General features: G+C 49.1%; 1 protein-coding gene across 1 annotated transcript; it reads right to left on the reverse strand.

Annotated features, from left to right (window-relative positions):
- Positions 1–18,731: 18,731 nt before the first annotated feature.
- On the reverse strand, positions 18,732–46,017 carry Kiaa1755 (KIAA1755 ortholog). Its single transcript, XM_042694654.1, has 15 exons — positions 46,001–46,017; positions 44,439–44,529; positions 43,453–43,650; positions 38,409–39,726; positions 37,795–37,992; positions 35,582–35,705; positions 34,097–34,190; positions 33,300–33,383; positions 32,016–32,132; positions 28,847–28,945; positions 27,440–27,588; positions 25,189–25,327; positions 23,470–23,592; positions 22,613–22,861; positions 18,732–19,403 (listed from the first exon to the last, which is right to left on the reverse strand). The coding sequence occupies exons 1-15, from the start codon at positions 46,015–46,017 to the stop codon at positions 18,732–18,734; spliced, it is 3,672 nt and encodes a 1,223-aa protein (XP_042550588.1).
- Between the last annotated feature and the right edge of the window lie 24,960 nt (positions 46,018–70,977).

Here is a 70,977-nt window from a genome sequence, read left to right on the forward strand (position 1 = left end):
CTGGGATAGTAACTACGCTTCTTTCCTGGGAGCTGAGGGGTAGAGGGAGACTTCCCAGGCCGTGCTGAGTGCCTGCCCTCTGGCTGAGCCCTCTAAAGCATGGCCCTGTCTAAATCAAGGTTAGCAAATTTGGACCACATCTACTATGTATATCTGTTGTGCCCCCATGACAGATATCATTAATCCATTATACAATTCTTTCTTATGGAGAGCCCTTCTAATAAAAAAGAGTTGACATTTCATCCATTCATCCATCCCTCTAGCCATCCATTCAGCAAATTTTGTTGCTTCTACCCTGTACCAAGGATAATGGAACAGGCAAGCTCAGTTCCTACTCTTATCAAACTCAGTTCAGTAAGGAGATATGAGCATTAATACAATCCCGCAAAATGTCCATTGATATGCATGACTTACATGAAGTCATGTGTGTGTATGCATGTGTGTGCATGCGTGTTACTGGGAATTAAATATAGGCCTTCACATGCCAGGCAAACACTCTACCACTGAGCTACATGCCCAGACCTAAAGAGAGCTTTTGACCCCTTCAATGTCCATCCAACAGGCTGACTCCTGTTGCTGATAATCAGAGGGACAAGAAAGTATTCTAGATCTTGAGAAAAGAAAGCTTGTGGCTTTCACTACTTGTGACTGTCACTACTACAACTATAGCAGTTTCGGTTATCACCACGATCTGCCTTTGGCTTCTGAGTATCTGTGTTGTGTGTTTTATTTATTTGTTTATGGGACCTAAGGAAGGCCTATTTTTAGCTTTTCAATGAACTGCCACAGTGGTTACACTAGTGAACATTCCTACCAGCTGTGTATGGGGGCCCCTTCCCCCCACATCTGTGGGAATAATGAAGGTTTTCTCCCATTCTTTGAGTTGTCACTTTGTTTGGGTTATTGCAAGGCAAGCGCTCTACCACTGAGCCACCTTCCCAGCCCCTTGTTTGGGTTATTGTACCTATTGCTGCACAGACACTAATTTGATGTGGTCTCATTTGTACATTCTTGCTCTTATTTTCTGGACAATTAGAGTCCTATTCAGAAAAGAATTATCTGTCCCTGTAATTGCCAGAGTTTCTCTGTGTTTTCCTGTAGTAGACATAAAATTCTGGGTCTTACTTTGAGAGCTTTCTTTCTTCATTCTTTTTTTCTTTCTTCTTTTGATCTGTTTGCAGTAGATTTGTGTACAGGGTGAGATAGAAGTCACGTTTCCATTTCCTGTGAGTAGATTATTAGTTTTCCCAGCATCATTTGTTAAAGTGGTTGTCTTTTCTCCAGTGTATGTTTATGGCTCCTTTATTGAAAATTAGGTAGCTGGAGTACGTGATTTTATTCTTGGATATTCTATTGTAATCCATTGATCTTTGGGCCGTTCTTGTGCTGGTATCAAGCTGTTCTGTTATTACAGCTTTGTTTGGTAGTACCATGCCTCCAATGTTGCTCTTTTTACTCAGAATTGCATTTGCTATTTGAGGTCTTTTATGATTCCGCAGAAATTTTTGGACTGATTTTTCTATTTCTGTGAGGAATGACATTGGAACTTTGGGTGATACATTGAATCCGTAAATTGCTTTCTGTTGTATGAACGTCATTATGTTAATTCTGCCAATCCACGAGCATGAAAGCTCTTTCCATTTTCTGGTGTCATCTTCATTTTTTCAATTCACATTTTTATAGTTTTCACTGTAGAAGTCTTTCACTTCCTTGGTTGTTAAAACTTAGAATTTTATCATTTTTGAGGCTATTGTGAAAGACATTGTTTCCTTGATTTTTTTTCTCAGCTAGTTCATTGTTGGTATGTAGAAATGCTGCTGACTTTTGAGTGTTGGTTTTATATCCTGCTATGTTTTTGAAGGTACTTATCCAATCTAGAGGTTTTTGTAGAGTCTTTGGGGTCTGTTAAGTATAGGATAACATCTTCAAATAGGGATAATTTTACTTCTTCCTTCTCTATTTGAATCCCTTTTATTTCTTTTCCTTCCTTATTGCTCTGGCTAGGAATCCTATTACCATATTGAGTAAGAGTGGGGAGAGCAAATATCCTTGTCTTATTCTTGAATTCAGGAGAAAAGATTTCCCTGTTTAATATGATGTTGGTTATAGCTTGTCATACATAGCCTTTGCTAACTTCAGGGACATTCCTTCTATGCCTAGTTTCTTAAAGCACTTTCATCATAAAAGAAAATTGCATTTTGTCAAAGGCTTTTTCTGCATCGATTGAGATGTAATTTTTGTTCTTGTTTATGTAATGTATTGCATTTGTTCATTTACATTCACATCTCTTCTGTGAAACAACTTGATCATGTGTATGATCTCTCTGATATATTATTGCATTTGGTTCGTAAGAATAGCACTGAGAATTTCTGCATCAGTATTTATCAAAGAGATTGGTCTATAATGCTCTTGTGTGTGTGTGTGTGTGTGTGTGTGTGTGTGTGTGCGTGTGCATGTGCATGTGTATGTGTATGTATATGTGTATGTGTGTGTGTGCGTGTGCATGTGTATGTGTATGTATATGTGTGTGTGTGTGTGTGTGTGTGTGTGTGTGTGGTTTTAGAATGAGTATAATACTAGTTCTATAGAATGATTTTTGTAGCATTCCTCCCTGTTCTGTTTTGTGGAGAAGTTCTATTTTGAGGACTATTGGTATTACTTCTTTACATGTCAAGTAGAAATCAGCAGTGAACCCATCTGGGTCCAGCCTTTTCTTGTTTGAGAGACTCTTTGTTACTGCTTAAATCTCATTTTATGTTATAGATCTGTTTAAGTGGCTTATATCCTCTTGTTCAATTTTGGCAGGTCAACTCTATCTAGGTACTTATCCATTTTTTTTCTAGAGGTTCCATTTTGTTTCAGTATAGATTTTCAAAGTATTCCCTTATGTTACTTTAGACTTCTTTGGCATTTGTTGTGCTGATCTTTTTTTGTGTATTTGTGCCAACCCTGGAGCTTGAACTCAGGGCCCGGGCACTATCGCTTAGCTCTTTCTGTTCAAGGTTGGTGCTCTGCACTTGAATCACAGCTCCACTTCTGTTTTTCTTCTTGTTTTTTTTTTTGTTTTTTTTTTTAATGTTTAAGTAGAGAGAAGACTTGCATAGACTTTCCTGCCTAGACTGGCTTTGAACCATGATCCTCAGATCTCAGCTTCTTGAATAGTTAGGATTACAGGCATGAGCCACCAGCATGCAGCAATAATCCCTTTCTTATCATTAATTTTATTAATTTGAACCTCTTCCTGTCTTCTTTTGGATAAGTTAGCTTATCAGTCTTACTTATTTTTTCCAAACAACCAACTTTTTATTTACTTAATTCTTGGCATACTTATTTTAGTCTTTATTTCATTAATTTCTGCTCTAATCTTTACTATTTCTTTCCATTTGCTAATGTGGTATTTGGCTTCTTCTTGTTTTCCTAGAGGTTTGGGGTACATCATTAGACTACTTAATTGAGAATTCTCTATTTTTGATGTAGGCACTTATAAATATTTCCATTTTTACTGCCTAGACTGCACTCCCACAGTTCTTTTTTTCTTTTTTACTAGATGTATTTTTTATTTCTGCTTTTATGGCCCAATTATCACTCAAGAGTGTATGGTTCAGCCTTCATGTGTTTCAATATTTTCTGCAGTAGTACTTTTTTGTTGTTGAGTTCTATTATTCTACTATGGTCTGACAGAACACATAGAATGGTTACAATCGCCTTATATTTGCTTAAACTTGTGTGTCCTTGGATGACCTACTTTGGAAAAAGTTCTGTGGGCTTATGAGAAGAATATGGATGGTGCAGCCCCCAAATGAAGTACTCTGTAGATGTCTATTAAGTTTATTTGGCCATTGATGTCATTTAGTTTTAGGTTTCTCTGTTGGATTGGTTGACCTACTGGTAAGAGTAGGGTATTGAAGTCTCCCACTATTTTTGTGCTGGCTCGTGAGTCCAGAAGTGTTGTTTTAATGAACAAGGTGCCCCACTATTTGTCATATATGTTAAGGACTGCAATTTCCACGTGATGGGCCATTCCCTTTATGAACACGAAGTGAACATTCTTTGTCTCTCCTGAGTGATTTTAGTTTGAGGCCTGGTTGATCAGATATAAATATAGCCACTCATACCTTTTTAGGGCGTCTACTTTCTTAGTTTCCATTCTCTTACCCTAAAGCAATATTTGTCTTTGCCATTGATATGTGTTTCTTAGGAGCAACAAAAAGTTGGGTCTTACTTTATAATCCAAGGTACCATTCTATGTCTTTTGGTTGGAGACTTAAAATCATTAACATTCAGTGTTAATATTGTTGTATTTTCCTGTCATTTATTTGATGATACTTACTTCTTTCCTATTCATCTTTGCTAGTCTCTTCATCTATAGACTGTTGCCTTTCCTGTATTTTTTTTCTGGTTTTAATTTTCTTCTTCTATGGGTAGGTGTCCTTTAAGTGTCTTTTGCAGTGTCTGTTTAGTAGTCATTGATTTATTTTTGCTTTTTTTGTGTGCTGGTCCTGGGGCTTGAACTCGGGCCTGGGCACTGTCCCTGGGCTTTTGTGCTCAAGGCTAGCATTCTACCATTTGAACCACTTCTGAATTTTTGCTGGTTAATTGGAAACAAGAGTCTCATAGACTTTGCTGCTTGGGATGGCTTTGAGCTGGGGTCCTCAGATTTCATCCTCTTGAGTAGGTAGGATTTCAGACCTGAGCCACCAGCACCCAGCATCATAAATTTCTTCAGCTTTTTTTTTTTATCATGGAAGGTTTTTATTTCTCCATCAAAGTATAGTTTTCCTGCGTAATATTCATCTAGCTTGACAGTTATCTTTCAGGGCTTGAATTATGTCCTCCCATGCCATTCTTGCATTGACAGTTCATGCTAAGAAATCTGCTATTATATTGGGCCTTTTGTTGTACATATGTAACTTGTTCTCCTTTGCTGCTCTCAATATTCTTTTTTTTGGGGGGGGAGGTGGGGTCTGATCGTGGGGCCTGAACTCTGGGCCTGGGCACTGTCCCTCAGCTCTTCAGCTCAAGGCTAGCACTCTACCACTTGAGCCACAGCGCCACTTCTGGTTTTTTTCTTTTTGCTTATGTGGTGCTGAGGAATCGAACCCAGGGCCTCATGCATGCAAGGCAAGCGCTCTACCACTGAGCTACCTTCCCAGCCCTGCTCTCAATATTCTTTATGTCATATATTTATAATATGTCCATGAGTGCCTCTTCTCTGAGCATGCCTGTTTGGTGTTCTGAAAGCCTCCTACACATGGATGACCCTCTTTTATTGAGGTTGGGCTGTTTATTGTTATTTTATTGACTAGCTTCTCAACACCTTTAGTTTTCATTTCTTCACCTTCTTCTATTCCCATCATTTGTAGTTTTAATCTTTTGCTGGATTTGAGAGTTCTTGAAAATTCCATTATTATTTTCTTAATATTTTGTTCAGTGTCTTTGATTGATCTAACACCTCTACTTTATTTTCAGTCCTTGATATCCTTGTTTCTCCTTTTTTGTTCTATCATCTAAAGTTTTGGTTGAGATTTTAATTTGTGCTATCAGCTCTTCATTTCCAGGATTTTTAAAATTTGATTTAAAAAATATTTCTATACTTTATTAAATTCCTCTCTCATACCCTGCATTATCTTCTGTATTTCGTTTGCTATTTGCTTCCTATAGTTGCTTATTTCCTCTTTGAATCCATTCAGCTGTTTATACATCACCTCCTTAATTTCATTTATTATTTTTGTAATTCTTTTATTGAATTTGTTGTTTGAATCTTCTTTCTTTTCACTACCTCTTATGTTCCTTACAGTAGAGCTGTTGGCTTTTGATAAGACACATTGCCTTACTTATTCCTGAATTTAGTGGCGGTTTTTCCCTTGTTGATGGAATTTATACCTCTGGGGCCAAGATTTCACTCTATGTTTAAATATGGTGACTTCTCACAATCTACTTACAACTGGGTAATGGCTGGATGGTGGTGTATTTTCCTGTTACTAAGTTGGAGGGGTTTGCCTCAGTGGTCCAGTGATCAATTTCAATGCTTAAGGCCCTAAGTATGGAAGTCTTCTCCACTCAGGGTGAGAAAGGTTGGCTACAGATGCTATTGCATCTAATAAAACACAATTTTGTATTTGCAGCAATCTCTAATGATGACCAGTCACCACTAGCGCTCCAAGGTCTTTAGATGACTATAAAGTAAAGACGTATCTTTGTGTTCTAAGAAGACACTTAGTTAACCAGAGTGGTCATAGGAAGGAGACAGTGGGGATAGCACTAGGGAATTATGCTAGGTATTTTATTATATAGGGTGAGAGCATAACAGGAAAGGTTCATGAGAATGTGGAATGATGTAAATAGAAAGAAAATCTAGTTAAAGTTTTGTTGGGGTGCATAGGGGAAAAGAAATGAAAATGTACACACACAATACAACTAGAAGAAATGGAAAACTCAAAACAAACAAAGCAATTAACAATTAATAGGAAAGAATTAAGTATGAGGAAGCAAGGTAGAAAGAATTATGACTAGCCGGGCGCCGGTGGCTCTGGCTCACGCCTGTAATCCTAGCTACTCAGGAGGCTGAGGTCTGAGGATCACGGTTCAAAGCCAGCCCAGGCAGAAAAGTCCGTGAGACTCTTATCTCCAATAAAAACCACTAGAAACTGGAAGTGGCACTGTGGCTCAAGAGGTAGAGCGCTCGCCTTGAGCTGAAGAGCACAGGGACAGCGCCCAGGCCCAGAGTTCAAGCTCCATGACCAGCAAAGAAAGAAAGAAAGAAGAAAGAGAGAAAGAAAAAAAGGAAGAAAGAAAGAGAAAAAGAAAAAAGAGAAAGAGAAGGGAAGAGTTGTTTAAAATTGAATTCTGAATGGCAGTCATTGTGGTTCAGAGATGATGACTTTGGAGAAAAGGAATGGAGGGAGAAGCAGAACTAAAAAGTAAATGATCCTAGTGCTGGAGGCTCACGCCTGTAATCTTAGCTACTCAGGAAGCTAAGATCTGAGGATCATGGTTCAAAGCCAGACCGGGCAGGAAAGTTTGTAAGACTCTTATCTCCACTTAACTACTCAGAAAAAGCCAGAAGTGGCGCTATGGCCCAAGCCCTGAGTTCAAGCCCCAGGACTGGCCAAAAAAACAAAAGTAAATGAGAGGGGGTACATGGCCTGTATCAAAAGTAAAAGCTACAAAGTAAGTTGCCTATATCAGATATCAGGGGAAAAATCATACACCTTAACAGATACAAGATAAATGGATGATAGATAGATAGATAGCCCTCTCTGTGGGGTACAAGATGCTGTGGAAACCCCATGATTTAGGTCTGGGTGGGAAGGCTTTGTTCCCCCTCAGCAGTCAGCACTTAGAGTCAGGGGCCAGGCCCTGGATGGTGACTACTATGTAAACCTTATGCTCAAAGGTTTGTGGCCTCAGGTGATGAGCTTCTCTCCTAGCTTGGGAGGGTGAAACCATAAACAACTGCCATGCCCTTGCTTTCACAGTTCCAGCTACCTTTAGTGGCATCTGTGCTGCGTGACTTGGGGTCCTAAGACCCCATCATGGCCAGGTATCCAGAGCCCCTGCCTTTGACATCTCAGTTACCTCTTCACGGTGGCAACTGATGGATGCTATGAGTCAGAGCCTCGCTGCTCCGAGGGTAATACACCATCTGTGACACCTCAGCCCAGGCTGTGTGAGTCAGCAGGGAAGCCCAAGGCTCCCAGCACCCAACACCCAGGCTTCCCAAGCCTCCGGCATCTAGGCTGACAAGGTAATTTCCCCAAGATTAGATGTGTCTACAGGGTCCTGTGAGACACTCTTTCCTCTGCTCAACCACCTCCATGACTGACATTCCCATATTCCATGTCCCTGTGTCCTGTGAGTCATTGAGCCAAGCTTGCTCCTTATCTCTAGGTCCCCAGAATAATTCAGTCCTGACAATAGGCATACTCTCAAGATGGTGACTCACTGTCTCACACGGAGCCACAGAAAACTTCTCCTCACCAAGGCTGGCTGGCCTCCCACCTCAGGACAGTGCCGCTTCACCAAGCCCTGTACTGGGGCTAAGGTTTGTGGGTTGTGTGGGCTGCAGTTAGAGTTGGCAGTGCATGCTGGGACCCTCTGTTATACCTCGTATTGGAGTCCATCTCCCCTTCCCCATCTGGGGAAGCAGGGGGCACTGGTTCAGATCTCTTCTCTGCTGCTGGGTTTGTTTCTCTGCAGTTTCTTGCTTCCTGCCACCTCCTTTGTGGTTCTAAGTTCTCTTCTTTGTTTGTCTTCAGAATCTTGTCTCTTTGCTGTCACCAGATGCTTCTCCTTCACAGAGTGAAAATAGCAGGTGCTTCTAATTCCCTATTTGCCATCCCCTGTCTGTGCTTAATTTGTGTGTGTGTGTGTGTGTGTGCACGTGTGCGCACACACGCACACACGTGCACACACCAGTACTGGATTTTGAACGCAGGGCTTTACATTTGCACTTGGCTTTTTCATTCACAACTATCACTCTACACTTGAGCTACATCTCCAGTTCCTGCTTATTGCTCATGTATTGTGATAAGAGTCTTCAAACTGCAATCCTCAGATCTCAGCCTCCTGAGTAACCAGGATTACAGGTATAAGCCACTAGTACCTGGCTGCCTTTGATATATTTTTCTTGTCTCATTGCCCTGGCTTGAATCCCTAACACTATGTTTAATGTCAGTGGTGGGGACCCTCATTCTGATGCTAGTAGATAATAAAGGTAAAGCTTTCAGCTTTCTTTCAGCATTGAGTTCGATATCAGTGGTGGTGTTTCTCCCCCATAAATCTTCCTCTGTGCCGGGTAATTTCCCATCCTACATTTCTGAGTGTTTTTTTGTCCGAAAAGCATGTTGGAATTTTGTCAGATACTTTTTCTACATCAATCGAGGTCATCACCTGTATGTTTGCTTATTTTATTAATGTGGTATGTTCTATTGACTAACTTTCTTACATTTAACTGCTATTGCATTTCTGGGATGGTTCCACTTGTTCATGCTGTCCTGGGTTTGCTAGTGTTGTGTTGAAATATTGACATCTATATTTATCAGGTATGTTCATGTGTAAATGTCTTTCCTCATCTCCCCCTCCCCGCTTCTTTAACTTAACAGTTCTGAGATAATAGGACTCTGAGATGCAGGTATTCAGAGAACAGAGTCCTTCTTTGAGGCTGAGGGCAGGGGGTAGGGATCTTTCCATGCCTGTCGCCTAGCTTCTGGTTGCTTGCTGAAAAGCTTTGGTGTTCCTTGGCTTAGAAGAAGAAGCACAACCTCTCCCTTCATCTTCAAGCTGGGTTCATCCTGCCATTGCCTGCCTCCAGACTTTCTAATTCTCACCTGTCCCTGTGTGATCTCATTTAATTAGTTGCCTCTTAGCAAAGAATGTCACATTTTGAGGTACTGGGAGTTAGAACTTTGTGTGTGTGTGTGTGTGTGTGTGTGTGTGTGTGTACTATGAGGCAAAGCACAGCACTTATTGATCTGGCCTCTCTTCTTACTTTAACTGAAATAGCATAGTGTTTTCAAGAATATTTCTTGTGCTGTGTTGAAGAGTCTTATAAAAAAGTTGTGTCATGCATTTATAGATAATGAGACAAACATGCACACAAGCCTCATCTCTATTTCTCTCTCTGTCTCTCTGTCTCTGTTTCTCTCTCTCTCTCTCTCTCTCTCTCTCTCACACACACACACACACACACACACACACACACACACACACACACACACACACACGTGTCTCCTGGGCTCTTTTGTTTCTGTTTCTATCCATGTATCTACAACTTGAGATATCTACTGGGTGTCTGGCTAGAGAAATTATGTTCTTTAATAACCTTGTAGCCTGAGGGCACATTTTCTCTGTGCAAGTAGGATTTTTTTTTGTTTTTCACTCCTTCTTAGTAAACAGTGCATACTTTTTTTTTTTTTTTTTACTAATTCCTTCTAATTTCTAATTTCTTCTAATTTCCACTGCTACAGAGAAGTCTGATGTGAACCTGATTATTAGTCATATGCAATTTGTTATTTTTGCTTAAAACCTTGTCATTTTTTTCCACATCAGGATACGTATAGGTTTTGTTACTTGTGTGATTTGGGTCTTAGTAAACCCTTTCAAGAATTTTCTTATGTTACTATTATAAATCGCCTCCCCATCTGATCTTTTTCTCTACATAGAGCACTTATAATTCCAATAGAAGGTGTCCTAGATATGTCTCATTTCCATACTCTCCTACCATGTCTCTCACAACTTTCCTCTTTAAAAAAGTAATTTACTGAGGCTGGAATGTGGCTTAGTGGTAGAGTGCTTGCCTAGCATGCATGAAGCCCTAGGTTCAATTCCTCAGTACCACATAAACAGAAAAGGCTGGAAGTGGCACTGTGACTCAAGTGATAGAGTGCTAGCCTTGAGCAAAAGAAGCTCAGGGACAGTGCCCAGGCCCCAGAATTGGCAAAAAAACAATCATTTTCTTGTGCTTTATGATACTTCTTGCACATAATCCTATAGATTATGTATGATAAATCCTTTCCAGTTCTCATGATTATCTAGTCAAGGTTTTCATCTATGTTTTCTGGCAGTTTTAGTTCTTGGGTCCTTGTGTGGATCTTTCTGCATCATCTCAGATTATCTGATGAGCACCTTTCATATGCATCCAGACTCCCATCTGCCTGGGGTGGTGTGAGTAGGTGGACACGTAACAGACTCCTTGAGTCAGATCCTTTTTGAGCTGCTGAGCATCTAGCATCAAACATTCTGTTGAAGCCACTGGCCGGCAGGCAAAAGTGCTTCGAATTCTCAGGCAACACAGGCATATTTTTGTTCCCCGGGGAGAAACCATATGACATTCCACAGCTGCTACTCTAGGATGGCCACTCTCTCTTGCACCTGGGGAAGATGCAGCTAGTACCCTGTCCAGTCTCCAGGTGTGGCTTGCTACAGCCCAGCAGCAGAGATAGCATGTCCTCTGTGGTTTATGTCCCCTGGTCATGTGTGGCTGGAAGAGCCCTTGGGGACCCTGATGTCTTGAACTGGCTTTGATGTCAAGAAGATGCCAACTTCTCGTGATTTGATCCTTTTCACAGCTGAATACTATACTACTCTACGTATGCACCAAATTTTATGTATCCAAACATTGACATTTGGGATTGTGCATGTATGCACAAAGTTCTGTTTTAGTTTCTCATGGTTTTATGAGTGTGTGTATGTGTGTGTGTGTGCATGTGTATGTACCTATAACTCACATATAACAATTTGAGGATCTGCCAGACTATTTTCTAAAGTGAGTGCATCACTCTGCACCCTCCATCCAAGACTATAAGGACTCCCAATTTGCCCACATCCTTGCCAACACTTATTATTGGCTTTTGGGTTTTAATTGACCTCCAGCATATACATTAGTTGTACCAGGGGACTTCACTGTAACATTTCCACACATACACTGTATCCACCACACCCCTTCCATCTGTAGCACCTGTAATCCCATGCCTAAACAATTTCAACAAGTTTTCTTACTCTCGTTTCATACATGCAAACAAATAACTGGAACCATATTCCTCCTCATCCACCCTCCTGGTTAGCACTCACCCCTCCCACCGGCACATTTCATACTTCCCGTCACTATTTTTTTTCATTAAAAAAAAACACCTGTGTATTAATTAATTGCACCAAACCCTTTTTTTGAAAGACTTTTTTTTAACCTGGCAATGCTGGGGCATAAACTCAGGGTCTAAAGCTTACTAGACAAGCACTCTACCATTTGACCCATGCCCTAGCCCCATTTTTTTCTTTTCAGTTACAATCTTGTGTTGTTGTTGTTGTTGTTTTTTGGTTGGTCATGGGGCTTGAACTCTGGGCCTGGGCACTGTCCCTCAGCTCTTCAGTTCAAATCTAGCACTCTACCACTTGAACCACAGCGCCATTTCTGGTTTTCTGGTGGTTTATTGGAAATAAGAATCTCACGGACTTTCCTGCCTGGGCTGGCTTTGAACTGTGATCCTCAGATCTCAGCCTCCTGAGTATCTAGGATGACAGGCGTGAGCCACCAGCGTCCGGCTCAGTCTTGTGTTTTTTACTTGAGCAAGCCTTGGCCCATGCTCCTCTATCTAAGCTGAGTTTATATGCATGAGCCTTGTTGGTTTGCTAAGAAAGAGTAACAGTGTAATCATTTTAGTGTGTGTGTGTGTGTGTGTGTGTGTGTGTGTGTGTTTGCCCAGGCTGGACTAGAATGGTGATTTCTCATTGTGCCCTCCAAAATAGCTGAGATTACAGGTATGAGCCACTGTACCTCATCCCCAAAGATTCTTTCAATGTTTTCCTGGTTTTTTAAACCCTCTATCTATTTTCTAGTGGGCTTGGGGACTTTGGGGAGGGACATGGACAGCTTGTGGGCTTCTGTCCTGGATTCATGGAAGGGCAAAAGTGCTTGGAGAAGAAGGCAGGATGGAGAGCGGAGGACCAGCTCCACAAGCAAGGTGGAATCCACTCCACCCTCGAAGGAAAAGAACATTCCTGTGTCTGAGACATGCTGGGCTCTACACACACACACACACACACACACACACACACACACATACACACACCAGCAATTTACCAGTGCGTACCACTGATGCCCTGTGGTTCCAGACACTGTCCACCTGGTTGGAGACACCATCCTGCAGGACGGTCCTCTTCCTTGAGACCCCAGTCACAAGTCCCATGCTGTGACCTGAGGTTCTGACTGATCATGGTCCCATCTCCCCCTCCTTGGGTTCTAGGCATGGTCTAGGATGGCTCACAGAACTCAGGAGGACAGTAAGATACGCTGGCTTATTTTAAAGATGGTAAAGGGTACAGGTACCGGGCACCTATAATCCTAGCTATTCAGGAGACTGAGATCTGAGGATCACAGTTTGAAGCCAGCTCTGGCAGGAAAGTCCATTAAGACTCTTATCTCTAATTAACCAGCAAAAATCCAGAAATAGATGTGTGATTCAAGTGGTAGAGCACTAGCCTAGAGTGAAAAAGTGAAGGGATAGTGGGCTAGGTCTTAAATTCAGGCCACAGGACACACACACACACACACACACACACACACACACACACACACACAGTTACAGGTGAATGGCAGGATAGAAGAGAGGCAGAGAGCAAGGAACAAAGAGCCTCCACACCATGTCTGGGGTCATCTGGAGTCACCTCCTCCACCTTCCTAGTGCTCAGCTTCCAGAAGCCCTCAAGACCCAATCCTGATGGGCTTCTCTATAATCTACACTGGGAAGTCATGAGTGATTGGTTAACCCTAACTTCAGCCCCTCCCCCATTCTCAGGTTTGGGGAGATGGCACCATGGCATCACAGCATCATGAACCGCTCATCTCAGGCTGGTGAGTTCAGGGTTTGGGAAATCACAGTATCACACCCCATTTTACAGATGGGGAAAGTGAGTGTAGGCAAGTGCAGGAGGTGTGGGACCCCGGACCCCAGCTCCCCACTCAGACCACTCTCTCTGCAGGGACTCAGAGGCTCTGGCCCCAGAGCGCTAATTTTCAGCTGGGAGAGGGTGGGGTCCGGGCTGGACAGTTTGTCCTGGGCTAGCAGCCAGGTGACAGCCCCTTAGAGAACAGAGCCGCTCTGTCCCTGAGGGTGGACTGTGTGTCCTGACCCTCCGCAGCTGAACTGTCTGGGTCTGGAGTGGGTAACCGGAGGCCCCAGGGTGTGGGCCTGGGGGCTGCGGTGTGCAGTGCCACCTCAGCGGGGATGACATGATCTGGCTCAGGCCTGGCTCCAGATGTGAGGTTTCTCTTCTAAGTCCATTTCCGTCCCTCCCCTCCAGCTTCCTGCTTTTCTTCTGTAAAGCTCATTTATCCCCGAGAATGGCTCCTGTACATCTCAGAATTGAGGAGGACCTCAGAGGAGAAGAAAGATGGCAAAAAAAAAAAGAAGAAAAAAGAAAAAAGAAGTGCTTGTAAACTGTAAAGGGCCTAGACTTCTGTCTGAGCTCAGGCCCACCTCTACGCAGGGGTCACTGCCCTGCATTATAAATATGCTCTCCAAGAACCACTGGCATCACACTAATAGACACAAAAAATAAAGAATTGTCTCAGCAAGGACAAGCTGACTTCTGCTGAAAGGTGCAGCATCAGCCAAAACTCTGGCAAGCAGGTGCACAGAACAGACAGGCCACCAGAGGTATTTATCCCTAAGGGGGCAGGCCCCACCCCTCTGCTCTGATTGGTTGAGCTCATGTTCACAGTCTGCTCGTGATTGGCTAGTTTGAATAAGGTAAATTATATTTCTGTAAGGTTACTGAAACAGTATTAAAAGTACATGATCCATCTCAAAATACACCTGCACTCTCTGCAATTTCTTGAACAGTCTGAAGTGTGTCTTAATTCCATCTTGAAAAGAAACCAGTGTAAGGCAAAAACCTTACATTTCAAAAACCTTTCCTTATCCCAACACAGTCCTTCTTTTCCTTAATAAGAGCCAAGCCAGGGCTGGGAAGGTGGCTCAGTGGTAGAATGGTTGCCTTGCATGCACGAGGCCCTGAGTTTGATTCCTCAGCATCACCTAAGCAGAAAAAGCCAGAAGTGGTGCTGTGGCTCAAGTGGTAGAGCACTAGCCTTGAGCTGAAGAACTGAGGGACAGCACCCAGGCCCAGAGTTCAGGCCCCACGACTGGACCCCCCCAAAAAAAAAAGAAAAAAGAAAAAGAAATTGTCTTGTCTATCAAAATGTGTTGCTTAAAAAGTTCCTGCTTTGACTTGGTGGCTTGGCTTTTTTTTTTGTCAGTCGTGAGGCCACTTCTGGCTTTTTTCTTTTTGTTTATGTGGTACTGAGGAATCGAACCCAGGGCCTCAGGCATGCAAGGCAAGCGCTCTCTCACTGAGCCACCTTCCTAGCCAAGACAATTTCTTTTTTGTTTTGTTTTTTTTTCACACCTATCACAAAAGCAGGCCTGGCCTTGCCTAAAAAGAAAAGGTCTGCTGTGGAGCTCAGGGACCCAGCAGACTTGACCAACCTGTTGGACAGATGGGGAAAATTGAGGGCACCATCTGCTCAGTGGCTGCTGGCCACCAAACCTGGATGCGCAGGCAGGGATTCTCTGGTCGGTACCCATCCAGTGCCTTGGGCCAGGGGTGGGGGAGAGTCTGCACACTGAGGTCCTGACTGCGGGCTACACCTCCTTTACTGCCCTGTCTCCCAACCACTCAGCTTACAAAGGGTCCCAGGCCCCATCTCAGCAGGAGACAGCTGTGTCCCTGATGACTTAGGGTCCCATGTGACTGCTGCCTCCTTCTCTCCCTGGAGCAGGCTGCACACACACGTGTGAAGTCCTCAGAGTGTCTTCTCTGGGCTGAGGCTTTGCAGATTTGAAGCTGTGTGGTGGCCCCAGAGAAATAACCCATAAGCATGGTGGGGGGGGGGGGGGGGCGATCCTGCCTCACCCTCCCTTCAGCAGGCAAGAGGCCCTTTTGGTCTTGGAGAGGCAACTGGGGATTCAGAAAATGAATACAGCAATTCACATGTTTCAAAGAGCAAACAACTCATTGGGAATCAGTAGGGTCTTTATTGGAAGTCTGGGGTGGGGGAAGATGTCCTTCCTAGAATTTCCACATCACAGATGCAGGGCTGGCCTGGCTGGCACCAAACTGCAATAGTAGCTACCACTTAGGGATGTGGACTGTGGTCCAGGAACCTCTCTGAGAATGTCATGAACCCTTCCTTCATTTACAGATGAGGAAACTAAGCCTAGAGAGGTGGCAACTCTTGAGCAAGGATACATTGCTTGTAAAGACTAGAGCCTGGGTGAGCACCGGGTCAGTCCAACTCCAGGGCCTATGTTACTAATTAGACATCTATAAATGCCACCCTGGGAGCCCAGCCTGGGCTGGCATGTGAACATGGCAGTGGCCATGAGTATTGCAGGACAGCAAGGGGCCAAGTCGAAGACACTCAGATGCAGCTATCAGGCTGCATCTGATAACATCCCACAACAGCATTATTGCTGGGCACCAGTAGCTCATGCTTGAAATCTTAGCTATGCAGGAGGCTGAACTCTGAAAATCATGGTTCAAAGCCAGAAAGGCCATGAGACTCTTCTCTCCAATTAACCATCAAAAAGGTGGAGTGAAGCTGTGGCTCAAGTGGTAGATTAGAGCCCTAGCCTTGAGTTAAAAAAACACTAAGAAATAGTGCTGTGGTCACATTCCAAAACTCACACACATATAACACACACACACACACACACACACACACACACACACACACACACACACACACACACACATCAGTATCCTACCAAGTCCAGGTCTGTCATTTACAGTGACACTGAGCAAATGGTCTCCAAGGTGCTCTGAGTTTGTTTCCTTCTCCAGAAAATGGGGACATCTGTACAGTTTCACAGCATTGTCATGAAGCACCCAAAAACCTGGTGAAGTCTTGTTTTGAGCTCAGCACAAAGAAAACACCAACAAAATATTTGGTATTCATTATTTTATCTGTGGTCATTCATTCATATTTCATTTCTGCATCCCCTTTTTCCTCCAGGGGCTGTCATGAGTAAAAAGGAGGCTTTGGGTACCTTTCTTTCTTTTTCTTTTTAGACAGAGGGGATTACAAAGTGACCTAGGAGACCCTGCCCACCCATGAATTCTTGGATCCTGCACCCTTCTTTGGCTTCTTCATTCCTAACAGTAGCTGTGGTCTCTCAGAAGTCAGTTTTCATCCTTCCTCCCCAGGTCTCCCTGGATCCCTGCCTGTGGTCTCCACTGGTGAGATGCTGTTGCTATGGTAACGTCTGAAGAGCCCTCGACCCCCCTTGGAGACCACAAGTCTGGATGGAGATGTGCTGATTAAATGCTTCGTGCATCCTTGGGCTGTGAGGGAGAGGAATACTGGGTGAGAGCTGGCTCAGGCCCCTTGTCCACTGGCATCCTGCTGTACTCTATGTCACTCAAAGTTTGAGAGTTGAAGACTTACTCCACACAGGAGGTGTCAAGAGCTGGGGCCTTGAAGTGTGAGAGGTCCTGAAGGATTAATGCAGGAGCCACCCTCCCTTATGAAGGATGCTTTGGCCCATTCCCCTTTCCTCATGTATTCTTGCCATGTGAGGGCACAGGATGCAGCCTCTCCACTCTTGGATTTCCCAGCTTCTAGAGCTATAAGCCAAAGAGAACCTCTATTGTTTATAAATGAGCCAGCCTGTGGCAATGTGAGACCGTAGCACCTCACTGAGCTGCCTGGAAGACAGCAGGGAAGGGCTGGTGGTCCAGATGTAGGCCCTTCCCATTACCTCTACGCCCAGGGAGATGACCTTAATCGTCCAGGAGGGTGGGAGGGTTCCGCGAAGAAGGTGCCTTCTGATCACCCACAGCATGACTCTGAAGCAGGCAGGGACTATGCCATTTTTGGAGAAATCTTGAGTCTGTTAGAAGATTCCTGAAGCCACTAGACTTTGAGGGTGTGTGTGGCCGTCTGCTGAGAAATCTCACCCTCCCAGGCCCTCTCTAGGCTGCCTCTCTTCCATTACACGGGCTCAGGGGTATGGACTTGTACACTCCCCCCTCCTCCTTCCCTCAGGACCAGGAAAATGCCCGACTAGCTGCCAGAAGGCCAACTGATAAGATGGGACAAGTTGTGGGTGAAAAAAACTTTCAACATAGCAATGCTCAGAAGAGGCACTAGGGGGCGCTACTGTGGCCATGTGCAAGGTATGGTGCCTTCTAGATACTTTCTACTGAAATCAGATAGCATCTTTCTTCCGTCCCTGCTCCCCTCCCCCATCAGCCTCTGGGCAAGGACACTCTTGGGAGCTGGGGAATGATGTTGGCATTCCTTGGCCCCCAGGTGGGCAGCTCTGGGGGTGTGGTTCTATTGTCCTGTCTCTTCTTTGGCAGGGTGCAGCTCCATCCACCCTCAGGAATCTGCTTGACATCACGCCTTTTATTCCCTTCCCAGATGCAGCCCCCTACTCCACACGGGTTCCTGGGGTCACCCCTAGATGTACAGATGCTCTAGTCCATGTGTCAGGTCTGTTGCGGCTGGATTCAAGCAAGAGGCCATGCCCACCTCTCCCTGAAAGAGGGCTGTACCCGCTTCTGCCTCTTCAGCAGTGCGTCTATTTCTCGCAACTCCAGGGTCTGTTTGGGCTGCCCAACAGTGAGAGCCTAGGCAGAGTTGGTAGCAGTGGGCCTTTCCACAGTGAGACCTAGAGCTAGGGGGACTTGATCCTGGACTGAGCCAGGATCCTGACTCAACGCTCATGATTTAATACGGATAAGAAGCAGACTGCCTGGATTTTTCTGTGGCTAGGACTGGATCCACAGTGTGTGTGTGTGTGTGTGTGTGTGTGTGTGTGTGTGTGTGTGTGTGTGTGTGTGTGTGTGGTGTGTGTGTGTGTGTGTGTGTGTGTCTGTGTGTCTGTGTCTGTGTCTGTGAGTGTGTACTAGTTCTGAGGCTTGCATTCAAGGCCTTGCGTTCTGGGTTGGCTTTTTTATTCAAGGCTGAGGAGCCATACCTCAGTGTTTTTGCTGGTTGATTGGAGATAAGTCTCTTGGATTTATCTACCTGGGCTGTCTTCGAACTGTGAGTCTTAGGTCTCAGCCTCCTGACTAGCTAGGATTGCAGGTGTGAGCCACCAGTGCCTAGCTTGGACTCATGACTTTTCGCTTCCCAAAGGATGGATGGCCAAGTCTCCATAGCAATAGCAGGGCTCCCAGAGGCCTCTAGCTTGGCCTGTCACAGTCACGCTGGAAGTGGGCCCCGGCTACAGGGAAGCAGGCGGACTTGTCCGGGGTGAGCTCTCCAGGGATGTCTGTGAGTCTGTCCCCTCTGAGGAGAAGCTGCCTCTGGTGGGGTGGGGGAGCTGGTTCAGCCTGGGGGATGGCTGCAAGGTAGGAAGATGTTCTGGAACAGTCTTGGCCAGCTCACAGGGGCCTTGGTCTTCACCAGCCTCAGTCTGGCCAGCTTCCTGGCGTGGAGGGTCTGCCTGGAAATTCCGCTGCAGCCCCCCTCTGGGAACCAGAGGAAGCCAGCTGGGTTTTGGCAAATGATTCACACCCAGAGAGTCCTGGCGGGGCAGGTCCCATGTCCCCTGGGAAGGGAGTTCCCCACTCGGACCCTGGCCCTGGGTAGCTGGCCCACTTAACTGGGCCGTGGGAGCCGCAGGGCATGGACAGTGTGCCAAGGCCTTCTTCAGGAGGGTCTGGATCTCCTCATGTCTGACCCGCGCCTCTTCCCATAGGTCCCGGCCCAGGCTAGCCCGGCTCAGGGAGGCCACCTGCAGCTTCATGGCCATAAGCTTTTGGGCAGGAAACTCAGACTCCAGACGCCACAGGTAGCGTTGGAGGCGGCGCTGGTCCCCGGGGCTGGCCCGTTGAGCCTTGCCCAGCCTGAGCTGAGCCATCAGATCCTGACAGTCCAAATGGAACCAGGTCATCTGGGGGCAAAAAGAGAAGAGGCGGGGAGTGAGGACAGAGGTGGGGGTTCCGTCTATAAGAAAGGCTAAGTTGTATTAGCAGATACCCAGTGAACATTAGGCACCCCTATCTTGGTAGGTTACAATAAAGATGATTTCTCCTCCCTGCCAGGACACCCCACTGTCAGCTAGAGACAGCCTCTCGGCATCTTCTACTAGACCGATGGGCTGGCAGGCTTATTCCTTTCTGGGGCTCAGTTTGCCTTGTTTGTAAAATGGGTGTACAATAAATAACCATTAAAAACAAACAAACAAACAAACAAACAAAAACGCCTGTCAGGCACTGGTGGCTTACGCCTGTAATCCTAGCTACTCAGGATGCTGAGATCTGAGGATTGCAGCTCAAAGCCAGCCATAGAAGGAAAGTCCGTGAGACCCTTAGCTCCTATTAACCACCAGAAAACCGGAAGTGGAGCTGTGGTTCCAAGAGATAGAGAGCTAGCTTTGAGCAAGAGAGCTAAGGGACAGCACCTAGGCCCAGCGTTCAAGCCCCATGACTGACCAAAGTAATAATAATAACAATAATAAAAAGCCCTTGTAAGAGCTGAGCATGTGGCTTCCAGGAGGGGACAGGTCAGAAGGGAGGACTGTGGCTGTGACAGGCTTGGTGGGTCACCTATACAGCCAGGAACCCGGTTCCCAGGGAGGGGGTAGAGGGAGTGGGACTTGGAGCAGTGACGCAGTTAGGCCCAGGGTCACACAGCGAATCAGGAAAGAGCTAGGGTTCTAACTCAGATCTGTCTTGCCACCCCTACCCCCCCCCAAAACAAAACTGTTTCTTGCCAGAAAAAGACACTGGCTGGTCAGGAACAGGAGAGCCATCCGTCAGAGCAAGCCCCTCACTTCGGCTGGAGTTCAGCTCATCCTGTGAGTCTGCCTTCCCCAACCCCTGCTTCCCAAAATATATGCATGTTGCCAAGGCACAGGGGGCCCCCTGCAGCTCAGCGAAGCAGGATCTCTCTCTCCATTAATTCCCGACCTGACAGCCAGCCGCTGGGCTGCAGGACTGCAGACACATTTTCTCCAGAGATGGTCTTCCCGTGGATTAAGGAAACTTGTCTTTAGACAAATGGGTTCATATTCTCCATAGCACACGCAGCTAGAGGCTCCATAAATCCCCGTTAGCAGTGCAGTCATGTTATTAATATGACTACAGAGCCCAGGCTGCTGTACAGAGCGGGGATCAAACCCCACACTAGAATGTCCTGTCTGTCCTGGGCTCTCCCTTCCTGGCTAGACCAGACATAGATGCACCCAGGATGGGCGCCAGTGAGGAGGAGGACATGCACTGAGAGAGGAAGAAAGAAAAGAAGCCAGCTGTGTAAGGAACAGCTACTGGAGTCTCAGGAATAACACCTGCAAAGGCCTCAGCGCCGGAGTGAGTTTGGCTGATGCAGGAAGGCCACTGGAGCAGAAATGAGCAGAACTCAGTGAGCCTGGGAGAGAAGCTTCCAGAAGCCCCTGAAGGAATTCCCCTTCCTCCTTCTGCTAATGATAATGACAATGAAGATATTATTTATAATAATTCTGAATTGTGGCAGGCCTGCTCTGGGAGTGACCTGCACTGAATCTAATTCTCTCACTACCTAGCAAGACAGGTACTCCAACCAGAGGGCCCGGCTTCGAATCTCAGCTCTGCGGCTCTGGCAGCTGAGTGGCTCTGGGCAAGTCATCCAAAGTCTCTGGTTTCTCATGTATAAAATGAGTACAGTGCCAAACAGGTGTGATCATCAAACAAGATACAAAACAACTAGAGCAGGGTGAGAAACATGAGTTTGTTTTTTGTTTGTTTGGGTTCTGGGGGGTTCTTTTGGTGGTTGTTGTTTTATTGTTTTGTTTTGTTTTGTTTTGTCAGTCCTGGGGCTTGAACTCAAGGCCTGAGCACTATCCCTGAGCTTCTTTTGACTCAAGGCTAGCGCTCTACCACTTGAGCCACAGCTCCACTTCCAGCCTTTTCTGAGTAGAAGACTCTCATGGACTTTCCTGTTAGGGCTGGCTTTTTAGTGCAGTCCTCAGATTTCAGCCTCCTGAGTAGCTAAGATTACACATAGGAGTCACTGGCTCCCGGTTTGTTTTATCTATTTATTTTTCCCCACCGAGACTGGGACTCAAATTCAGTATCCAATGTTTTCACTTGTTGGTTGGTGCTCTACCACCTGAGCCATGCTGCCAACCCCACAAATATCATTATTGTTGTTGTTATTATTACCAGTTTGCTGAGGCTCAGAGAGGTAGAGACTACTGTTGGGGGTCACAGAGTTCCTATCAGCATATGTGGAACACATCCTGCCTCTCCCACCTCTCCAGCCCCTGGGACAGCTGAGAGGGGACGGGGGAAGGGGGGTGGGAGGAGGGGGCGTGTCACATCCTCTCCCCCCCCCCCCCCCCCCGTCTGCCCTCGGTTGCCCCAAGGAGACAGAGAGGGCCCTGTCTTTCTGGGTCCCCAGACATGCGTGAACTGATGGGGTCCTGGCCCTGCGTCCTGCAGCACCCTGCGTGTTCTCCCTCTGCGTGGGGCAGCCTCACAGCTGTGGGCAAAGGTCACGCTCTTCCCACACTCTGTCCTTTGTGGCAGATTGTGGTGGGGGGAGGAAACCCCAGGGCACTGGGCAGAGGCCAGTCCTGCAGCTTTCTCTCCGGTGTGGATGGGGTCAGCTCTCCTAGACTGCCCCCTGACCACCTGCAGGCCTCGGTTTGCCCTCCAGAAAAAAAATAAATAAACCAAGAGCTTTGTCCGCTGAGTTTGGGAAGGGAGTCTTGAGGCCAAATCTCGCCTGATGGCTGACACCTCGCTCCCCTCTCCCACTCCCTGGGTGACCTGAACACATCCATTCCCGCTTTGCGCCTGGATGTTCTCAAGTGGAAACTGGGAAGCTGGTTGGTGGCTCTCCCACGTGGAATGTGCGCCCGCCCACGTGGCCTCTGCTCATGTGGTCTCTGCACATGGGACCCTGGACATCTTCATCCTCACCCCCCTCTCCCTCCCAGCCGGTGGCCACTGGCACAGGACCAGGACACACCTGTTCACACAATGGCTCACTCCCTTTCCAGGATCTGTCTGGGTCACGGGTCATGCAACTTGCCCCACACCGTGTAGCCCTCCCTCCATCCCTGCAGAGGGGGGGTCTGTGCCAGTGATTCCCCCCCTTCCCCCTCCTGCCAAAGCTCACCTTCTTGCAGAAGCGATGCAGGTAGAGCAGCGTCTCCAGGTCTGTGCGCTGTCGCTCGGCCGCCATGTAGAAATGGGTCAGCTTGGCCTGGAAGGCTCGCTGTGTGGCAGCAAAGGCCACCAGCTCGGGGAGCCCCGGGCTGCCGCTGCCACCGCTGCCACCGCTGCCACCGGCCTCGCCCGCCCCTCGGCCAGGAGCTCCCAGCTGGGCCGCCTGCTTGGACAGCTCCAGCCCCCGTCGGTACTGGGCCTGAGAGGAGAGAGAAGGTACCACCGGGGGCCTGCCTGTCTGGGTTTCCCAAAGGCCCGCCCAACTGAGAGGCCCTGTGTGCCTCAGTTTCCTCATCTGTTAAGTGAGGGCTTCACAGTGCCCACCCTTGCAGCACATGGCCCAGGCTCAAGGCTCGTGACAGTTTCCAGGTTGGCTTTGACAGTTCAGATCCTTCTAGAAACTTCTCGGACTCGAAAGCTGGGGGGCAGAGGCTTTTCTGTGTCCTACCTCTCATTGGTGTCCCTGTTTGTCCCCATCCCTGTCCTCCCTGGGGGACTGAAACAGGACAAAGCTCCCTGAGCCCACCGTGAGCACAGGGTCCCCTCTGACCGCGCAGGTGGAAGGCAAAGCCATGGAACCTCATTTGAAAACTCTTGCTGCAATGGATTCTGAGGATTCTTTGGGGCTTGCTGGTCTGGGAGGGCTTCCCGGGAGAGGAAACGTCTAAGTTGAACCCTTTAGGACTCCAGACGGTCTCCTTGTGGCCGCTGAAGATTCTCCTGTGTATTCCCGGCTCTACCTCCCCGGGCCAGGCCTCTAGCGCCCTCTCCTGGCTCCAGCCAGCCCCTCGCTGCTCTGGCACACACCGCTGCCTGCAGGAAGAAGTCCTCGAACTCCGCATGGGCCTTCTCCACGCTCTCCGAGCGGCCGTCGGCGGGGACGAGTGCCCGCAGGCACTGGCTTCCCTCCCGCTCCATCCAGGTGCTGACCTGGGCGGGACAGGAGGTTTGCACGTGAGCAGTCCCTAGGGAGACACCCACCCCCACTTCCAGGAAGGCCACTGTCCTCTTGTCCCAAGTCACACAGAGACCTAGACTGAAACCCTGAAGTGCTGGGCCCAGGCTTGGGGCTTGTGTTCAGCACACTTTAGCTCCTGGGAGAGGCCGCCCTGGGCAGGGACCTGCACATGGGCGGCTTCTGTGTGCACAGCCGTGGCCAGGGCGACCAAAGCCTGTGATGGCCATTCCCTGCTCCCTGGTCACAAAAGGTGAACTCAGGGGCAGCTGCCAACTGCACAGGAGGGAAATGCCGACCAGGAACACGTGTGTGAAGCTGGCCCGCAGCAGATAGACTCAAACAGAGGGGACAAAATGCTCTCTGTGAATACACGGTCCCTTCTTGGGGGCTCTTCTTTCGTTGAGGTTGGTTTCTAAACAGGGTCTTGCGATGCAGCCCAGACTGGCTTTGACCTCTCAATCCTTCTGCTCAGTCTCCCCAATACTAGGATTACAGGCAGGACCCACCACTCTAACTTTAGGATGTCTTTAAGAGATTTTGGTGTTTGGGGTTTTCTGTTGTTGTTTGTCAGTCATAGAGCTTGAACTCAGGGCCTGAGTGCTGTCTTTGAGCTTTTCACTCACAACTAGCACTCTACCATAGCTGCGCTTCCATTTTTCTGGCAGTTAATTGGAAATAAGAGTGTCATGACTTAATTTCCTGGGCTGGCTTTCAACTCTGACCTCAGATCTTAGTCTCCTGAGTAGCTAGGATTACAGGTGTGAGCCACAGGCCTCTGGCTAGGAAGTCTTTTAAAAGAAAAAAAAATAGCTACTATTGCCAGGCATCAGTAGAACTCACACCTGTCAGCTTGCTACACAGGAGGCTGAGATCTGAGGATCTCAGTTTGAAGTCAACCTGGGCAAGAGAAGTCCATAATACTCTACTCTCCAATTAACCAGCAAGAAGCTAAAAGTGAAGCAATGACTCAAGTGGTAGAGCACCACAAAAAACAAATTTTAAAAATAACCAACAACACAGGAACAGTACCCAGGCCCTACGTTCAAGCCCTACTGCCAGAAGAAAGAAAAAAAGAAAAAACTCCTATTCATTGACTTTGCCCAAATGACATGGCACTGATTATCTCCAGCCAAGAACGAGGGTTCAGAGGCGTGAATGGTCCAATAAATGGCAGGGGCCAGAGGCAGGGCTGAGCCCTGCACCCTGAGCCATGGCCTGGGCAGGTGCGTTGGTTCTGGGTACTGGCAGCCCGGTGGGGTAGTGCTGGGACGGGATCCCCATGAGACCCTGGACGTGTAACCACAGGCAGCCACAGTCCCCCTCCTCCCAGCCACGATGCCCTGGTCTAGACATGGGGAAACCTAACAGCTTCCTCCTATCATTGGTGAGAGATGAAGCTCTAGTCTGGGGTGTGGCACCCAGCTGGAGCAGCTTTGGGGGTGTCTTTTCCCGTGAAGCACTTACTGCATGCCCTGTCAATCTGCCAGTCTGCCAGTCCCTACTCCAGGCAAAGGAACCTGTCTGAGTCGGCTCTGCTTCCCCGCCCCACCAGGCCGGCCGCCCCTCACCTGGTGCATGGCGGCTTCCAGGCGGCCCAGGCGGACGTGGAGCTCCAGCCTCCCCAGGTGATGGTTGGACGCAGTGACCAGGACATGGAGCTGCTCATCCACAAGGCTGTACAGGGTGGCAGCTTCAGCCAAACGGCACCTGGGTGGGGGTCGGGGGCAGGGAGGGTCAGCTGAGGCTCCTGAGGTCCTCCCCTTCCCTCCCTGCCTTCTATGGCTGCCCAACACAGGACCACTCCCAGTCTCCATGGCCCTGCTGGGATCTCTGGCTGCTGACTCACTGTGTGACCTTGGGTAGGTCTCTAGACCTCTCTGGACCTTCCAAAGCCCACCTTCCAGTGTAGGATTTTGCCTGATGCCTCTACCTTTTAAGGTTTGTTTCCCAGTTGACAAATGGGAATAAAAGAACACGGTGAGGTATTAGTGATTTAACCCGGGGAACTTTGAGAAATTCATATCCAGGTCCCCGCTCCCCCACTATCTAGGCAGACTGCAGATGAGGCTGGGATTCCAGAGCTTTCCAGAGAGCCTCATGTGGTTCCCAGGAGGCTGGATGAGAGCGTCCATCAACTGGTCAGAGGCCTGTGGCTGTCACAGTGTCATCAGCCTCTGCTGGACCCAGGGCAGGGCGGGGGGGGAGGGGGAAAGCAGGGGACGGGCCCAGGCCCAGGACAGGCAGCAAGGCCTGGCCAGAGCTCTTTCATAGAATTAAAAAATGGCCAAAGCCACAGGACTTAAAGGAAAGGGAAGCCTAGGACAATGGACGTGGGGTGGAAGAATTCACCACCTGCCCTGCCTGCCCTGCCCTGCCCTGAGACCCCATCTTCGGGGTCATAGTAGCTGCCCCCCAGGAAAGGGGTGAACGCCCACCCACCCACCCACCCCGGGGTGCAGGAAGGGGCTGGAGGAGGAGGGAGGAGCTGTCCTGGCCAGCAGCGACTTCCTGCAGAACAGGACGGCAGCGCCTTGAATGGGCCCACAGCGCCCCCTGGTGGGCACACTGCACAACGTCTGGAAGGAGCTAAAGTGGACAGGAGGAAATCCACACAGGAGGCAGGGGCACCCCGAGAAAAACCTCCCCACAAAGCATTGCATCAAGCAGGAAGGTGACCTCTCGCCAGGCACCAGGTCCCAGTGCGGCCAGTGCTCCCTTCTGCGTGAGCCTGGCCCTGAGTCTGGGGATGTAGCTCAAGGACATAGTCAACATTCTGGGGTCAGGCTACTTGGGCCCAAGTCTCAACCTCCCCCACATCCCAGCTGTGTAGCTTGGGGCTAGTTCCCTGACCTCTCTGAGCCTGACCCCTCTGCTGTGACATAGAGATAATACTGGATCTCCTCCACAAGTCAGGCTACTCGTACCTCCTTAGTACAAGGCTGTACACACTCTTAAGTGCTGTGTAGGTGTCGGCTCAATGAACAAATTGCTCCTAAAAGCGTATGCAAACTTCACAGCTACGTACATTGGCTCGCAAATGTATAAGTAGCTGTGTTGGATTGGAGAGAATATTTCCATTTGCTGAGGGATTCAATTACAGGTTGAGAGTCTCTTCTCTTAGGAAGTATTTTGGAGTCGTTTGGTTTTTTTCTTCTCCTCCTCAGATTTTGGAATTTTTGTCAAACAGCAATGAGCTCTCTTGGAGTCTAAACAAATTCACACCTTTCCCAGCCTCTGGGAAATTTGATGCAGTGGTTTGAATCGGGTTGTGCACGAAGCCAAGTTTCACGGTGTAGAATTTGGGCTGACGACGTCTCAGAGTGTGGGATACTTGGGATTCTTGCCTTTCAGATTCAGGGCCCCTCCCCTCCAACACAGGGACTCTTCCCACCCTCTTAGGGTACTCAGATGTTCCCCCCACCACCCTGCTTCCGGCCACACTAGGGGTCCATGGCTGGCTGGGACCTGAGGGGGCTGAGCCTTTGTTATCATCTGCCAAGCAAGAATAATGAGGCAGGCCCTCATGGCTCTATCACAGGGATAAATGAGATGGGGCCTGCAGGGCTCTGCCCAGCGCCTGGGCCAGAGATGGGTGCAGGGGTGCGTGGACAGGGAGGGGACAGACCCCCCGATGCCACCCCAGGCTGAAGATGGCAGGAATGAAGGCAAGGTGACAGAGAAGAGACAAGGACTTGCCAAGCCCAGAGCAGGAGGTGGCAGAGGGTGGGGGGGCCTGTGACACACAGGGTCCCAGGCTTCTGAGCTCCCAGGCTGGGGAAACAGGGTAGGGCTGGGCAGGGAAGGCCTGAGCATCCGTACCTGACGTCGGGATTGGAGGCCAGCCTGCTGGCCTCGCGCTGCAGCCTGGCCAGGATGGTTCCACCCTCCCGCTGGAGGCTGAGCAGGCCCGGGTCCCTCAGCACGGCCTCCATCAGCTCCTTGGACTTGCTCAGGCACCTGGCGGCCTCCTGCCAGCATAGAGAGGCCCTCTGAGGTCCAATCCCTGCTCTCCCAGGGATACCACCCAGGGCTCCCCACACCCAGACCAAACCAGACTTCCCCAGGTCCCCCATCAACTCTGTCCCTGGATCTCTAATGAATCTTGTCCAGCCACGCTCCTCGGTCACCATGGCAACCTCATGGATGGACTCCATCTCTCTGGACAGACTTCCCAGCCTGTTCCCTGCTGTGCTCTGGATCCCTCCACAATCTGTCTTCACTCCACCAGGCCGTGGAAGGATGGTAAAGGGCGAATCTTACCATCCCCTCCCATCTCTGCCTCCCCATGGGCCTCCCTGCTCTTCCTGCAACTGCAAGCGTAACCTGACCCAGAGCCTTTGCACAGGTTTGGCTTCTGCCTAGAGCTCAGTCCCCCTCAAAGGCAAACGTCTTAAACTTCAGGCATCAACTTAAATATCATTGTCGTCTTTTCTAAGGTCTTCTCTCCTTTGTTGTTATCCTCATCCTTACTTCCCTACTATCTGGAACAATTGTTTTTTGGTTTTGGGTTTTTGGGGGTTTTTTTGTTGTTGTTTTTTGTCATGGGGATTGATCTCTGGGCCTGGGCGCTGTCCCTCAGCTCTTCAGCTCAAGGCTAGCGCTCTACCACTTGAGCAATAGTGCCACTTCTGGTTTTCTGAGTGGTTTATTGGAGATAAGAGTCTCATGGACTTCCCTGCCTGGGCTGGCTTTGAACCACGATCCTCAGATCTCAGCCCCCTGAGTAGCTAGGATTATAGGTAATTTTTAACTTTTCCTTTCCATTCTTCCTTTCTTTTCCTTTCCTTCCTTTTTCTCTTTCTTCTCTTTCCTCCCTCCCTTCATTTTGAGAAAGAGTCTTTCTGTAGCCCAGGCTGGCTTCTAATTCACTATGTGATCCAATCTAGATTTGATCTCTGCGTCTTCCTAACTCCACCTATTGAGTACTGGGATTATAGGCCTATGCCACCGTGCTTGGCTCTACCTTTCCATTTCATTGTGTAGTGCTGGAGATCAAAGCCGAAGCCTGGGGGCAAGCGCTCTGCCACTAAGCCCCAGCCAGCCTCTGCCCCGGTACTATGATCTCCTCCAGACTAAGGCAGTTTGGCTTGCCCCAGACTGGGACCCCTTGCAGACAAAGAGCAGGTGCCAGCCCAGTGAATGGCTGTCCTGTTCACAGAACCCATGGTCTGTGGAACCTGGGGTGCACCACGACTCCCTCCCCCACCCTGCCCACTCCAGGCTCACCTGGGCCCCCCCTGGGGGCTCGCCCTTCTTGAACTCATCGATGGAGGCCTGCAGCAAGGAGGAGGCCTGGCGAAGGTCAGCCAGGAACGGGTCCAGTGTCTGCAGAGGCCAGAGCGGCTGTCAGACCCGGCCGGGAAGGCCGCCCCCACCCAGGGAGGACATGGGAGGCAGTGGGCAGTGGTCACGAACACCAGGGGCATCGGAGCCCTGTGGAGAGCTGGTGATACCAACCTCCTGTGTGTGTGTATATGTGTGTGTGTGTGTGTGTGCGCGCGCGCGCGCACATGCACACGCATGCACATGCTCGTGCACATGCGTACATGTGTACCAATCCTGGGGTTTCCACGCAGGGCCTGGGCACTGCCACTGAGCTTCTTTGCCAAGGCTAGCACTCTTCCCCTTGAGTCACAGCTCCACTTCTGGCTTTTTGGTCATTAATTAGAGATGAGAGTCTCCTAGACTTTCCTGACCAGGCTGGCTTTAAATCATGATTCTCAGCTCTCAGCCTCCTTAGTAGCTAGGATTACAGGCATGAGCCACCAGGGCCCTGGTCTGAAAGCTGGCATGTCTAATGAGCAGGCCACGGTGGATGCTGCCATGCAGGGGCGGGTGGCAACCACACTCAGGGAGTGGGAGCCAGTGGAAGAAGACAGGACTTAGCAGCCCCACCCTCAGGGGTAGCTGGGCAGAGGAGAAGGAGGAGAGGGAAGAGGACGGGGTTGGGGGGCACACATGGCTTGGTCCCTCTTTTAGCCAAACTTCGCCACCTGCTGGCTGTGAGACCTTGGGTGAGTTACTTAACCTCTCTAGGCTTTGGCTTCCCCTTCTGGGAAATGAAGACCACAGTGGCTCCGGCCTTAGAGGGCGTGGGAGGATTTGATGGGTGAATTTGTGCAAGGCCCCAGGGAACCCAGTACAGAGGTGAGTCACAGCCCCCATCAGTTTCATGTTCCGGGTCCAGTAAGATTTCAGAGCCAGGCACTCATGGCTCACGCCTGTAATCCTAGCTACTTAGGAAGCTGAGATCTGAAGATCGCAGTTTGAAGCCAGCCCAGGCAGGAAAGTCTATAAAACTCTTATCTCCAATTAACTACCAGAAAACCAGAAGTGGAGTTGTGATTCAAAATGGTAGAGTGCTGGCCTTGAGCCCAGGCCATGAGTTCAAGACCCATGACCAACACAAAAAAAGAAGAGGAAGAAAAAAAAGGAAGAAGAGAAAGAGAAAGAGGAAGAAGAAGAAGGAGGAGGAGGAGGAGAGAAGAGGAAGAGTAGGAGAAGGAAGAGAAGGAGAAGGAAAAGAAGATGAAGAAGACAAAGAGGAAGAAGAGGAAGAGAAAGAAGAAAAGGAAGAAAGAAGAGGAAAAGAAGAAGAGGAGGAGGAAGAAAAGAAGATGAAGAAGATAAAGAGAAAGAAGAGAGAGGAGGAAGAAGAGGAGGAGGAGGAAGAGGTGGAGGAGGAGGAAGAGGAGATTATTTCATTCTGGTAATGAGAGATGGGCTACTCAGGAGGCTAAGATCTCAGGATTATGGTTCAAAGCCAGCCTGGGCAGGAAAGTCTGTGAGGCTCTTATCTCCAATAGACCATTCAGAAAACTGGAAGTGGCGCTGTGGCTCAAGTGGTAGAGTGCTCGCCTTGAGCTGAAGAGCTGAGGGACAGCGCCCAGGCCCAGAGTTCAAGCTCCACAACCGACAAGAGAGAGAGAGATGGGGTAAAAAAAAATGTAACTGAAAACTGAAAAGCCACTGGACTGACCAGGGAAGGAAGGGGAGCCTGGGAGAAGCAGGAAAGCGGCCATCTCAGAATCGACCTCTGGCCCCTGGATACTAAGACCCAAGGCGGCCCCGACCTTAATGTAACTGGGGAGTCGTGTTTGCAGCAAGTGTCCTGCACTCCTACCTCATCTCCAGACCACTGACAACACCTGGTGCAGCATAACGCCACATGAACAGCGGTCCTGTTGCAGCGTGTTAGGGAACAAGACGAGAAGAAAAAGGCTGTGTTGAGGAAAGACGCAAGTTTTGCAAATATTTTCCATCAGTGGCTGTAGGAGCCGTGGATACAGACAGCAGCTGCACTGCCTGTTTGAAAGCAGACACGACTTTTAAAAGATCGCCTGAGCAGAAAGCGAGTAAGGCACCATCGTGAACCTGGAGGTCAGGTTTTAACTGGAGGAGGGGGAGAGGGGAGGACACTCAATCATGTCTGGAAAGATTTTAGCCTTTCACAATTGATGGGAGAAATGGAGAAAAGCTCCCAGCAGAAGCAGGTCCCCGGAGCCCCACGGTGGCCAGTGCAGGTGGAAAGCTGGGGCGGACACCCATGGCTCCGGCTTCAGGGAGCTTGGAGCTGCAGCTCTGCAGATCTGTGGGCCATGGTGAACTCACTGCCATCTCCAGTGGCCTGGCAGTTACACCAGCATGAATGGCCCTCGAGGGGCTGTGGAGATGAGTGAGTGCCCTGCTCCCCGCAAAGACCCTGCCTGCCCAGGTTGTATGTATGTACACAGCAAACACCAGTGAACTTATTCCCAGTTGATGCAAGCATATATCTGAGCACAGGCCAGCTACTCTTCTAAGCAATTTGACCTCATTGTCCATTCTCACACGCACCCGTGACTCTTTCATCATTGTCATCAGTATTATTATTATTATTAATTACTGTGGTCCTCCTCTTTTCTGATGAGGAAATCAAGGCTCAGAGGAGGTAAGTCCCTTACCCCAGGTCTCACAGCACAGTTGGGGTTAGAGCCCAGCTCAGAATCAGAACTTTGCTGGGCGCCAGTGGCTCATGCCTGAAATCCTAGCTACTCAGGAGGCTGAGATCTAAGGATCATGGTTCAAAGCCTGCCCAGGCAGGAAAGTCTGTGAGACAGTTATCTCCAATTAACCACCAGAAAACCTGAAATGGAGCTGTGGCTCAAAGTGGTAGAGCACTAGCCTTGAGCAAAAAAGCTCAAGGACACAGCCCAGGTCCAGAGTTCAAGCCCCATGACAGACAAAAAGAAAAAAAGAAAAGAAAAAGAATCTGAGTTTTAACTCATCTACCCAATGCTACCATTGCAAATGTTTGTTGAATGACTATTTGTGAAACTCATAGCGTTGATGGATTAGTGAGACAGGGTGGTTAACGGGGTGAGAGTCAGGGGTTAAAGGACGTGAGGGTAGACACCTGGAAGAATTGCACCCACTCTCTGTGGCAGTAGGGAAAGGAGCCTCCCAGGGTGTCGGGTAGCTGGCTGGAGTCCACATGGTGGCTGAGAGCCTTCAATGAGGTCAACACCTCCACCTGCAGACAGAGCAGTTAGTCAGGAGAGCCAGAGGCCTCCATGCAGAGACATGTCTGAGGAGGTCCCACTGAGGTCCCTGTCCTGGCACCAGTCCCTTTCCCACAGTGAAGGTTCAGAGTGGCTCCTGGGGACCCCCATCTTGTCTAGAAACTGATAAATCAAACTTCAGAACCAGGCCTTGGCCAGGAAATAATGTGTACACAAGCACTGCTACCACCACTTTGCTAGCCTGTGCTCACGGCAGACATCACTAATCTATTGCAGCACTGGTGATTTCTTAACATAGCTCCTTTTGGGGCGCTCATATGAATTGATTAAAAAGGCCACATTTCCAGAGTTCCTGAACTTTAATCTGGGGACCCAGCCGAGATGTGCTGTCTCTTCCTGGGGGCTGATGAGAAAGGTCACCAAATCCTGCCCCTAAGATGGGGAGAGGGGGCTGGGGGCAGTTTGAATCAGGCAGGGGTAGCTGCAGAGTCCACCCACATAGCGCATAGGTGGCAGCCACGGTCCCCCTCGGATCCTGGTCTCTGCCAGAGCTCCTCAATGAGAACCTGCACTTTGATGAGATGCCTTCTGCTCAGATCCCACAGGCTGGGCTGACCCTCAGCCCCGAGGTATCACTGGGCAGCTCAGGCATGTACCACCAGGCTTTGAGAGATGTTCACACTGTGCCTCTTTATGAACCAGGAAGGAGACCTATGAATCTCTTGTGGGACACGTACTAAGAGGGAACTGCAGGCTCTTCCGAGCAAACTCTGAACCCACCAGGCCTGTAGTCATTAGGAAGGGAAATGGCAGGCAGTGTGCAGGAGGCTCTGGGTCTGCTCTGTGTCTGGCTTGCAAGATGGCACTGTGCCTCAGTTTCCCCAGCTGAAAAGCAGGGAGAGGTGGAAGTTTGCATACCCAGCCCAACCTCTCAGTCACATGGAGGTGTGTGCCAGGTGTTGCTGGGATTGTCGGAGAGAAGGAGCCAGTGCCTGACCTGGCCATGGCTCTCATGGAGTAGCAGCAGGAGCAGGTAGCATGCCGGGATATGAATTTCTGTTCCTATACTAGGTTATCTTGAGATCAATTCCAGTGCATGAATTCTAGGATTCTTCATCCCATCACCCCAGCAACTCCCCTCCCCCACTGCCCGTGACCCCCTGCACAATCCCTCTAACCTGGGCTGCAGGTAGGGCTTGCAGCAGGAGAGCTGCCTCCTTCTCTCCCAGGAAGAACAGCGCTCTGAGGGCTGGGATCACAGCCTGTTGATTTGAGGGCTCAGATTCAGGGCTGCTCAGTCCTCACTCCCTTCTGCGCCCCCCCCCACCCCACTCAGAGCAGGCAAATAGACCTGCCTGGTGAGAGTCTCCCACCAGAGAGCAGCAGGGCCAGGGGTGCTAGAAAGCTTCCTAGATGCCCCCAACCTGGGCCTCACTTTCTCCATTTATAAGTCAAAATCATGAGTTGAGTTCACACGAAACCTCCTCCATCTATCTGGCTGTCCATAATAGCTCCTTTGAATCTCCTCCATTCTCAGTTCAGGAGGCTGCTTTGTAGCCAATCAGGATGGTACATTCTCCTGCCCATTCAGATTGGCTGATGGGTGGAACCAATCAGCACTAATGAGACACAAAAACTATCCTTCTTTCCTGGTAGATTGAAATGAGACTCTGTGGATTTAAAGCTGCTAGTTGCCACCAAGTAGGGAATGGGGCCATCAGTACCCCACCCCTAAGGAAGACAGAGCCAGAAATAGAGAAAGTTTATGCCCTTTGATCAAGCCATACCTGAAGCTGGTTAACGCCTGAACCAATGTATTCCCTTTGTCAGTGCTGGGTTTTCTTAGTGGCCACTCAAAGTCCCTGCCTGGGGGGTCCTGCTTCCAACACTAAGCCCAATGGATCCTGCACATACCAGAGTCCCCTGCTGACTTACGAGGGAAGAATGCTGGACAAGTATCCTACCTCACACTCACCTGGGTGGCCTGCAGGGCACTGACCAGGCCAGGCTGTGGCGGCTCTTTCCTGGCATCAATCACTACCGCCAGCCCCTTGGCTTTCTCTTCTGTCCTGAGGGTGTAAAACAGAATCTGCTGACTTGCTGCAGCCAGGGGCTCCCCAGGTGAAGGGATCTAGGAGAATGTGAGGGAAACTGGCTGCAAGAAGCCTTGATTCGTTGCTGAGTGCTTCACCCTTCAAGACCAAGTTCAATACCACCTCTGGGAAACCCTCCAGGATTCTCCTCTGGGAAATCTGCTGCCTCCTCTTCAGTGGTCCTGCACCAACTTACATGGCCCTGATATCAGTGATTTACCCACATTCACCTACCCATTTGAATGGGCAGAGCTTTATTTTGTTCAAGAATCCAATTCCCTCCAAAGAACCACGCCCCTCAGGGATGGCTTCTGATTGGTGGAAGACACACTAGCACCACAGTTTCCCTGGCCAATGATTGGTTAGGTGAGGGTGCCAGCTGATATAGCTCTACCCAAAGTGATGGGAGGGGAAGTTCCTGAGATAGACAGGGTCTCCTGTACAAAGTTCTTACAGGAGCTGTAGGGAAACACAGCAACATCTGGTAAAACATTTTGAATTGCGATTTCTGTTGCTTGCAGCCAGCCTACTCCTAATGGATCTGCCCCAGCAAACTGAGCTGACAATGAGCCACTTTCCAGTGGTTAGTTTAGGATTTCCCCACCCTCACCTTCCTACCCCATCCTGGCCCCCACTTATTTGGGTCTGATGACCAGGGAGACTTAGAAAATAACTCCAGCTACCTTAAACCTTACAGTGATCACTTCATAGACAAAGCCAGGAGTGGTCGCCATGGGTAGGGAGCTACAGACTACTGGTAGTATCCACTGACCTGGGCACCTTACTGCTCAAGTCAACCAAACAATAACCATCCCAGCCCGGTGGGGCTGTGCCAGAACCCATTAGCTCGTGAATGTAAAGAGCCCTGTGAGAGTGCAAAGCAAGAGATGTGCAGATGTTTGTGCTTGCGACTGCCTGCCCCAGAAGGGGAAATGGAGGCACAGAGGCCGAGTTGCAGACAGGGAGGAGAGTTCATATCGCACACTCCCCTCATCTGTACCTCCTAGGACCCCACTTTGTCCCCAGAGCCTGCTGGTCAACTCCTGATTTCAGGTGAGCCTCAGAGGAGGGGGTTTGCACTGCCCTGAGGTTACAAACCAACTTGGTGGAGGTGGGGGGGGGGCTACAGCCACAGCTCCAAGCAACACCTCCTCTGGGGCCTCAGGGTAATACAGCTCTTCTCCAGCCAGTGGAGCCAAAGTCCAAAGATGGGAGGGGGGATGGGGGGGTGGAGAGGGGAGGCCGGAGCCTGTCCTACCCCACCCCCCAGCCCCAGCATCTGGCCCAGGACCAGCTCTGTGGATACAGGATCCGTGGCTCTCCACCCAGCACCAGGTCTACATGGGATGGAGCAGTCAGCCCCTTACCTGGGGACACTGCACAGGAAGGACAGCAGCTGGGTGAGCGCGGAGGCCTGGCACCATGGTGCCTCCCAGTCCCCCTCTGTGGTCGACAGCAGCAGCAGCGGCCGCCCAGCCCTGTCCCGACCACCTGCAGGGGAAGGATACACTGGAACAGTGGGGACTATGATGGCGGCCACCACAGGAACCTCTCCTGGTGGCTCCAGGCCTTTGTCCCTCCTGGTCCCTCTGCCTGGAGTGCCCTTCCTTTACAAGCCACTGCTCTGCATTCTCCGGCCCAGAGGTAACCCACTTGCCCAGGGCTTTGTGTGTCTAGAACACCAAAACATGTGCTAGGATCACAGATGAGTTCACATCTTGAGTCTGTGCCCACTGGCTCTGTGTCCTTAGGCCAGCCCATAAATCTCTGAGCCTGTTGCTTGGGGTAGATGAGACAAATAAACTGGATTAAGTGAGACAGCTCAGAGGACAGGTATGTGGCAGGGACTAATGAATCTCACTCAACCCAGGGCCTGCTGAACCACAAGTGCAGCCCCCTGGCCTCCAGCTCCCTGTTCCTTCTTATAGACTCAATCGTGGGGCACAGACAGGCTGTAGTCTCTTGACTGGACTAGCTCACTGACTCACCCAGCACCCCCCCCCCCATCTCAAAATCATCCCATAGTTAATGATTGACACACCCAGAATCAATTAACAACAGTCAGCCCTCCACTCCTTAAGATGAGATCAACACTTCAGAGTCTCTCCAAGGGACAGACCATAGCCTTGAACATTCCTTCCCCTGACTTATCCTGCTTAGCTCCCTCCTCTTGTTTCAGGAGCCTTCCTCCAGTAAATCATTTCCCCAAGAATCGATGGCTCAAGATCTGCATCTAGGGATCTAGACACACACACTGTAACAGAAATTTGAATGGGTGGATGGACAGATGGATAGATAGTTGGATGGTTAAGTGAACTGATGGATGAGCAGACAGAAGGAAATATGGATGGAGAGATGGATATTTGGACAAATGGATGGATGGATGAATGAATGGATGACTAGATGGATAGATAGGTGGGTGGATGGATGGATGGATGGATTACTAGAGGAAAGATAGTGAGTGGACGGATGGATGGATTATAGACAGAGGAAAGATGGGTGGATGGATGGGTAGGTCACTGGATAAATGATGGATGGATGGATGGGTAGGTAGATGGATAGATGGTTAGTTGGATTGATGGATTACTAAACAGAGGAAAGATGGGTGGGTGGGTAAATGGATGGAAGAATTACTAGACAGAGGAAAGGTGGGTGGATGGATGGGTAGGTGGATGGATACATTTATTGCTAGTCAGACGAAAGATGGGTAAATTGATGGGTAGGTGACTGGGTGGATGGATAGGTTAGGTGGGTAGATGGATGGGTGGATGGTTAGTTGGATTATGGGATTACTAGACAGAGAAAGATGGGTAGATAGATGGGTGGAGAATAGAGAAAAGTGGGTGGATGGGGAGGTGAGTTGATGAATGGGTAGGTGGATGGATGGATGGTTAAATGGGTTGATAGATTACTAGACAGAGGAAAGATGGGTGGATGGATGGATAGATGGATAATAGAGGAAAGAGTGTGGATGGGCAGGTAGAGGGAGTGGATGGATGGATAGGTAGATAGATGGTTAACTGGACTGATGGATTACTAGACAGAGGAAAGGTGGGTGGGTAGATGGATGGAGGACTGGATTAGAGGCAGAAACAATGTGTGGATGGGCCAGTACGTGAGTAGATAGATAAATCAATAGATGGACAGATTGATGGATTATAAACAGAGTAAAGGTGAGTAGATGGATGGATAGGTGGGTGAGCAGATAGATGATAAGAGATGGATAGATGGATGGATGGATGGATGGATGGATGGATGGATGGATGGATGGATAAGTGAGTGGATGGGTGGTTAGATGGATAGATGGATTACAAAACAAAGTAAAGGTGGGTAGATGGAAGGATGCCTAGAAATTGTTTTCATCTAATCCAAATTCTTCATTGGGAAGAAGAACCTGAGATCAGGTAGGTTTGGCCTAGGATGAAGGCCTCCTGGACTTCCCCTGCATCCTTCCATCCTCCAGCTTCTGAGATAGCCTGGGATGTCAGCTCCCTCCCCTCCCTTCCTTTCCCTTCCTCCTTCTTCCTCTCTCTTCCCTTCTCTCTCCTCTCTTTCCTCTCCTTTCCCCAGAGCCCAGAACCTGGCAGACAGGCTATCCTGGAGTGGAGAAGCTCCACACACAGAGCCCCAATCCTGGGTGCAGGCCGTTGGGGCTCCTCCTCTGAGCTGGTGCTTCTTTCTAGGAGGGTTGAGGAAGCTTCTGGAAAGCCAACTGGCCCCGCAGACAGGGGGTCTGATCCACCAGCAGGTCCAGATGTTCTGGTGGAAGTTGTCCCATCTGAGGAAAAGCAGTAACAGAGAAGGATGTTGGTCAAAAGATGGATTTCCTGAGGGAAACATTTTGCCTCCCAACTGATCATACAGTGTGTTATCTGATCTATCCTGGGTCTGGTGCTGCATTGGACTCTTTATATCTGGTATCTGTGAACCATCAAAGCAGCTCTATAAGTAGGTGAGATCCCCACTGCACAGGCCAAGAGACCTGCGCTCCGAGCAATGAAGAGCCTAGGTGACGCCACACAGCCTGTGCGTGGTGACACTGGCATGTAAATGTCCACAATTCCTTTTCCCAATCCCAGACCTCTGACTGGAAGCCATTCACAGGCTCCACCAAGCACAAAAAATACCCTGAAACCAAGCCAGCCTGCTGGGTCCTGCTCCCTCACCCTGAAAACCACCTGCAAGCCATCTTACCTTTTCCTGAGGGCATGGCAGAGTAGAGAGGGCATGGGATTTTCTGAGATAGATCATGCTGGATTATAGACTTCCCCTCAGACACCAGAGGTAGCTTCTGCCCTTTCAAGAAAGAGAATTTGAGCCCTGCAAGAGGGGACTCAGAGGACGAAGAGGTGTTCTTCACAGCTTGAGTCGATGGCTTGGGAGCACCCCCATCTTCCTGCATGGTCTTCTCCATCTTTGTTTCACAGGCAGAGGAGGCTGGGGACAGGCGGGGAGAGGATGCTTGTCTTGGCCCAGGCCTGGTCATGGACTCTGGGCTTTCTAGAAGTCCTCGTGTCTTAGACACACCTGGTTCTTCGGGGACACTTGTCCCAAGGTCAGAGGTGCAGACCGGCAGCATCTCAAGGACTTCAAGGCAGGGCTCTGGGGACTGTGGCTCTGAACGGTGGACAGGCGCTTGGTGACTGACCTTTCTCTTGGAGCCTAAAGCGCAGGGCCCCTCCTCAGAGCTTGCAGGTTTAGTATGAGCCTGGTGGTCCCAGGAAGGTCCTACACTGGACCCTTGGAGAGACAGACTCCCTGGAGACATAGGGATCTCTGTAAATCCAGATAGTTCCTCCTGGGTCCCCAAAGTCCACCTGCTGGATGTCACCACTTGCCTGTTGGAAGAATTCCCTCTACTCTCTTGGGAGAAGCTCACAAGAGCCACATAGTCTCCCTCCAAACTCTGGCTGACCACGCCATCCATCCTGAAGGCCACTTCTCCGGGCCTAGCTTGCTCAACCTTGATGAGGCCTGGATACTTGGTCACAGATGTCTTGTCCTTACCCTTGCTCAAACTCTGGGCCCGAAACAGCTGGCTGCCTGGAGAGCTAGTGGACTGTAGCTCTGGGGGGTTGCTTGCATGAGATGCCTCCAATTGAAGAGTGTCCTCAGCGGGGGAGGGGACCTTCACTGTTTGGCATCTGTCATCCACAAATATCGGGCTAGTGATCTTACTCCAAGGGACGGGAACAATCCCGTTTTCTGAAGCCACCAGGCAGTTATGCAAAGGACTTCCCTGGAAGCTGCTGTTGATGGTCTCCAGCCACTGCTGGGTGAAAAGGAAAGGGTAGGAAGATTCCATAATGGGCCTCTTGTCCACAGTGCGGAGGTCCAGTGAGAGGTACTTAATCATCATGCGGGCAGACTGCTCCTCCCAGGACTCCACTTGGAAGTAGAAGTCACCCTGACGTAGCAGGAGGGGATTGAGGGGAGCAAGGTGGACCACCACCTCGTCCCGCAGACACAGCGGCCAGCCCTCATGCAAGAAGACACGATGGACATATGAGTCCTGCAGGCAGAAGGAGAGGGCAGCAGAGTCAGGCCAGGAAGGACCTCATCCCAAGGTCTCCTTCCTTCTCACGGACCCTTGCACATGCAGAGGACTCTGGAGAGGCGGGAGAGGTGCTCAGGGCATGGCAGTGAAGAGGCCCTCACTCTCAGGGTAGGCTCTCTTGACTCATGCCATCTTGGCCCTGAACTTGGAAATGCTTGCTGCTCTACTAACCCAAGCTCTGAGCACCAGGTGCTCCTCCATATGCAGCTCCCATGTGCCTTCTTCTTGCTTGGCTTGTCTCCTCTCCCGCCCTATTCTCATCTACTGCCAGACTTCTCCCAAGCCAGATCAAGCCTTAGCCCCTACTTTTAAAGCCAGAGAGACATGGGTACAGAAGGTTTAAGTAGCTAACCAATGAAAATTACTTAAGTGCACCAAGGCTCCAGCTGCCTATCTGCAAGTAGAAAAGATAATATATGACGGAAAGAGTACGTGAGATGGATCATGAATGAGTGAGAACAGCAGGACACTTGACTTCTCATAGGCTGATACTCAGTAACTATTCACCTGCATGCCTTTGGGACAGTTGCCCTTTAGAAAATGGTGGGCTTTGTCAATTAAAAATGAAATTAGGAGCTGGGAAGGTGGCCCAGTGGTAGAGTGCTTGCTTTGCATGCATGAGGCTGTGGGTTCAATTCCTCAGCACCACATATGCAGAAAAAGCCAGCAGTGGCACTGTGGCTCAAGTGGTAGAGTGCTAGCCTTGAGCTGAAGAGCTGAGGGACAGCGCCCAGGCCCAGAGTTCAGGCCCCACAACTGACAAAAAAAAAAATAGTCCTGGGCTGCTTTTATGCTCCTTGCTAGTTTTCAAGCAAAGCAGTTACTGGGCAAAGTAAAAGCAATATTGAGAAGTCAAGAAATCCAATTCTGTTGTGAACTCACCAGTTGACCTTGAAAATGCTATGCCAGCCTTTTAACTTTGGGCCCAAAGAACTCTTTGGAGTTGAGTGTTTATTTGTGGGCTTAATGCTTAATTCTCCATTTGTGGGTAAGAAGATGGCAGATGAGGCAAATCTATCTATCTATCATCTACTAGTGGCTAGTTCTATCATTTGTGCGTGTGTGTGTGTGTGTGTGTGTGTGTGTGTGTGCGTGTGCGTGTGTGTGCGCGTGCACAAACACATGCACTCTCTTCCTAGGGCTTGAACTCAGGGTCTGAGCACTGTGTCTGAGTTGTTGTTGTTTGCTCAAGGCTGTTGCTCTACTACTTGGACCATGCTCTACTTCCAGCTTTTTAGTGGTTAATTGGAAATAGAGTCTCATAGATTTTCCTGCCCAGGGTGGCTTTGAACTGCGATCTTCTGATCTCACCTCCTGAGTAGCTAGGATTGCAGGTGTGGGCCACAAGAACTGAGCAGCTCGCTGTGTCTTCCTGTTTCCCTTTCCCTCTTTTTAAACAGGAGAAGGTGCCAGAAAGTCTTTGAACAGGTACAAGAATCCCTTTCTGGGGGCTGGGAAGGTGGTTCAGTGGTGTAGCGCTTGCCTTGCATCGATGAGGCCCTGTGTTCAATTTCTCAGCACAACATAAGTAGAAAAAGCCAGAAGTGGCGCTGCGCCTTAAGTGGTAGAGTGCTAGCCTTGAGCTGAAAAGCTGAGGTATGGCACCCAGGCCGAGTTCAGCCCCCCACCCCACATTCAGCACACCTGCCCCCCTCCACTCCCCCCAACAAAAAGAATCCTTTTCTTTAGAGCCTCTCTACTGGGCTATGTAGAACCAGTGTTCGACAGTGACACCAAGTGGCAGTAACATAAACTACACTCCATTGATTGAAAGCAGGTCATTTCTCTACGTGACTCTTGGAAGTCTGGAGTCCTCTAACTTGCAAGTCCCAGAGAGTGACACCAAACTTCCTGCTAAGTAAGCAGATATTTCCTGTGATTATTAAGTGATGCCATGGTGAACTCTGACTATATTTTCCCCATAGGGTAAAACCAGCTCCTAACTGCTTTAGAGTTTGGATGCTTTCTATCTGTCATCTTTTGTGAGTCTGTGACACCACCTGCCATCCATCCCTCTGTACATCACAACACAGTCTGCTTGTCATCACATTCTCATTGAACAAATCAGCTCAGTTATATTGTACAAACAAAGCACTGTACCAGGGCCAGCTGTGCTGGTCATGTTTGGCACTCACAGTAACTCAGCAGTGTATTCCATGTTGCTGCTACTGTTCTTATTTATGCATCAGGAAACTGAGGTTTAGAGAGGTGACAGAAATCCCCAAGGGCGCAATGGTGGGCTATGGATTTGAACCTGGGCAGTTGACCCTAGAGGCTCTATTAGAAATCCCATCCCACTCCCTTCTACTCTGATGTGGCATGAATTTGCCCATAATTACAGCCAAATGAAGGTGGCCTATAATTAAAAAATAGAAGCGTGGAAAAGCTGTAACCTTGCTATTGAGAGAAATGAGGCAGGGTACAGTGTAATTGTGGTCTAAATGTCCCAATAAAGGAAGTGGCAGTTGTGTGGCCTGTCAGGAAGAAGAAATATAGATGGGAGTAGATCTGCATGGACATATGGCAGCAGGCTACAGATGCTTCTGTGAGAAGCAACTTCTGCAATACCAATTCCTATGCCCTGAGGAGCCTGTGTGCCATGTGGGCATTGTGCTGAGCATATGGAATGGATGATCTCTCTTCCCTTATCTTACTCACCATCTCCATACTGGCTCCTAAATGATGCAGTCCCAGCACTACGCTTTGTTCCTCATCTGCTGTATCTCAGACAAGCAATGAGCAACTCAAGAAAGGCTGGTGGGGCCTAAGGACCTCCCTGAGGTTCTCACAGCTGAGGTGGGGGTGGAGGGATGTTATTTAAAGACAGTGTTGCAGGGAATGTTGGATAAACTTGTGAGGGGTGTGGGAAGTTCCTGTACTGGGCATCAGAGGGTTTTAGCTCCTCTCTTTGCTTAAACCAGTCTCATTCTCTGACCATGGAGAACTCAAGCTAGGCCAATCCACCATCTCTTCCTTTGGGTCATAGCGATTGGTCTGGCAATGGGCATGTGACTCAATCAAGTCTGACCAATCAGGATACTTCCTTGAGATTTTTTTTTCTATCTGTAGTTGCTGGGGAAGAATTCATTTTCCTTTTCAAAGCAGGGAGTCGTTCTAGAGATTCTTCAGGCTCAGTCTTTGGAAACCTGGCCTGGAAGAACTGATCTTCCAGGGCTCTGGTCTGATCTAACTAGGGCTTCTATTATTTATGGCCATTAAGCCTTGTCCTACACATCTTCCTCTCCACTTTGCCCTAGAAGGAGCAAATCTGAACGTCTGAGTTTGAAGGGTGGCCTGTGGTAAGAGTGAGAGTCCTGATTCTTCCATGGCTCCAGGAAAGTTCTGGGACAGTCTCTGCTGTTTCCTTGGATGCTGTCCTACTGTGGCAGCCTGCTGATGGCCACAGGGTCAGTTCCTGGGCAGGCTTCTGGGGCTGTGGGAGCCCCTTGGACACTTCTCCCTGGAAGCCTTCCTTCCTGCCAGTGGAAGTGCAAACATCATTGATCCCTAGGGGTCAGAGGAGCAAGTGACCCTCTTGTTCCACTTGGGAGGCTGACAGCAGCCCTTGGAAAATCACCCCACACCTTCATGATACACCTAGGCTGTTTCCTTCTTTGCTGGCCTCTAGCCCCTCTCTCTTCTGAGAGTGCTTGTCCCCCACCCGGCACCCTCCCAACTTACACAGGCTGCTTCTCGAACTTGCTCACACAGGCGCTTGGCAGGGATCAGGAAATCCAGGAGGAAGCTCAGCCCATCCCCTCGGAAGTCAGAGTCCAGGAGCCGGAACACCTGACCCAGGACGGTAGGCGCCGTGGCCTCAAAGGGTGGGTATAGACCCGCCAAGGCCTGCTGGATGGCTGTGTCCAGGGCTGGGGGCTCCTGTGGGGGAACAGGGGGGGATACAACGTAATGGAGGTAGCAATGAAAGGGTACTGACCCCATCCTGCGGCTTTTGTTCTCTTTAAAAAAAGAAAAATCAAGCCAGGTACTGTTGTTGGCTCACACCTGTAATCCCAGCTACTCAGGAGACTGAGATCTGAGGATTGAGGTTCAAAGCCAGTCTAGGGAGGAAAGTTCATGAGACTCTGAACTCCAATTAACCACTCAAAAGCTGGAAGTGGAGCTGTGGCTCAAGTGGAAGAGTACCAGCCTTGAGAGAAAAAAGCTAAGGGACAGCTCAAGGCTTGCATTCAAGCCCAGCTTGACAGTACACACACACACACACACACACACACACACTTAACATACTTTAGTTATACAAGGACTTTCCAGCCCCTGTGAACTTTCGTGTAAGGCTTTGCTCCCTGATTTCCGTTCCTACCCCTCCCCCACCCGCCCCATCCGCTGAACTTGAGAATGTCCCACACCTGCGCCTCCCTTGCACCATCTCCCCAGCAGCCTCTGCGCATTGCCCCAGCCTCACCCCAACCTCCCTGACTTTTCCGTTTCTACCAGGGTGACAATGGTATCCTGTCACTCACCGCCAGCACCAGCCTGAATGCCTCCCCCTCCCACGCTCTCCTCACCGGGTCAGCTCCTTCTTCTTCTATAACGGGGTCAGCCCTCACCTCTCCCAAGCTCTCTCAGACCTCACACCTGTCTTCTGTGGGCTCAGATGTCCCCCTCTGTCCGCTTCTCTAGTACCCATGTCATAGAAGGTCCCACACCTGCTGCGGGTCCCTGACACCCTGCAGGTGTAGCAGGCTCAAAGTCCCGGAAGATGCCCGGGTCTCTTGCGGCAGCCTGCGGTTGATTTCCCTTGGGCAGATGGATATGGAGCTTGTGGGCAGAATTCAGGGTGGAAGTCTGCTCTCCACATGCCAGGCATCTGCTCCCAGGCCCACACGGTGGTCTCTGGCACTCCCAAGAATCCTCACAAATAGGAGAGTCAGTGCCTGTGGCACCTAGCTACTCAGGAGACTGAGATCTGAAGATCCCAGTTCAAAGCCAGCCTGGGCAGGAAAGTCCTCAGGACTCTTACCTCCAAGTAACCACCAAAAAGCTGGAAGTGGGGGTGTGGCTTACGTGGTAGAGAGCAAAAAAGGCCAAGATAGAGTGCAAGGTCTTGACTTTCAGCCCCAATAAGTACACACACACACACACACACACACACACACACACACACACACACTGAGATTTTAGCCCAGCAAGACCTATGGGGCTTCTGATCTGCAGAACTGCAAGATGATAAAGTTGTGTTGCTTTAAGCATCTACATTGGTGGTCATTTGTCACAGCAGCAAGACAAAAGGAACACACAGCTCAACACACCAGGTCCTCTTTCCTATTTGTTCGTCGAAGCTAGATTTCAAACTCACACTGCTCCTCTGTCTCCCAAGCTCTGGGATTACAAACATGCATCACCTCACCTGGATTCCTTTGTAAGTATTAAAAAGTACAATGGAAGCCATTCAGGCGGCTCCTGACTGGCGGCAATCTCTAGACACCTGTTGCTGAGGTGCAGTACAGAAAGGGAAGGGAATGCACAAAGACTCAGTGTACACAGAGCTGGCTTAGGAGAATCATTTTTACACACAGAACCCTTGAAAAGAGGATAACAAAAAGGTAACAAAGCCACAGTGCTCCCCTGCCTCCTGTCTCTGCCATCCCCAGGACTACAGAAGGTGGCGATGGTCAGGGTTTGGCATTGGAAGAGAACACCAAACCAAAAAGTGCTGTCCTATTCTGCCACCCTGAAAATCCCTCCCCTAGCCCAGTGGGAAAGCATCCCTTCCTGAGCACCCAGCGTTGGCCTGGACGAGCATCGGAGCCCACTTTCTCCCAGAATGCCATCCAATCCTGCCTTTTGTCTCACTTCTGCAGCTTTGAGCAGGTCCCTTCCCTCTCTGAGCCTTTTTCTCATATGCACACCAGGCTGGACTATTTGTTTTGTCTGCAGATTTATTTTTGTTTGGGGGGGAATCAGAGTTTGAAGTCAAGGGCTGATGCTTGGCTTTGTATGCTTGCTTGGCCAGTGCTCTATCACTTGTCCCATACTTCTAGCCTGGCTTTTTGCTGGTTATTTTGGAGAATGGTGTCTAGAACTTTTCTGCTCAGGCTGACCTTGAACTTTGGTCCTATAGATCTGAGGCTCCTAAGGAAGCTAAGATTATAGATGTGAGCCACCAGTGCTCAGCCTTATTTGGGGAAATTTGGTCATTTGCTGTCATTTCTGTGATTTTTAACTTTCCTTTTGGGCACCTGCACTGTTTCTTCTCAAATCCACTCACTTTTTCCCAATGGACATTGTTGAGTTTCTATTGGCTTGCTGATGATGAGAAAGCAGCCGGCCTGCTTGGGTGCAAATGCTATTTCTATCACCTATTTTTTGTTTGTCCTCGCTGATTCCTTCACTCACCATGCCCCACACCTCATGTGTGAAACGGACAGTAATTATACTTAAACAAGATTGAATGAGATTATTACCTGTGTAAATTCTCTGCACAAGACTAGCATTTAGCAGGTGCTCACTAACCAGGAGCCATCTCTGGAATTGGGATTATGGTTATGTGTTGTGGTCATGTTACAATCACGATAATATCACCACTGTATGTGAAAATTTGTCAGCTGGCACAAATAGAAAGCAACTCTAAAACCACATCGATGATGCTTTCATTGGATGGTTTCTATATCATTCATATAAATACAGTTATATTTCTTATAGTACAGTTAGTAACTACAGCTAATAATATCAGATGTTTGGGCTGGGAAGGTGGCTCAGTGGTAGAGCGTTTGCCTTGCATGCATGAGGTCCTGGGTTCCATTCCTCAGCACCACATAAGTAAAAAGAAAAAAGCCGGAAGTGGCGCTGTGGCTCAAGTGGTAGAGCGCTAGCCTTGAGCTGAAGAGCTGAGGGACAGCTCCCAGGCCCAGAGTTCAGGCCCCACGACTGGACCCAAAAAAAAAAAAATCAGATGTTTATATAAATAATAATATATAAATACATAAGAACACAGGGTTTTATTGTAGTGCTGGGGACAGAACCCAGAGCCTGCTTACTTTCTTTCTCCCTTCCTCCCACCCTCCTTCCCTTCCTTCCTTCCTTTCTCACATTCTTTCTCTCTCACACTCTATTTCTTTCTTCCTCCCTCCCTCTCCTTCCCCCCCCCCCCCCCCAGCTATCATTGGGGATTGAACTCAGATCCTGGGCACTGTCCCTTAGCCTTTGCTTACAAAGGCTGGTGTTCTATCTCTGGGCCACAGCTTTACTCCCAGCTTTCTGTGTGTGTGTGTGTGTGTGTGTGTGTGTATTTGGAGATAAGAGTCTCACCAATTTTCTTGTCTTGGCTAGCTTCAAACCTTGATCCTCAGATCTCAACCTCCAGAGTAGTTAGGATTACAAGTGTGAAATATCCGTGCCCCACTTGGCAAGCACATATTAATTACATAAAATATATTTTTACTCCACTAATGTTATTTAAAAAAATATTTTTAAAGTATTTTTTGGTCGGTCGTGGGGCTTGAACTCTGGGCTTGGGCGCTGTCCCTGTGCTCTTCAGCTCATTTTATACTTTAAATCCGACTGCCATTTGGTCTCCTCCCAAAGGCTCAGACAGTCCCTTCCTTTCTCCCAAAGCCAGCCTGCTATGCAGTAGAGGTGCTTTCCATCCTCTGCAGAAGATGAGAGAACTCTAAATAGCAGACTCTGTCACATGTGAGTCCATGTCACTCACAGCACATCTCAAGTCCCCACTGTGGCTGCCTCCAACCACTAGAGAATCGTGAGCTGAACTCTCTTCCTGCATGTGCCTCAGTTTCCTTATCTGTAAATGGTGTTCTAATTCCTGTCCTGCACAGAGAGGACCTTGTGGAAAGAGGGAGCTCTTGTTGCTGCTATTCTCGCCTTTCACAACATTTGTTTTCCCTCAGCAGCCAAAAGCCCAGCCCCATGTGAAGTGCCCTCCCTGGTGCCTTCCTGAATCCCTCCCCTTCTCCAGCCACAGCAGTCTCCGTGCAGCCTGCATTGTGCCAGCCCTCCACTCAGCCCGAGTGAAGAAGCCAGGGCTAAGCAGGGGCACTCCATTTTATAGGTAGAGAAATAGAGGTTGACCTTCCCCAAAGTAATAGAGAAGAGAAAGACAGAGCTGGAATCCAACCCAGGTCAGCCCTCTTTCCCTGCCTCCAGGTGCCTGGGGGCCACCAAGCCAGGGGAGAGGGTTGTTCCTCCTGGTCTCCAGTAGTGCCCCCAAAAAACGAGCCCTGAAAGAGCAGGTCTGGTGGGCTGAGAGGCCCTTGGCTGCCATAGAGGGCTCTGTTCAACACACTGTGACCATTTAAGGAGCAGCCAGTACAATGAAAGATTGGAACAAGACACACACCCCTCCCCCCCTCTTGGCCTGGCTCTGGGCCTGCACGGTACCTGCTACAGGCCTGGGGTCCCCAGGGTCTCGTAGCTGTCAGGGCCCTGGCAGCTGCAGGAAAGAGCACTGGCGGTTCGCCATCTTAAATGAACCCCACAGCCGGGCCTGGGACCACCGAACTGAATGCCGCCATTGGCCAGACGTGGGCCCCTCAAATGACTTCCGTGAAACTTGATAGACGTGTTTCCATTCCTGCACAGCAGGCTGGGCTTTCACGGTTCCTGGGTATGAGCCGAGGCAGGGTGTGACACAGGAAAGGGAGAAAGCGAGACAAGCCAGAGCTGTCACTACCCTCTGACCCCTTCCTCTGCAACAAGGCCAGCCAGGGAGCGCACCACACTGACCAGGCTCTGTGCAGGGCTCAAGGTCTGGGGTGACAGGGGACCCTTGTGTGGGGTCAAGGGATGTAGAAACCCAACTTCTCCCTGCCACTAAATATGAGTGAGACAGGAGCAGGACAGGAACTTCTCTGCAAGAAGCCTGGGTTAATATTGTGCTGTATTTAAAATTGTATATATTTGTGAAGATATATACACACTTCAACATTTAAATATATACTAAATATACTAATAATACTAACATGTGAATAATATAATACTATATATATTTACTCTTTCGATCGATCGATAGATAGATAGATAGATAGATAGATTATGTGTGTGTGTGTGTGTGTGTGTGTGTGTGTGTGTGTCCTGGGGCTTGAACTGAGAGCCTAGGTGTTCCTGAGCTTCTTTTGCTCAAGGCTAGCACTCTACCATTTAAGCCACAGCTCCATCTCTGAGTTTTGTTTTTTTGTTTTTTGGGGTTTTTTTGATAGTTTAGTGGAGGTAAGAGTCTCACACTTTCCTCCCCGAGCTGACTTTGAACCATGATCCTCCAGTCTCAGCCTCCTGAGAAGTTAGGATTACAGACATGAGCCACCAGAGCCCGGCCTAAGTATTATTATTAGGTTTTTTTTTGTCTGTCGTGGGGCTTGAACTCTGGGCCTGGGCACTGTCCCTCAGCTCTTCAGCTCAAGGCTAGCACTCTACCACTTGAGCCACTTGAGCCACAGTACCACTTCCAATTTTCTGAGTGGTTTATTGGAGATAAGAATCTCACAATCTTTCCTGCCACGGCTGGCTTTGAACCTCGATCCTCAGATCTCAGCCTCCTGAGTAGCTAGGATTACAGGCGTGAGCCACCAGTGCCAGGCCTAAGTATTATTTTTATCAAGCACCACCACCTCACTGAGAGGTTTTCCCCCTCTTCCAGCCTACTGCCCTACCCTAAACTCCACTCTGACTGAGGAAATATTTTTAAAGAACATTTTCCATGCATTACGATCTATAGAACGTGTGTAAGGCTCAAGTCTAAAGTGAGTTTTAAATACAACATTAACTACCTTTGCCCTCCACCTCCCCTGCCCCACCCCCCCGCCCCTGCCACCAACCAGGCTGTGCAAGCCAGGCTTCATAAGGCCGTGGTTATTTTCTTTAATTTGCTGGATTTTCCAAATGCTGTTATAACCAGGGCTGTTATAACATAAAAGTGTGATTGTGTGTTTTTAATGCTGGTTCCCTTTCCAAATGATCTTGCCAGATGTTACTAGCTGGGCCTTCTGAGCTGTGGGCTAAACTTTCTTAAAGGTCCAGATCTGTCCATTGACCATAAGGAGAAGATTCTCAGGAAGAGCAAAGACTAAAAGGGATTGGAAGCCTGGCTCAGTTGATAGAGTGCTAGCCAATGAGAGAAAATGGCAGGTACCAAGTTTGAGTTCCCATCTCAGAGAAAGAAAAGGCAGGGAAAGGAAGGGAGGGAGAAAGGGAGGAAGGGAGAGAGGGAGGGAGGGAAGGAGGGAGGGAAAGAAGGAAGAAAGGAAGGAAAGAAGGAAGGAAGGAAGGAAGGAAGGGAGGGAGGGAGGGAGGGAGGGAGAGAGGGAGGGAGGGAGGGGAGGGAGGGGCAAGAACCAAGAATATAGCCTTTGACCCCTGTGGCCCAGATCCTGGGGAAGGCTGGGGATGGAGTTGGTAGAGTGCCTCCTAGCTATGCCAGACCCCATGTGCCATCTCCCATACTGCCTAGGAGAGTTAAGACTCTGTCTCTTCCTCCCTAGGTGATCTTGGCCTATAAAAGGGGGCATATCTGTCTCCAGGAGCCTTTCCAACAAGACACACCACACCGACCAGGCGCCAGCAGAACCGGCCCACCACAGGCTCTGTGCTGGGCTCAAGGTCTGGGGTGATAGGGGACCCTTGTGTGGGGTCAAGGGATGTAGAAACCCAACTTCTCTGGGGCTGGGAAGGTGGCTCAGTGGTAGAGTGCTTGCCTTGCATGCATGAGGCCCTGGGTTCGATTCCTCAGCACCACATAAGCAGAAAAACTGGAAGTGGTGATGTGGCTCAAGTGGTAGAGCACTAGCATTGAGCTGAAGAGCTGAGAGACAGCACCCAGGCCCAGAGTTCAGGCAACATGACTGGCAAAAAAAAAAACCAACTTCTCCCTGACACTGAATATGGGTGAGACAGGAGCAGGACAGGAACTTCTCTGCAAGACTGTATTTAAAATTGTATATACAAAGGCCTCCAGCGGCCTCACAAGTGACACAGAAGGCAGAAGTGGGCTGAGTATGAGACAGTGGCTCCTCCAGCCGCTTGGCCTCACGGGAGCAACAGGAAGCGGTGGGTCTGGCCACACCCCACAGTGCACCAACACCAGCCTAATGGGACTGTGGCCCAGAGCTGCTTGTCTGCTGACTTTTTTTATTTTTCTTTTTTTAAGTAAAATCTCCAGATACTTTAAAGGCTGGCCAAACCAAATAATCTGTAGGCCAGATGCAGCCCAGCAGGTGTCAGCCTTGTGACCTCTGGCCTCAGCTACCTGGGACCCTCCCCTTTGAACTTGTCTAGATTCTAAAGCCAGCATCCTGGCTGTGTAGAAGTTTAAAAGTTCTTGCTTATGTCCAACTAAAACATCTTGAGCTCTAAGTTCTTTTTATTTGCATGTGGGTGGAGAACTAAGAACTGGCTCTTCATTAAAAAAAAAATCTTTCAAAATTGGAAAAACAGTCCAGATGCAATGAACAGAGAAACAAGTAGGCATCAGAAAACCCATGTTCAAGTTCACGTACAGCTCTGTCCTGTATCATCTGCCCCATCCCAGCAACTTAGAGCCTCTGACGATGCCCTTGCCTCTCCCTCTCTCCCCAGTGCCTTGGCTCTGGAGCTCACCTCCCATCTGAGCCTCATAACAATAATGGTTATAACCAAAGCTACTTCTCACTGAGCAAGTCCTCATCCTAATGATCTGCCCAATTTTTTTTTTTAATGAATAGTTGGGGGAAGGGAGAGGGTGGCCTTGTCAAAAAAAAAGAAAGATACTCATTACTTGACTTATGTAACTGTCACCTTTCTGTATATTACCTTTATAATAACCATTAAAAAAAAAAGAGAGAGAGTATTTTGGGCCGGACACTAGTGGCTCACGACTTCAATCCTAGCTACTCAGGAGGCTGAGATCTGAGAACTGCAGTTCAAAGCCAGCTGGGGCAGGAAAGGCCGTGAGACTCATCTCCAATAAGCGATTCAGAAAACCAGAAGTGGTGCTGTGGCTCAAGTGGTAAAGCGCTAGCCTTGAGCTGAAGAGCTGAGGGACAGTGCCCAGGCCCAGATTCAAGCCCCACAACCAACAACAACAACAAAAAAAGGTATTTTGTTCCCATTTTACAGGCTAAGAAACTGAGGCCAAGGTGATCTTGCTAACCAATGGTCCAGCTGGGGCATGAACATGAGCACTCATTGCATGGCTTTGGTCATGCAATGGTCTTTCTTACATAGAGGTCCAGCCGTGACCCTCTACTACTCAACATCAGGCGGCTCTCTAGGGCCTGAGCAACTTATTGGCCTGGCAGGCCCTTGTGACCATCCATCAATCAGCGCTCAGCCTACCTTTTCTGATTCCTCTAAATAAGCTATGTGTTCTAGCTAGCCCAGGGCTTCACAATCATCCATGTGCCCTGTGGGCCAGGTTTTCTCGTAACAGTCACACATTCTTAGTTATGTAATCTTGTTTACGTAATCCTATGTTAAATTATTATTTACTTAATGTTTGTCTTTTGGTTCGTCCGTTCTCATTTCTTTCTTTCTTTTTTTCTCCACCACTTGAACTATATTCCCAACTTCTTGTTTGTATTTTTGTCTTTGACAGTGCATCACATAGCTACCATTGCTCAAGATGGCCTCAAACGTGTGATCCTCCTGCTTCTTCCTCCTCCTGAGTAGCTAGAATTAGAGGCTTGTACTACCATGCTTGATTGAGCAGTTGTTTTTTCTCTTTCTCTTTTTCTTTCTTTGCTTCTTTTCTTCTTTCCTTCCTTTTTCTTCCTCTCTTCTTTACTTTCTCCCTCTCCCTCTCCCCACTCCTCTCCTCTCTCTCTCTCTCTCTCAGGCTGGTACTAGGGCTTGAATTCAAGGCCTCAGGCTTGGAAACTCAGGCTTGGAAACCCAGTGCCCTTGGTGAATTTTCTAACATAGACCAGCTTGCCTTATATATTTTTTTCAGTTCCTTTCTATTTATAGCAACAGATATTGAATTTCCATAGTGATAATATGAAACCTATTCAAATATATTTTAAGTTTATAAAGTTGGTTTAAGGAAAAATATTGAGCAAATAAGTAGATTTTATTCTTTCCTTGTGATAGTTGATCCAGTATGTGGATATATAAAAGCAATTCCTATTCCACCAGGTGTGAGAGTTCAAGCCTGTAATCCTAACTACTTAGAAGTTGCAGATCAGAGGATCAGGGTTTGCAGCCAGCCTGGGCCAAAAAGAAAGAGAAAAGAAAAGAAAATGAAGGAAAAAAAGTAAAGAAAAGAAAAAGCAGGTGCCTGTCATCTCAGCCACATGAGAAACATAAATAGGAGAATTGCATTCCAGGCACGGCATAAAGCAAGACCCTATCTCAAAGCACGTGCATGCACGCGTGTGCGTGCGCGCACACACACACACACACACACACACACACACACACACACACACACACACACACACCAAAAATGGGTAGAGTGATTCAAGGGGCACAGCACCTGCTAGCAAGTGCAAGAAAGAAAGAAAACTTATTACATTGATACTAAAATTTAGGAAATGTGGGAATAGGCCTTACACTCTTTCACTGTAAGATTCTCCCTAATTGAAACTATTCATCAATCATCTTATCCCACAAAAATTACAGCTGTGCTGGCCGACATGAAGAGGCACACATGCCATGCTCAAGTGGTGGAAAGGCTGTGGAGGAGGTAATTATTGGGGTGAAAATTTCCAAGATGAGCAGGAAGGCCTGAGATAAAGGGGTCACAGCCTCCTGGCAGAACCAGTGTAACCAGTGGCATCTTACTAGAAGAAGTTCATACACACTTGGTACAGGCCGTAGCTCTGGGTGAGTGACGGCTGAGAGCAGGTTTGGGGTTAAAGCTTCCTGGTGGGTGGCTTTGGGCAGTGGTTTAGCCTCCAGGAACATCTTTTATCTGTGAGCCAGAGACAGGAGCAGATCTGCTGTTAAAGCACCCAGCACAGGACTTGGAGTGTAGGCAGTGATGAGCAGCCACTGGCCTATGCTAGGTATTCTCAAACAGCTCGGAGAGCCATGTGTGTGCATGTGTTCTGCTGTCGTGTGGACTTGGGAGCCCGGCTCTGTCCTATACTTGTTGTGTCCATGTAGCACCATAGTGTGGGAAGAGCAGGTGGACCAGGCTTGGGTGTGTGAGAAGATGCTAATGTGCATCCATGTGGGCTGGTGCAGTACTGTGTGTGTGTGTGTGTGTGTGTGTGTGTGTGTGTGTGTGTGTGTGTGTGTGTGTGTGCACCTCTGTAGAATTCTGCCTGTAGATGTGCACAGGAGTAAACACCCACCCAAATTCAATGTGCAATCTGGAAGATCACAATCAAGGGGCTAAAGCCCTGGCCTGGCTCCCCCTTCTGCTTCCCAAATCCCACGTGATTTGATTTGGAAAAGCTCTCCTGCACAGGCCTGCAAATCCTGTGTGGAGCTGGGCTTGGGAGTGTCTGAAAACAACAGACTTTTTTCTCTTCTTCTATTTTGGGTCCGGGTACAAAGATCAACCCTGCTTCCTAGGATGTACCCCGTCTTCCCAAGGGCCAGTCCTGAAAGCCCCAGGTACTGAAGTACTGGGCGCGCTGCCCTTCCCCATTCCTGCGGGAGCACCCCGCTGCCATAGGCGTCTGACATTCCAGCCGCACAGGCCAAGCTTCGGTAACCCTCCGCCCACCTGCCTCGCCAGCAGAGCCGCGCTGGGGCCCATCCCCATCGCGAACCCCACATGGACCGGACCATGCACCTCGCTGACTCTCAGCCCCAAGTCTAAAATGCAAAACCACCCCCAAAGTTCTGTCCACAACAGCTGAGCCGGATTTTCAGCTCAAATCTGTGCCCTGGGGCTGGGCCAAGCGGAAAGTTTCCAAGTGAGTCCAGACGGGATGCACGCAGCCTGAGAGGGGTCCCAGCCCCTCTGACCCTCCCGTGCCCTGCGGCGCTGGGGACCGTCCCACCGACGCTGGCAGGACTGAGGGAGGGTCTGCTCCCTACCCAAGTCCCCCCACCCCACCCCCGCTGTCCCTTAAAGGGGCAGAGCATGGTGGTCCAGGCCTTGGCCGGCGTTACCATGGTGATGGCGCGGCTGCTCCTCTGCCCTTCTCCACACGGGCCGTGCATCTGCGGGGCCTCCTGTCCCGTCCTGTGCCGAGGTGACCCCGCCTAGCCTTGGACCCGGCGCGGCGGGCGGGCCGGGGCCGCAGGGTCCCGCTTCATCTCCAAGGGGATGAAGAGACAGGGGAGGAGGCGGTGGGGAGACACGCGAGGACCGGACCGAGGAGGACACAGGGCGGAGGGTGGATGGACCGGCGTCCAGACACCGCAAGGGGCGGCCCAGGGGCGGGGCGGGGCGTCTGCCGGCCTCTCCCCAAGTGGGGTGGGTGGGAGGGGGACAGCGGCCCCTTTGTGTGGCGCCTGCCCCTCCCTCTGCCCCCCTCCCGCCCCCTGCCGAGGGTGATGAGAACCAGGCGCCCCTGCTGCCTGCTGCACTCCCAAACGGGGTTCCCAGCTCCAGAGCCCCAGGCCCAGCTCCAGAGCCCCAGCCTCAGCTCCAGAGCCCCAGCCCCAGCTCCAGGTCCCCAGCCTCAGCTCCAGAGCCCCAGCCCCAGCTCCAGAGCCCCAGCCCCAGGTCCAGGTCCCCAGCCTCAGCTCCAGAGCCCCAGCCTCAGCTCCAGAGCCCCAGCCCCAGCTCCAGGTCCCCAGCTTCAGCTCCAGAGCCCCAGCCCCAGCTCCAGGTCCCCAGCCTCAGTTCCAGAGCCCCAGCCCCAGCTCCAGAGCCCCAGCCCCAGCTCCAGAGCCCCAGCCCCAGCTCCAAACCCCCAGGTCCAGCTCCAGGTCCCCAGCCCCAGCTCCAGAGCCCTAGTCCCAGCTCCAAATCCCCAGGTCCAGCTCCAGGTCCCCAGCCCCAGCTCCAAGTCCCCAGCCTCAGCTCCACAGCCCTAGTCCCAGCTCCAAGTCCCCAGGTCCAGCTCCAGGTCTCCAGCCTCAGCTCCAGGTCCCCAGGTCCAGCTCCAGATCCCCAGCCCCAGCTCCAGAGCCCCAGTCATAGCTCCAAATCCCCAGGTCCAGCTCCAGGTCCCCAGTCCCTGCTCTAGGTCCCCAGCCCCAGCTCCAGGACCCCAGTTTCAGTTTTAGGTCTCCAGCTTCAGTTTCAAGACTCCAGCCTCAGCTCCAAGTCCCCAGGTCCAGCTCCAAGGAGATAGGCTGTGTGGTTTGGGGGAGCCCTGGCACATTATGCATGAGAGAACTGACTTGGGGTCCAGGGCAGAATTCCGGAGGAGATAGGGAGTCGTAGCTTGAAGGCTAGAGTCCCACATTGCAATAAGACAGAATGAGCATGACAGCCAGTCCCTCTGGGGTTGCCAGCAACAGAAACAGGTTTGAAATTAGTTAAGCAGAGAACAAATGGATTGAAAAGTATCAAATGTTCCAGGGTCTGTGTGAAGGTTGGAGGACCATCTTCTGGGAAACCCAGGAGTAAGTAAGAAGGCCAGGGTGGCTAGGAATGAATTGGAAACCCTCCAAGGTGGAATTATCTCAAGACAAACCCTTTGGAGCTTCCCTTTGGGTACTTTTCTAGGTATGTAAGTTACAAGGTAGGTTCAGTTACTGTCTGCAGGTTTCATACTGAAAAGCAAAAGCTTAGAGAGATTGTGGAGCTTACCCAGGGTTAGATAGCTGGTACACTGGACTCCAGGATTGGACAGGGACACCCAGCTCTACAAGTTGTTACTAACTTCCTAACTGTGTTGCCAGAATCAATGTCACAATTCGTCCTGCCTGTGTTACCCCTCTCTAGATCCAAAGCCTTAGAGAATCTAAGAGGGTCATGTGGCTGCCCTGATGTGGTAAAAAAAAATTCCACAGGCAACCAACAAGGCATGGGCACACATAGAAACATACCTGTATGGTTTGCAGCCATGCCATGCAGCCTCCAGGAGGCTCACCTGCCTGAGCCTCAGATGTATCCCTTGTGAGCTGAAAAGCAGTTGCTCATAGGGCCAGGCCAGGAGGTCCCAGAGTCCTTGTTTCTAGCAGAATTGGTATGTAAGATGGACAATGCTGTCAAGCACACAGAAAGAGGCAGAGACAGAGAAAGACAGAGACACACTGAGAAATCACAGAATACACCCTGATCTCTCATTTGGTGAAGGGAAGAACATGGGGAAATGATGTAGAAATGGGCTTGACTGCTCATTTTCTGGGTATCTCTAGCAGATCTCACCCTTTTTGAATCACAGTTTCCTCTGTCAGTAAACACTGGAGTCTGCCATCCCTCCTTGTGAGGGGATTTGAGAATCCAGTGAAATAATGCACCAAAAGGGCTGGAGGCAGTGCCTGGGCGGTTCCAAATCCGGCCTTGCAATGGCGGAACAAATGGTAGCTCTACCTGAGATTTTTTAGTTTCCTCCAACCTGGTACCAGGACACCACATCAGGGAACAGGAGAAGAGAGTTGCCTAATTTAAGAAGAATGTTATAGGATTCAGAATTCATTCCACATTATTTGTCTCTACTTTGAGAAGGCCAAGTACTCTGCACACACTTACACACGTATCCCTCCACTACCCATGACAGACATCACAAATCAATCATAGAACTCCCTATGGAGCCTAGAAAAAAACCACAGAATCCTCCTCAACACAGAGTGCTGCCACCAGTCAGTATGAGTTGTCATGGAGACAATGTTTATTTGCTGTCTGTGGTCTGAAATGTGTAAGGCCAGCTGGCATTGAAGTAGACACAGACTCCTGAGGCAGAAGACTCTGGTCTGAATCTTGCCTTAAAGCCCCCTATGGAAGGTTCTGGTAATGAGCTGGTACTGAGACTGTGTGTCAGCCATGGAGACCCTCTCCAGAGGCAGCCAGTGAGCTGTGGACACCTTCAGCTTCTGCTTCAGCGTTTGAGATGACAGCCCCCAGAGAGCACACTTGTGAACAAGATGTCTTAGTCCAATTTGTGTTGATATAACAAAATACCTGAAGCTGAACAGCTTATAAAGAAAGTGATTGATTCCACTGGAGATTCTCAAGGCTGACGAGTCCAAGGTCAGGCGCAGTGTCTGGTGTGACCTTCAGGTATATTTTAGTAGGGATGCCCCACAGCCAGACCATAGCTCAACGGCTCATAGTTTCTAACACAGAAGAATTTGTGTGGTAGAGCTCTTCTCAGGGCTGCCTACGGTCTTCTGAGAGCTGCACCAATAGCCTGAGCATCTCCCACACCATTCTGAGAGCTGCACCAATAGCCTGAGCATCTCCCACACCCCTGCCCTTCTTGTTCCCTCTCCCTCTCCTCTCTGTGTCTTTGGCATCTGTTTCCCAGAGGACACAGTGATGGGAATGCTGGGCTGCACATGACTAGGGTGAGAAGGAGAGAGGCCACTCCCCTCTGTGTGGAGGAGAGGGTGGCACAGAAATTACTGTGAGTGCAGGCCGACCAATGAAAAGGCCAGAGGGCACGGGAGGCCTCCACTCTTAAAAAATGAAGTCTCCACTAAAGACCTGCTGGTCACAAGTCAGAAACTCAATCTTGCTTAAGTAAAACGAGACTTTAAGGGTCTCATAAGTGAGAAGTGACAGGTCTCGGTTGTTATTCTTCCAATAGCTTCTTCCCTCTGGTAGGAAGATGATTTCTTGGTCTCTGTGTTCTCGGCTGGGCAGTACTAGTATGAAAACAACATCTTTTCCTGATGCTAAAATTCTAGAGAAGACTTCAATTGGGTCTTGCTTGGGTCACATGTCTATTCCTGAGCCAATCACATTAGCCAGGGTAAGAAGGATATTCTGATTGGCTGACGTGGTTTCTATTTGTTGTTGTTGGTGGTGGTGGTCATGGGACTTGAATTCATCAGGACCTAGAGCAAGAAGACACATCTTTGCATCTATATTCATCTAAAGATCAGTAGAGGTGACAGGTCTTCATTAGGGATTATCACAACACAAGTTGTGATTTTTTTTTAATCAACTGCAGAAGCTTTTCTCTGTGTGTGTGTGTGTGTGTGTGTGTGTGTGTGTGTGTGTGTGTGTGTGTGTGTGTGTGTGTGCCAGTTCTGGGACTTGAACTCAGGGTTTAGGTGCTGTCCATGAGATTTTGTACTCAAGGCCAGCACTCTACCACTTGAGCCACAGCTCTACTTCCAGCTATTTTTGGTAGTTAATTGTAGTCTCACAGAGTTTCCTGCCCGGACTGGCTTTGAATAACAATCCTCATATCTCAGCCTCCTGAGTATCTAGGATTACTGGCACCTGGCAACTGCTTTGCAGCCAAACTTCCTCAGCCTAAGTGGAGAAGCATTCTGTGCCCTGTGTCCTGAGGCTTGAACTTGACTGTTTGACAAACTTTGTTAAACCCCTCCAATCCAGTAGCAGGAAAATACACCACAACTCAGACATGACCCAATTTTATCCCTGTGAGATCACCAACTGAAAGGAAAAGAGACTGAACATTCACGAAAATCTTGGCCCCAGATGGATACATCCCAGTGAAAAGTCACTAAGTTCATGAATAAACAAGGCAACATGTCACCTTCAAAAGCCAACAATTTCACAATAAAGAACTTAAGTCACGGTTGGAGGCATGGCTCAGTTGGTAGAAGGCTACTCAATGAGTGAAAAAGGCAGGGACCTAAGGAGCGGGGGACAAATACAAAAAAAAAGAAAAGGACATAAGTGAGAGTGAAAAGGAAGGAATATCAGCTGACAAGTTCAACAAAGCCAGTGATTAGAATAGTCAAAGAAATGAAAGAGGTGCTGTATAAACAGTGGAACCAATTCAGCGAGGATACAAATAACTAGCAAAGCTCAAAGAAAATTTAAACCAATGCAGGCAATGCCGGATATGAAAGAGGAGTTTAATAAAGATAGAGATATCTTTTTAAAAAATCAAATTAAAATCTTGGACATGAAGAGCTCTATAGACCAAATAAAAAACCTAGGCCAAATTGAAAAGCCTAGCCCATAGAACAGAATAAATTGAAACGAGGGTACCAGCGATTGAAGATAAAGCAGAGGAATAAGATCAATCAGTCAAAGACACTGAAAAAAAAAAACCCCCACTAAAAGAAAAGATGAATGGAACTGGGTCCTGGTAGCCCACTCTTATAATCCTAGCTACTCAAGAGGCTGAGATCTGATGATCGCAGTTCAAAGCCAGCCAGGGCAGGAAAGTCTGTGAGAGTTTTATCTCCAATTAACCACCAGGAAACCGGAAGTGGTGCTGTGGCTCAAAGTGCTAGAATGCAATTTACCTTGTTAACTGTCCTGATTCATGGCACAGCTCTGCTAAGAGAAGAGGAGACACACAGCATCTGCCTGCCCTGGAGCCCAGGATAGAGCCACAGACTCCTGGCTGCCTACCCACTGCATGGAAACCTTGGGGATATGCTTGAATTCTCTGGGCACTGAGATGCTTTTATTCTTTGAGATCCGGTATCTATCTCCACATAGCTCAGGCCAACCTCAAACTCACCATCCTCCCGCCTCAGCTTCCCATGTGCTGGGATTATAGGAGCTCACCACTACTCCTGGCCTGAGAAGGCTTGCTGAGTGCCCACTGTGTGCGGGGCACAGTATGCCGGGTGCTGGACTGAGTGGACATTACAGTCTCGGAGGGAGTTGGATCTTAACAATGAATGAATCGTATGAATTGTGGTAACATCTTAAAAGGGGGTGGGAGGGTAGAAGGAGCACCATGGAGCGTCCAGGAGGTTTAAGCTGGGATTCAGAGAAAGCAGAAGCCTTGACTAGTGACCAGCACCAGGAAAAGCATGACTTCCCTCAGGAACAGCACACACAAAAAAAGTCTGTAGCCAGAAATCGGAGCAAGAGTAGGAAAAAAAGAGAAACAGAGAGAGACAGAGTCAGAGACCCGGACACCAGAGGACAGGAGATGAGCCAACAAGGCTGTGTAAAAGAAGAATCTGAATTTTCCACGGGGAGCCATGCGAGGCCAGGGGAGGGAATGAAAGAGGAGGTAACATGATCAGGTTAGATTCTCCTCACACACAAAAATTCCTCTGTGTTGGCTGGAGTGGGAGGGGCCGCAGAGAGCTCAACCAGCCAGGAGCAGCCATGGGGCTAGAGGAAGTGGTGGAAGCCAAGAGTTTGAGCCCCAGCGGGGCTGGAAGCTTCATGGCGAGGGGTCCTGCGGGCACTTGGTGGCCCCCAGCCCATCCTCTTCCTCCACCCGGCAGGTCTAGGGCCCCTGTGTCCTTGGAGCTTCCCTTTTCCTCCCAGCCCAGCTCCGTCTTATTATTCTGGGCCAGGCTCCATCATGATTCATCAAGACTCAGTTTTCTTATTCCGGGGTCCCCTCCCCAGCTGGCCTGGGGCTCCTGGGGCCTGCAGGCCGCACCCCTCATCATCTGGGGAGGCAGTCACCAAGCCTGCCAGCTGGGGAGGTCTCGGAGAAGGAGCTGGGACCCTGCCAGTATCAGACGCTACCCACGCTGTCTGCGTTTCTTCACCCTCCCTCCCCACACTGTTTTGCACATCCCGTCCATCCCCTCTGGAAAGTCCTGTCCAGTGGTCCGAGGTGGTCTTCCTCTCTCTGCTCCTGTCTTTGCAGCCACCCCTCAAGGTCGCACTTTCTGGGGAGGGTAAATGGTGGTGCATGGATGGAACTGTGGATGCAAATACAATGGTAGCCTAGAGAACAAAACCATGAGCATTCCTAGTGGTCAAGCCAGAGGTTTCCCAGAGAAAGGGACATTTGTATTAGAGTTTTAAAGGGGGAATAGGAGTTCGTCATAGGGTGAAAAATAAAAAGACATTCCAAAGCCAGACACCTGTGGCTCACACCTGTAATCCTAGCTACTCAAGAGGCTGAGATCTGAGGATCGTGATTCAAAGCCAGCCTGGGCAGGAAAGTCTGTGAGACTCTTATCTCCAGTTAACCACCAGAGAACCAGAAGTGCATTGTGGCTCAATACAACTGCTAATAAATAAACAAATAATTTAAAAAAAAAAAACCTCAGGGTCAGTGCCAAGCCTTGAGTTCAAGTCTCAGGACCATCAAAAAAAAAAAAAAAGAGGGGGAGAAGGGAGTCAGGAGTAAGGGTTAGTGGGAGGAAATGAGGGAGGGGTGACATTGTTCAAAAAGAAATATACTCATTACCTTACTTATGTAACTGTATACCACCTTTACAACAGCAACAAAAAGGCATTCCAAGCCAAGAAACAGTGTGTACAGAGAGTCGTTTTTGTAATATGAGAAGGAGCCAGTAAATGTTTGCCGAGGGAATGAATGTTTGGGGGTACAGATTGAGAAATTGGATGTGAATAGGCCAAGTCAGGCAAATAGAAGGTTAAAAAAAACACATAGTAATCTACATTGAAAAGTTGGAGGCTGCCCCCACATTCCTGGAGCTGGGCGGTAGCTTTGCCTTTGTCCAGGCCCAGCTTCCTAGAGCCTACCTGATACAGCTGCTCATCCACACCACTTCCCAGACCCTAAGGACTTCTGAGTCAGTGTCCCACCCTACATGACCTGCCCTTGAGGTTCTGGACTATGATGGACTGCTCATTGGAGCAGGCATACACCAGGTGCTCAATAGATGTGCATGTCATTTAGGTGAATGGATAGGGCAGAGATTTTGAAATGGGTCCTTCCAAAGAAGGATCCTTTTTCTGTATGGGCTGGACTTTGAGGACCACCCTGTCCCCTACACCCACCCCCTAGAGAATCCAGTATGGAGGAAATGCTAGGGATGACATCTGAGATGAGGTCATAAAAGACACCATGGCTGTCTTGCTGTTTCATGGATGGCTTGCCTGGAGGAAAGGTAGTAGCCATGTTTGTAGGATGCTCAATGGGCCTTTGGAAAGCCCCAGGTGTGGAAGACCCAGGGTTCCTGCCCTCAGCCAATGCCCAAGTCAATAATGAGTCATGTGAAGGCTGATCAGAACACGCATACTCAGCACAGTCACACCTTCCTGGGGCTGCAGCCCGAGCTGACACCCTGACCCAGAGCCACTCAGCCATAAATGCTAGCTGTTATTTTAGGCTCTGACTTGTAAGATAACTTGTTATGCATCAACAGATAAGTGGTATAGATGGACAGATTGGGGGATAAATGGATGGATAGATAAGTGATGGATAGATGAGGGGTGAAGGGTTGATGGTGAATGCTGGATGGAGTGAATGGTGGGTGGAAGGATAGATGGGTGGGTGGGTGGATGACTGATGGGTAGATGATATAAATGGAAATGAATGGATGGATGCATGGAAGAATGGATGGGTGAATGGATGATTGATAGATAGATGACTGATAAATAGAGGATGAATGGGAGGGTGAGTAGATAGATAGATGGATGATGGATGGTTGGATGGATGGATGATTTATGGATATAAGGTGCATTCAGTGAGACTGGGGATTCCACTGGGAAATTAAGGGGTGTCAAATGGGCTTACTCCCCTGAAGAGCTGAAAGAAGGTTGCAAACGGTGCCATGAGTTTTGAGTTTTGGGCAAGTCACTCAGGCAGCCAAGCAAGGAGAATACAGCAAATGAGTCTTGAGCTGAGAGTTCAACAAGGGGCTACACCATCCATCCCGGGAGACAGAGTCTGCTGTGTCCCAGCCCTCGCTTCTTCCTGCAGCAGCACCCCATCCTTCCCACTCCGAGGCCCCGGCTTGGCCATCTTCAGCCCAGTGGCCCTCTGAACCAGGCAGGAGGTCAAGAGCAGCATTTCTCAGGGGCCGAGTCATCCTCCTCCCTCAGAGCCTTCTTTGTGTGGGGGAAGAAATTCCTCCCTCAGCTGGTGAGGGCCTCAAAACAGGGCCTGTGGCCTCAGAGAACAGACAGAGGGGGAGTGAGGCATTGTAACCAACCCTCAGCAAGACCTCCCTAGCCCCAAAGGCATGGCATTCCTCAGGATGGTGACCAGAGCCACCAACCTCCCAACAGTTAAGGCTATACTAAGACCCTGGGTATTAGGATTGTCTGTGCATGTCCTGGGGACACCGAGAGACAACTGGGCCTGACACACAACATTGGTGTAAATCAAACTGCCTTGAGTCACCATTTTTCATCCGCCACACTGACAAATGATCCAAAGCCTTACCACACACAGGGAGGCTTCGATGGGTGCTGTCCCCCAAAGAACCGTGAAGTAACCATTTGGTCTTTGTGCTATGATGCTGTGGTGGAACCTTTGGGAGGTGGAGCCTAGTGGAAGGTCAGAGGTCATGGGTACCCACCAACAGCGTGGTGAAAGCCACCCTCTTCCTGTTTCTCCTCCTCCTCCCCCTCTCTCTGTGTCAGCTGTAGGGCTTGAACTTGGGGCCTAGGTGCTGTCCCTGAGCTCTCTTTGCTCAAGGTTGGTGCTGTATGTAACACTTTGAGCCACAGAGCTACTCTTGGCTTTTTGGTGGTTCATTGGAGATAAGAGTCTCACAGATTTTCCTGCCCAGGTGGGTTTTGAACCAAGATCCTTAGATCTCAGCCTCCTGAGTAGCTGGAATTACGGGTGTGAACCATCAGCACCTGGCTTGCTTCTCTTGCATTTCATGTCCCACTGTGAGAACAGTTTTCCTCCACCGCACACTTCCCACCAGGGTGAGCTGCCTTACCACAGACTCAAGAGACCTAAGACCAACTGACCACAGACTGAAGTCTCTGAAATTAGGAGCGCAAACTTACAAACCTTCCGTCTGTAAATCAGGTGCCTCAGGAGTTTCGTCACAGTCACAGAAAGCTGACCAACGCTGTCAGCATACCAAGGAGAAGAAAGCCTTATGAAGGGAACTGGCAAAAACCGAACCTAACCCAACATGTATTTACCCACCAATCCACGACTTTTACTTCTAGAGTACATTCTAACAGCATACTTCGACAAGCACAAAAATAAACAAAAAATCACCTTAGATACCAGATCGAGACATTACTTGAAACAGCAGCATATTGGACATAGCCAAATATCCATCCAGAGAGAACTGGATGAATAAATTATGGTAGTGCATGAGAAGCTGTGACACGGCCATGGACGTAAGCATTCTGAAAGATGTCTGTGAATTCTACGGAGTGCCTTCCAGCAATAAGTGCACCCAGGACACAGCTCTGGTATCTAAACCCCACTCTCTAATAAGGGAGAACAAGGCTGCTCGGAGCTCAGCTGAATCTCCCTGAGGGGTAGAAAATGTACCAGCCTGGAACAACTTCGAGTCAGTGCTAAAACTACAAACAAATCTTACCATGACAGAGGCTGATAAAAGGACTCAGAATAACAACTGAAGTGTTCCTGATGACCAGTGCTGGAACAATTCAAGCCAGGACATAAAGCGTTTTCCTGAAACCAATAAAAAAGTGAATGAATAAATAAACACAAGGGGGAGCATAGGCAAGAAACCTCTGCAGAAGAATCCCAAATAACCTAAATGGCTACATCAATGAGATAAACACAACACCCAGCTTCTGAGGTATGGACGGAATTTAGAGACTTCTTTGCCAAAGACTGTAGTGCAAATAGGGGTCAGGAGAGATTTTACAATGGAGATGACTGCTGCATCCTGTCTCAGGAGGAGGACCAGGTCATGATCAGTGATATTAACAGAATGGACAGAATGATCTGTCATGCAAAGATCAGGTGCTGGAGTTACAGGCTACCTTGGAGACCCTCCATGCTGGCCCCTTTTTTCTTGCAAAGATGCTCAAGGGCATCTTTGTCAGGTATCAGGAAGCTACTGGTCAGAGACAGGTCCACTCCTGAAATGCAGATGCTCATCAATGAGCAGGATCCGGGTACTAGTGGTTCACAATTATAATCCTAGCTACTCAGGAGGCTGAGCTCTGATGATCATGGTTTGAAGCCAGCCCAGGTAGGAAAGTTCATGAGACACTTAATCTCCAATGAACCACCAAACAGCCAGAAATGGAGATATGGCTCAATTGGTAGAGCACCAGCCTTGAACAACCACAACAAAAAGCCAAGCAAAAGTGCAAGACCTTGAGTTCAAGCTCCACTGCCAACACACAGAGAGAGAGAGAGAGAGAGAGAGAGAGAGAGAGAGAGAGAGAGAACAGGACAAAGGAAACCCATGCTTATTTTTAATTTGGGGGCCTGATTTCCTCATGAGACATCCTTCTTCAGGACATGAAGATTTGAGGCCCTGGAAGGACCTGGAGAGAGGACCAGCAGCATGATGGGGCCTGAGCAGAGGCCTCTGCCCACTGGTCATTTGAGATAGCTCGTGATGGTTGAATGGGAGGACAATGGGCTGGACAGAACTCCAGACTCTGCGGAGCCACCGGACTTAAGGGTAAAATGAGGCCCAGTAGGGAATCAAAGAACTGCTGTTTATGCCCCAAGGAGAGTAAAGAGAGAGGCTCTATGGTGAGACCAATGGATACTTCAGTGGCAAAGAGACAGACAGTGCTCGGGCTCCTCAGTGACCTGGAAGTCTGGGGCAAAAGTATGTCCATGGAGCCAGGTGCTGGTAGCTCAGGCTACTCAGAGGCTAAGATCTGGGGATTGTGGTTCAAAGGCAGCCCAGGCAGAAAAGTCTATGAACTCTTATCTCTAATGAACCACCAAAAGGATTTGTGACTCAAAGTAGTAGAGTGCTAGCTTTGAACAGAAAGGCTAAGGAGCATTACCCTGGCTCTTGAGTTCAAACAAAACCTTAGTACCAACACACACACACACACACACACACACACACACACACGTCCATTGGATTTTACCAGGCAATAAAAGAGATGGATCAATGTAGAGCTATTTTCCAGGTTGTCTTAGTTACTTGTTGCTGGGGACTCAAAATCTCATCACTGAGCAGCTTAAAGCAGCAATGACTATTTGCCGCTTGCACTTTCTTTTGGACCAGCAGTTGAGAAATGGCTTGGCCCAGTGCTTCTGGCTCAGAGACTCTCATGAGGTTGTCGTTAAGATATTGGCCAGGGCTGCTCTGGTCTGCAAGCTTGATGGGCTGACAGATGCAGTGCCAAAATGGCTCTCTTACATGGCTGTAGGACGAGGGCTGGCTGTGGCAGGAGGCCTTGGAGCCTCACAGTGTGGGCCTCATCCTAGGCTGTGTGTTTAAACATGGTGACTGATTTCCCAGGACAAGGGATCCCAGAGAAGATAAAAGCAGAAGCCACGGTGTCTCAGCACCTGACTTTAAAGTCACAGTCTTTCCATAATATCCCATAAGAATGGCTATATTCATTGGGACAGGGACTGTGTAGGAGGGATGGGGGACTTGAAAGGGGGGGACTCCAGGTCATCTTGCAAACTGGTTCCCACAAGTCAGAGAGAGAGCAAAACAGCCAGCAGTCTGTTTAGCACACAGGGATTTGGAAGCGTTTTTAAAGGGCCACCCATCTTCATAACATCTGACAGCTATTTGTTTGTACTCTTCCAGAATGTGTCTGGAACATACTTTTTTCATGGTTTCCTTCTTTGTATCTTTGGCGTTGTTTCCCCCTTTACTCTGATACACATTTTAAAAAATTTGTCTTAAATCAGATGACCAAAAGCTGTATCCACTAAGTTTAAAAAGAGGTTCTTTTGTTTATTCAAACCACCAATATTTACTGAGCTTCTTCTGTAGGCCAAGTATTGTTTTTGGCAGTGGAAACATGGAAATGAGAAAAGCGATGCTTAGCCACCCTCATGGCTTGGATTCGTTTGCTAGGGCTGCAGGAAGAAACTTTCACAGAGCCAGGGCTTAAACAACAGACGCGAGCTTTTCTCACGTCTCCAAAGTCTGACACTGAGCCATCAGTGATCCCATCTGAGTGAAAGTCTGTTCAAGGTCTCTCTCTCTCTCTCTCTCTCTCTCTCTCTCTCTCTCTCTCTCTCTCTCTCTCTCTCTCTTTCTGGCCTGTGGAAGGCCACCATCTTGTTCTTACAGTGCTATCCCTGTATCTGAGTGTGTCTAGAGTTGCCTCTTTGTAAAGACTGGTCATAATGACTTAGGGCCTTGCTTAATGATTTCATTTAATTGTGTGTGTGTGTGTGTGTGTGTGTGTGTGTGTGTGTGTGTGTGTGTGTGTGTGTGGTGCCAGTATTGGGGTTTGAACTCAAGTATTCCAGTGCCACAAAATGTGTCTGTATTTGTGGTCTTTCTCCTTGCTGTGACCAATACCAAAAAATAGCACCTCATAAGGAGAAATTCTTATTGTTGTTGTTGTTGTTCTTCTTCTTCTTCTTCTTCCTATTATTATTATTATTATTATGTGCTGGTCCTGGTGCTTGAATTCAGGGGCCGGGGCACTGTCCTTGAGCTTTTTCACTCTAGGCTAGCATCCTACCACTTAAATCACAGTCCCACTTCTGGCTTTTTGGTGGTTAATTGGAGATGCAAGTCTGACAGAAGCCAGGCATTGGTGGCTCATGCCTGTAATCCTACCTACTCAAGAGGCAAGATCTGATGACAATGGTTCAAAGCCAAGTCAGGCAGGAAAATCTGTAAGGTGCTTATCTCTAATTAACCACTACAAAACCAGAAGAGGTGTTGTGGCTCAAAGTGGTTAAGTGCTAGCTTAGAGCAAAAGAGCTCAGAGACAGTGCCTAAGCCCTGAGTTCAAGCCTCATGACTGACCAAAAAATAAATAAATAAATAAATAAATGTTTAAAAAGTCTTGTAGACTTTCCTGCCTGGACTAGTTTCAAACCACAGTCCTCAGATCTCAACTTCCTGAGTACCTAGGATTACAGGCATGATCCATCGGCGCCTGATTCCTTCATTTTAGTTAGATTACTTTTGTAAACCATCTTCAAATCATGGCTTGAATATGGAATTTCATGCTTCCCACCTCCCCGCCCCGCCCCCCGCCCCCTGGGCTCATATGCCGAAATCTGGGTCCCCAGCTGGTGGTGGACCAGCTGCTGGAAGGTTCTGGGAACAGTAGGAGATGAGGCCTAACTGGTGGAAGTAGTTTCTAGGGGTGTGCCTTGGAAGCTTATAGCTGGTCTTTAGGCCCTCTCTACTTCCTGTCCACCATGAGGTAAGCAGCCTCGCCCTTCACACTCTCCAGTAGCAATGGTGTTCATTCACCTCATCATGGGCCAGGACCAATGGAGTCAAGGACAATGGACAGTAATTTCTGAAATTACTGTCAGGAGGCTGAGATGTAAGGATGGAAGTTCAAAGCCAACCTGGGCAGGAAAGTCTGTGAGACTCTTATCTCCAACTAGCCACCAAAAAGCCAGAAGTGGAGCTATGGTTCAAGTGGTAAAGTGGTAGAGTGGTATAGCTTTGAGCAAAAAAGCTCAGGCCCTGAATACAAGCCCTAGGACCAGTCTAGAATGATGATGATGATGATGATGATGATGATGATGATGATGATGATGATGATGATGATGATAATGGTGGTGGTGCTGGTGATAATGATAACAATAATTCCTCCCTTTAAGTGGTTTTTTTTTTTACGGTATTGGCCACAGCAAGGAGAAAGACAACAAACATAAATATATTTTGTGGTACTAGAATTGGAGTTCAACGTAGGATTTTGGTGGGCATGGCAGAGAGTGCAATCCCCTCCCCCAGCCTTACAGTATAGCGAAGGACATTGCTGATGACCAAATCCATCTCTCATAACTCAGGATGAGGAGGTCTGGGGAGAGCATCCAGCAGGGGGCAGGTGTTGTGGGCAGGAAGTGGCTGGGCAGAAGAGAAAAGCAGGGCTAGGAGACAGTGGGGGCTTTGAGGAGGATTCGCTGAGCTGGGCATCAAAGGGAGGTTTTGTCTGATTTTATGATAGAGAATCTTGTGAGCCGAGAAGATTCATATTTCAGAAAGGAAGGGCAAGGCAGCACAGTTGGAGTCTGGGACTCCTCCAGGCATGGAGGGGAAGGGAAGAAGGGAGGATGGGAGGAAGAAGAGGCAGGTGTGGTGTGTGTGCATGTGGGTCAAGGCAAGCAGATGCTGGGGGTGAGGTGCAGGCCCCAGGGACACAGGAAGTTTGAGGGTGGGGCCTCACAGACCCCTGCCCCCCCCCCCAGTTCCCAGGCCTTCCTCTTGTAGCTTCCTTCCTCCATCTCCTTCTCCCAGGGCCTCTCCTGTGACCGTCTGTAAGCCTCCCCCCAGCCAGATGTCCTGCTGATCACTGGCTGCTCTGTTCTTTCTAGATCCCCCACTTTTGTGTCTCCCACACAAAGCCTCACCCGGGGATGCTCAAGCCACGGTCAAAGCCGTCTCCATCTGGCTGAGGGAAGCTCTGCTCCGACCTCTGGGAACAATATTTGAAATTGTTTAGAAGCTGTGTTGTCTTATCGCACCCTCAGACCCTGCACCACTTGTGGGAACTCAGTCCTGGGGCTTCCCATGGTTCCAAACACAGACTCCAAACACGTCAGAGAGGTCTCCACAGCCCTGCCAGGTCCAGCTTTCTTCTTACTGTTTCAGCTATCTGATGTTTTTATTATTAATGTACATTAACTATACACAGTAATGGTTTTCACTGTGACATTTTCATACTTCGATCACACCTGCCCCTTTATGCATTGCTCTCCTTCCTTTCCAGATCAGTTTTATCTTATGAGTGTTTCAGACAGTGTCTCACTCTGCAGCCCAAGCTGGCCTCGATCTCATGATACTCAGCCTCTTGATCATTGGGTTTAGAGGCAGGCACCACCGTGCCACGTTTTTCTAAAACGTGTATCTTGATATTTAGATGAACAAGAGCTGTAGGGAGTCTGAAGAAGTCCAGCATGCCTTTCACCAGTGCATTTAAGAAAGGGAGCAGTCCTTCCATCCTTGGAGCTTCCCATGTCCTTTCTGGGCAGCCCCCACACCAGTGATCATTCTGTTCATTGACAGATGGAGCTGACTGAGTGACACCTTGGAAGTACTAAGGCCATTGAACAAAGATTTATTTGAGGCATTTCCCAACAGAATGGATATGCCAAATCACTTAGGCCACCCGGGGAAGCCAGGTGTTCAGGAGGCAGAGCGGGGTGCTTGCGTGTCTTGGTTAGGATGTCTATGGGAGCAAACATCTTAACATGGCGTGCTTCGATCATTCTGCAGGTTTAGGACTCTGAGGAGGGATGGGTTGCCTGGGAGTTGGCTGAGCATGGTATTGGGCAGAAGAAATACCAGCTTGGTGTAAGAGAATAAGGCAAAGGGAGTGTTAAGGGTACAGACAGGATTTCTTGGCTTGCCAGTGAAAGACCTGGTTCTTCCGAATTGGCTGGAAGCTGGGCATTGGTGGCTCACACCCGTAATCCTACCTACTCAGGAGGCTGAGATTTGAGGATTGTGATGTGAAGCCAGCCCAGGCAGAAAAGGCTCTGAAACACCTATCTCCAATTAACTACC

This window comes from Dipodomys spectabilis, unplaced genomic scaffold, assembly GCF_019054845.1.
Source record: "Dipodomys spectabilis isolate Male_0828 unplaced genomic scaffold, ASM1905484v1 ptg000175l, whole genome shotgun sequence".
In the NCBI taxonomy this organism is placed as follows: domain Eukaryota; kingdom Metazoa; phylum Chordata; class Mammalia; order Rodentia; family Heteromyidae; genus Dipodomys; species Dipodomys spectabilis.

Coding starts and splice junctions, on each gene's coding strand:
- Kiaa1755 (XM_042694654.1), bottom strand. Junction 39,727..43,452: donor AAGTTCGAGAAGCAGCCTGT/GTAAGTTGGGAG, acceptor TTCTGCCTGCAG/GACTCATATGTCCATCGTGT. Junction 32,133..33,299: donor AAGCCCTACCTGCAGCCCAG/GTTAGAGGGATT, acceptor CTCTGTCTGCAG/GTGGAGGTGTTGACCTCATT.